Source organism: Ovis canadensis, chromosome 11, assembly GCF_042477335.2.
Source record: "Ovis canadensis isolate MfBH-ARS-UI-01 breed Bighorn chromosome 11, ARS-UI_OviCan_v2, whole genome shotgun sequence".
NCBI classification, from domain to species: Eukaryota; Metazoa; Chordata; class Mammalia; order Artiodactyla; family Bovidae; genus Ovis; species Ovis canadensis.
In genome coordinates, this window is record NC_091255.1 from 51288829 (window position 1) to 51356351 (window position 67523).

At 50.7% G+C, this 67523-nt stretch overlaps 3 protein-coding genes, 2 long non-coding RNA genes and 2 pseudogenes across 13 annotated transcripts in view; 6 read left to right on the plus strand and 1 right to left on the minus strand.

Annotated features, from left to right (window-relative positions):
- The window catches only part of LOC138447601 (primary amine oxidase, lung isozyme-like), a 9162-nt gene extending 3291 nt beyond the window's left edge, over positions 1-5871 (plus strand). For 2 of the 3 annotated variants that reach the window (XM_069603795.1, XM_069603794.1), the window contains exons 2-5: positions 1835-3579; positions 3791-4076; positions 4449-4578; positions 5318-5871. In XM_069603795.1, coding sequence (XP_069459896.1) covers positions 1932-3579; positions 3791-4076; positions 4449-4578; positions 5318-5590 — 2337 coding nt within the window. In that variant the 5' untranslated portion in view covers positions 1835-1931 and the 3' untranslated portion in view covers positions 5591-5871. Of the gene's footprint in view, positions 573-1834; positions 3580-3790; positions 4077-4448; positions 4579-5317 lie in introns of all 3 variants that reach the window. The other variant, XM_069603793.1, reaches the window with a different exon arrangement.
- A 10185-nt stretch (positions 5872-16056) lies between these two features.
- Positions 16057-18438, plus strand: LOC138414335 (amine oxidase [copper-containing] 3-like; annotated as a pseudogene).
- Positions 18439-23371: 4933 nt separating this feature from the next.
- LOC138414349 (uncharacterized) lies at positions 23372-37109 on the minus strand. 4 transcript variants are annotated; one of them, XR_011246793.1, is made up of 10 exons: positions 36972-37056; positions 35300-35539; positions 34423-34647; positions 34012-34154; positions 33477-33592; positions 32511-32612; positions 31164-31277; positions 25874-25944; positions 25253-25384; positions 23372-24450 (listed from the first exon to the last, which is right to left on the minus strand). It is a non-coding gene; the product is annotated as an uncharacterized lncRNA (long non-coding RNA). The 4 variants fall into 4 exon arrangements; XR_011246794.1 differs by lacking the exons at positions 23372-24450; positions 25253-25384; positions 25874-25944 and adding exons at positions 30463-30932; positions 32069-32266; XR_011246792.1 differs by lacking the exons at positions 23372-24450; positions 25253-25384; positions 25874-25944 and adding an exon at positions 30463-30935 and having other exon boundaries at positions 36972-37109.
- Positions 25214-29111, plus strand: LOC138447594 (primary amine oxidase, lung isozyme-like; annotated as a pseudogene).
- Positions 36243-40376, plus strand: LOC138447600 (primary amine oxidase, liver isozyme). Of its 2 annotated transcripts, XM_069603792.1 has the most exons (5): positions 36336-37332; positions 37509-38043; positions 38265-38550; positions 38947-39076; positions 39818-40376. In XM_069603792.1, exons 2-5 carry the CDS (start codon positions 37614-37616, stop codon positions 40091-40093), a joined length of 1122 nt encoding a protein of 373 aa, XP_069459893.1. In that variant the 5' UTR covers positions 36336-37332; positions 37509-37613; the 3' UTR covers positions 40094-40376. The 2 variants fall into 2 exon arrangements, with proteins under 2 accessions (XP_069459892.1, XP_069459893.1); XM_069603791.1 differs by having other exon boundaries at positions 36243-38043.
- Positions 40377-41559: 1183 nt separating this feature from the next.
- Positions 41560-54069, plus strand: LOC138447595 (primary amine oxidase, lung isozyme-like). 3 transcript variants are annotated; one of them, XR_011259910.1, is made up of 5 exons: positions 41560-45266; positions 50091-50376; positions 51193-51333; positions 52914-53043; positions 53309-54069. XR_011259910.1 is itself a non-coding variant. In XM_069603783.1 (4 exons), exons 1-4 carry the CDS (start codon positions 43670-43672, stop codon positions 53657-53659), a joined length of 2364 nt encoding a protein of 787 aa, XP_069459884.1. In that variant the 5' UTR covers positions 42135-43669; the 3' UTR covers positions 53660-54069. The 3 variants fall into 3 exon arrangements, 2 of the variants coding, with proteins under 2 accessions (XP_069459884.1, XP_069459885.1); XM_069603783.1 differs by lacking the exon at positions 51193-51333 and having other exon boundaries at positions 42135-45266; XM_069603784.1 differs by lacking the exons at positions 41560-45266; positions 51193-51333 and adding an exon at positions 49759-49812.
- Positions 54070-62773: 8704 nt separating this feature from the next.
- LOC138414352 (uncharacterized) lies at positions 62774-67119 on the plus strand. The gene is made up of 2 exons (XR_011246798.1): positions 62774-65923; positions 66801-67119. It is a non-coding gene; the product is annotated as an uncharacterized lncRNA (long non-coding RNA).
- Positions 67120-67523: the final 404 nt, after the last annotated feature.

Consider the following 67523-nt stretch of genomic DNA (forward strand, 5'->3'; position numbering starts at 1 on the left):
TTCTGAGCTGGGAGGAAATACCACCACTTATCAAAGGATCCAGAATGAAGTTCCTGGGCTGGAAAGGCTTGCCGTGAGGCCAGGGCTGGGTTTGACCTTAGATTCTGTCCCCCCTTTATTACAAAGTCCACATGAACCATTTCAAGCTGAGACAGGCTAGGGCCTGAGTTCCTATACTGGAGTGCTTGCACTTGGCACCTGGACAAATATCTCCTTGAGCAACAGAGTACCAAGGAACTGTAACAGGCTAGAAATATCGGCAAGCACTGGGCAGTCCCCGCAGTTATGTACAGTGAGACACAAAAGACACAGAAACGTATTGCTGCTTCTGAGGTGAAAGGAGAAGAGCAGGTGTTGGGCATGACCCCTGCACACAGCACCACCAAAGGGGTGGGCAGACCACCTAAGCCAGCCCTCAGTCCGCTCCACGGATCTGCCCCCACTCTTACTCCACTGAAGGAACCTGTGTTTTCTTCTTGCTCCTTCCTGCTGCAGCTTGAGTACCAGCTAACTCTGATTTCCTTCACCAGCCTCTTTATCAATTCGATTGATGCAAGAGTCCGAGGATCCAGGTTGGTCACAAAATGAACAGCATGTGGAATTTGCATATCAAAATAGAGCTGGTTGCAGAAGCAGCTGGTATCTGGAGAACTGACCTTTCTGAGGTTGATTTCCCTGATTTCACAGTGCCCAGATTCCTGTCTTTCTGCAAGGCCTACTTTGCTTAAGACCCACACACTGCACAAGCCTTCCTGACCTGATCTCTTCTGCTGTCCCACCGACTCCTGTCTCCACCTCACACCCAATGCGCTGACCTCGGCCATTTCCTGCCCATGCCAGGTGCTTCAAGGTACCTTTGCACCTTCTGATCCTTTTGGCTGGGATGTACTGTCCATTCTCCTCCAGCAAACATACTCTGTCTGCAAGGTCATCTCAGGTGCCTTCTGGGAAAGTGGTCTTGGACAAGTCCAGGCTGGAAAGGTCTTCCCCCAGTTCACCAGGGAAGCATGTCCCATCTCTGGATCCTCAGTCTCTCCTGGTTCCCTCAGGACCTGGCTGAACAGAAGATGGTGTCTATGTCACATCACCTGCCTGATAATGGAGATGGCTTTGCTCTCTGCTTCTGCAGCATTCTGGAAAAGGGTTTCCTGGGGATGAAGGCTGTGGACAGCGAGGTTAAATTCAGAGCCAGGGTGTTATGCCCCTGACGTCTGATGTGCTCCATCAGTTCTGCTCGGGGGGCGGCGGGGGTGGGGGGGAGGCCTCTGTAAGCTGCAACTTCCCACCTGCTCCAGCTGCTGAATGGATTCGCTCCCCTCAGGCTCTCCTCTAGTGACTGAGGGAGTTCAGGGCCTCCACGATGTTGACCGGGTTCAGCTCTTCAGCCCCCCAGCTCCCCACAGGTGATCGGTGTTCTCAGCGTGACTCTCCAGGCTCCTATACAAGTCAGAAGGGTTCTGGTTGCTGCATGGGAGCCCTCATCAGAGGGCTTCATGGACTAGAGGAAGGAAGGCGGAATCTGGCTGGATGGCTGAACACAGGAGTTTTGCTTGCAGCCATGTAGCAGGGAGCAAGGTTCCATCGAGAGAGTGGAAAAAGAGCCCCAGGACCTGTCACTTCTACCACTTCCTCCCTCCAGCTGTGTCTTCCATACCCATCCCTCCCCCATTTTGCGAAGCTGAGTGTTTGATTTGAAACAGGAGGACAGAGGCTGACATAGGCCACTTAAAATTTAATTTACAACCTCAGCTGCATCTTCTGACCTGGCCTGATCACTGCCCCGCCCCAGCCTCCAATCACTGCCAACCCTCTTTCCTTGGCTGTTTGTCCTCAGGGTATATATAACGCGTTGACTCAAGCACAACTCAAAGACAGGAACCTACAGACACTGAAGGAGGCACTGTGCACCCGGTTCTGTCGGTCTGTCCATCATGCCTGCTGCACTCCAAATCAAGAGCCTGAAGACAGCCAGAGCTTTAGCGATGTTCATCTTCATTTTTCTGTCCTTGTGGACTCTTCTGGTGATGGGCAGGGAGGAAGGTGGTACTGGGTGTGAGGAGGGCGTTGGGAAGCAATGTCATCTTGGCCTGCCTCCCCTCTGCCCCTCTGGATCCCCCAGTGCCCAGCCCTGGACACACCCTGACCACAGCCAGCTGTTTGCAGACCTGAGCCAGGAAGAGCTGATGGCTGTGATGAGCTTCCTGACCCAGCAGCTGGGGCCAGACCTGGTGGATGCAGCCCAGGCCCGACCCTCAGACAACTGCGTCTTCTCAGTAGAGCTGCAGCTACCCCCCAAGGCGGCAGCCCTGGCCCACCTGGACAGGGGGAGCCCGCCACCTGCCCGGGAGGCACTGGCCATCATCTTCTTTGGCAGACAACCCCAGCCCAATGTGACTGAGCTGGTGGTGGGGCCGCTGCCCCAGCCCTCCTACATGCGGGATGTGACCGTGGAGCGTCATGGGGGCCCCCTGCCCTACTACCGACGCCCCCTGATTCTCCGAGAGTACCTGGACATAGACCAGATGATCTTCGACAGAGAGCTGCCCCAGGCTGCTGGTGTCCTCCGCCACTGCTGCTCCTACAAACAAGGAGGAAGGAACCTGGTGATCTTGACCACAGCTCCCCGTGGTGTCCAGTCAGGGGACAGGGCCTCGTGGTTTGGCCTCTACTACAACATTTCAGGATTTGGGGTCTACCTGCACCCTGTGGGATTGGAGCTGCTGGTAGACCACAAGGCTCTGGACCCTGCCCAGTGGACTGTCCAGAAGGTGTTCTTTCAGGGCCGCTACTATGAGAGTCTGGCCCAGCTGGAGGAGCAGTTTGAGGCTGGCCAGGTGAATGTGGTGGTGATCCCAAACAACGGCACAGGTGGGTCCTGGTCCCTGAAGTCCCAGGTGCCCCCGGGTCCAGCTCCCCCTCTGCAGTTCCATCCTCAGGGCGCCCGCTTCAGTGTCCAAGGCAGTCAAGTGACCTCCTCATTGTGGACTTTCTCCTTTGGCCTCGGAGCTTTCAGTGGTCCTAGGATCTTTGACGTTCGATTCCAGGGAGAACGGCTGGCTTATGAGATCAGCCTGCAAGAGGTCCTGGTTGCCTATGGTGGGAATACCCCAGTAGCAATGGTGAGCCACTATATGGATCGAGGCTTTGGTCTGGGCAAGTTCGCCACGCCCCTGACCCGCGGCGTCGACTGCCCCTATCTGGCCACCTATGTGGACTGGCACATCCTTCTGGAGTCCCAAGCCCCCAGGACCCTACACGATGCCTTTTGTGTGTTTGAGCAGAACGAGGGCCTGCCCCTGAGGCGACACCACTCAGATGCTTTTTCTCACTATTTTGGGGGTCTTGTGGAGACAGTGCTGGTCTTCAGATCTGTGTCAACCTTGTACAACTATGACTATGTGTGGGATGTGATCTTTCACTCCAATGGGGCCATTCAAGTCAAATTCTATGCCACGGGCTTCATCAATTCAGTGTTCCACTTTGGTGCTGCCAGAAGATATGGAAACCAGGTTCGGGAGAACACACTGGGCACAGTCCACACCCACACTGCCCACTACAAGGTGGATCTGGATGTGGGAGGTAAGACACCCCAGGCGAGGCACAGATTGCAGTAGAGGGGCCTGAAAGATTGGGGACATCTTTGGGTGAGAGGTGGGAAGCAAGGGACACACCCAGTCTGGCCTTGTTTTTGGCTCCTACTCTGAAGCCAGGAGCAGGCAGACTCCAGAGGGGGCAGGGCAGCTGCCTGACCAACTCTCGCCCCTCCCGTCTCCCCACTCCATTCCTGCAGGACTGGAGAACTGGGTCTGGGCTGAGGACATGGCTTTTGTCCCCACGGCGATACCCTGGAGCCCCGAGCACCAGATACAGAGGCTGCATGTGACCCGGAAGCAGCTGCAGACAGAGGAGCAGGCTGCCTTCCCCCTGGGAGGGGCCTCCCCTCGCCACCTGTACCTGGCCTGCAAGCAGAAGAACAAGTGGGGACACCCTCGGGGCTACCGCATCCAGCTACTCAGCAGCCCTGGGGAGCCGCTGCCCCAGAACAGCCCTTTGGAGAGAGCCGTCAGCTGGGGGAGGTGGGTGGGGTGCGTATTTGGAGGGTTGGTTGAGATGAGAAGAGTGTTGGGAGGGGCATTTGGGAACCCAGTTGAAACTGTACACGAGGCGAGGTAAGAGCCCAAAACCTATTTCCTGGTTATCAAAAGGACCGCACTGGATACACACCGCCCAAGTGGGAACAGTCTTTTCTGTTTGGGTGGGGCCATGTTGTGAAATTGAAAGGGATGTACAGATAAACATGGAATGGTGTTGGGCCACCCACTAGAGTGACACTGAGTGACAGTAGATAAGAGGGGAAACCTGAGGTCCATGGGCTCGGCTCCCTCCCATGATGATCAGGCTGCAGGACAGGGACAATGACAATGGACCCCTGACCAGAGCATCTCTAGGTACCAGCTGGCTGTGACCCAGAGGAAGGAGACAGAGCCCAGCAGCTCCAGCATCTTCAATCAGAATGACCCCTGGACTCCCACCGTGGACTTTGCTGACTTCATCAACAATGAGACCATTGCTGGAAAGGTCAGCTGTGTGTGGGAGATGAGGGAGTTGTGGGGGACACAGAGATCAGCCCCACCTTCTCTTGGATGGGGCCTTGAAACCCTGTGAAAACCTGAAGGGCTGAGCTGACTCCTGCTTCTGTGCTTTTGTGGATCTGCTCCTTACCTGTGGAGGGAAACATCCTAAGCTGGGAGTTCATCTGCAGACCCTGGCTGAGGCTCCAACTTTTCCTCGAGAGGCAGCAGTCTCTCAGTCTCTGCTTGTGGACTGAGTCCTTAAGGGCCCCAGGATTCAGAAGGGCTGGAATGACCAGGGAAGTCCACATCTCTTATACCTTAAACCTCTCCCCTTCTCTCTTCCCCACCAAATGGTTAATTTCTAAATGTCAGCCTTTGTGCCACCCACGCCCTGATTTCACTCCTCCATTCACCTCCTCTCAGTTACACTTTGGGAACTCTCCCAGAGTCAGAGGTGGTGCTGAAGTAGCCTGTGTGTGTCATCATTTCTCTTGGGATGGGTAGGCTGATGGCGATGTGATGGAAAATGTCAGAGATGGCAGCTGCAGGCTGGAACAGTGGAGGCTGGTGTTGCTCCTAATATGAAGTTGATTTCTTATGCATTGACTTCTGGGCTACTATGATAAAGCGTTTAGAGCTTAATACCCTCTTGAGTGACGGTGGGCTCCTAAAGTGAATTCTGTGAGAGACAGAGGTGTCCTTAGCAGCGCCAGGCCTCATGACCCTCTTTCTTCCCCTACTAGGACTTGGTGGCCTGGGTGACAGCTGGTTTCCTGCACATCCCACACGCAGAGGACATTCCCAACACGGTGACAGTGGGCAACAGTGTGGACTTCTTTCTGCGACCCTACAACTTCTTTGACGAGGACCCCTCCATCAATTCTGCGGACTCCATCTACTTCCGAGAAGACCAGGATGCTGGGTCCTGTGAGGTCAACTCTGTGGCTTGCCTGCCCCAGGTTGCTGCCTGTGCCCCTGACCTCCCTGCCTTCTCCCATGCTGGCTTCTCCCCCTAGGTGTTTTCTGGGATGGGGAATGTGGCTGGGGCCCCAGGGCCAGGGAATGTGCGGAGAAGAAGGGCTGGGAGCTGTGGAGTCTGTGCGCTCTTCTCCCTCTTCACTCTCCAGGGTCCTTTCTCTCCCTTGCCTTCCCCTCCCTGCTGGGAGCATCCTGAGCCTGTGCTGCCTGACACAGGGCCGTCTCAGCTCTGTGGACCCCACCCTGCGGGATTCCTGTCGCAGAGAGGAAAGGAATGGCCAGTGGGGAGTCTGGAATGATTATTAAACCTAGCAATCGATTCCTGGTTTTGGTGTGTTTTGCTTTTTTATCCTTTTGTCTTTGGTTTCCTGTGCTCTCAAATCTTTTTAGGCCATGCCAGGTCTCTCCTGAGACTCCCCAGTCCTCACATGGGAGGGGAGGATGGGGGCTCTCTAAGGGGGTGGCTGCCGAATAGGATTCCTGGCAGGACTGTGAATCCAGGAGTCCAGTTGGAAGGGGCTCTTTGGCCCTTGTTTCCTCTCATCCTGGGCCTCCTTCTTCCCTTCCTTCTTGCTCTGCCTTCTCCTGTTCTTACCTGTTCTTCTATCTTGGTATTTACCTCCTGGCCCTCAGCAGAGGTTCCTCAGCTCTCATTGTTCAACTCTGGTCTCCTCTCCTGAATCTAGGCCTGCGGAAGTCTGAAAATGCAAGGGACATCTAGTTTGAGAAGACAGTCCCCATCTGCCTCCCAGTGTCTGGAGGCTGCCCCTTCCCCAGTCCTGGGGCAATGTGTTTGTATGCCCTGTCTTGCATCCTCTTGCAGGAGTGGTCTTGGAGACAGCAGCAGCTCTAGGGGGCACTTGAGGTGGCTTTGTGGGCACAGCGGTAGTGAGGAGTGGTCATTTGTGCCAGGTCTGTGTGTGACCTGTGGCCTCTGCACAGGGCAGGAGCCAGTGGGGGAGGCTGGGTGGGCACCTAGGGAGCGAGGCAAGAAGACCTGTCATGGGGCCAGGGGTTGTCCAATCACATGGGAGCATGCAAAGGAGCCAGGGCGTCTGGGGGTGGAGCCTCCCCCACAGGCTGTCCTTGTGGAGATGTGGATGGAAAAGGTCTGGATCCAGGGTCTCTTTACAAATATCCAGAGACTGGAAATTATAGAACTGTTTTTTCTGGAAGATTTATTAATAAATTCTAATACAGTCTTACAAGCAATATTACGCAGCTGTAAAACCAGTCATATTTCCTTCTAGAAATTAATCTTCTAAAGAGCAAGCTAGGTACAGAAGTGTGTATAGGGCACCACCTTTTGTGTTCTAAAGGAAAGGTCATATGAGTACATATTTCCATATCTTATAGATGCATATTCAGAAGACACGGGTGACACTGGTTGCCTCTGGAGGGCATCCAGGTGGAAGGGACTCAGGAGGGGGGACTTAGTAGTATAAGCCCTTTTAAAATTTGAGCCATATGAGTATATTATCTATTCATTTATTATTATTCAAATAATAAATGGTCCCATACAAGACCTGACCGCATCCTTTAAACTACTAATAAGTTGTCTTTTCAGATAGAGTATAATGGGGGAGGATAAACTGTGTTGAGAGATGAGCCCAGGGACTCAATTTTCTCAAATATTTGAGACCCAGAGAAATAGGTGTGGTCTCAGGTGACCCCATGCTATGGTTTGTCCAGTAGTCATGTGTGGATGTGAGAGTTGGACTATAAAGAAAGCTGAGCACTGAAGACTTGATGCTTTTGGACTGTGGTGTTGGAGAAGATTCTTGAGAGTCCCTTGGACTGCAAGGAGATCCTAAAGAGGATTAGTCCTGGGTGTTCACTGGAAGGACTGATGTTGAAGCTGAAACTCCAATACTTTGGCCACCTGATGCGAAGAGCTGACTCATTTGAAAAGATCTTGATGCTGGGAAAGATTGAGGGCCGGAGGAGAAGGGGATGACAGAGGATGAGATGGTCGTACAGCATCACCGACTCAATGAATATGAGTTTGGGTAGAGTCCGGGAGTTGGTGATGGACAGGGAGGCCTGGCGTGCTGCGGTTCATGAGTTTGTGAAGAGTTGAACATGACTGAGTGACTGAATTGACCTGACTGACTGACTGACTGATGACCTCTTTGCCTCTTCTTGTCTGTACGTCTCCAAGGAAAATGTTAAACCTCAGTCAGTCTCTCTTTGACTGTCTATGGCTCACTGTCCCTGTCTGTCTCTCTTCAAGGAGGGAGAATGAGAAGCAATGGGGAGGGGTGACTTCCACCTGCTGGAAGCCCAGGCAGGGCTGGGAGGTGAAGGACAGGAAACAGGTTTTAGATGCTGCTCAGCTTCTGGCCTGAGGCAGTCACATCCAGGGGGCTCACACAGCACAGAAGCCTCTGCTCCTTTCTGCATTGCTCCAAACCCAGGTTCCCTGCTGGGTCAACAGTGGATGCAGATGAATCAGTGAGCGGAGAGAAGCTAGGTTTCAAAGAACAGGGAGAAAGCCCTCAGCCAGGAGAGAGGGTGGCAGGTGGATGAACTTATAACAGGAGCCAAGGTGGAGGCCAGAGTGCAGAGGACAGTGACTGAGGAGAAGGAGAGGCTGAAGACTGGGACAGAGGACAAAAATGGGTGCTGCGGCCGCATGGTTCTGATACTGACCTGATGCCTTTTCTTTCTCTGACCTGAGTCACTGAACTTCTCCATGAGATTTGTATGCCGTTGTTTCTTACCTCCTCCTGGCTCCTTTTTATGGTCAGTTGCAGGAGAGTCAGTTTTGGAGGCAATGGAATAAAGGAACTTATTTTGTTTTTGGAATAAAGGAATGTGGTGTCAACCCCTCCCCTACCCGGGCAGAATAACTTGCAAGTCATTCCCTTGAAACCATGTCCAGACCAAGGCAGTGAGTGTTTACAGTGGTGAGTGTGCATGTGAGTGTGTCCGGATGGTCGCTCATAGCTTTGATGTGGAACAGGGACTATGGTTGTGTCTCTCTACAGCTGGTCTAGGGATGACTCCCCTGGCCCAGGCCTCAGTAGACATGTAGATAGTGAGCTTATCAGCCCACTGAGGTCAGGAGGCCTGCAAGGCGGACCTCCAGCTGGCCACCCCTCCCACTCTCATTAAAACCTGAAGCTTGCTGGATTGTTGGCCTCAGACTCAGTGTCAAGCCAAAGGAGGGAAGAGTAACCCAGGATGTCAGGTTCTGAAAGAACTCTGCCGGGGGCCAGTGTGAGGAACTCCGCCCATGGTAAAGGTCATGAGGAAGGAAGCTTGGCATACGCAAAGGCGTGATCAAGCCTCAGGAAACCCCCTGTTCCCGAGCATCTACCCCAAAACCAAAGTCTGTTTCATGCTCTCTCCTACACCTCTGACTTTACAGGGGGCTCTCCCCCATAACCATTTCTCTTGGAGAAGGAGTTAACTTGCAGCTGCAGTTAATAAAAATTCCTGGGCGTGCAAGAGTGTTTCAACTTAGAAATTCTTCTGGAGGTCCTCTAGCCTTCCTGATCAGGTTTGTAAGGCCACATGTGACTGTTTACAGCCTCCCAACCTTGAGAGGCATGAGATGCTTTAAAACTTTCTAAATACAGACTCTTTTGAGAAGCTAGAAAATTATTAGTATAGTATAGTGGTTGATTAGAAATTATATTGGTGAAGGGTTTTTTCATTTGTCGTGCCAATAATTACTGCTAATTCCCTGCCCTGGGTGTGACAAGGGTGTCTCAGGTCAAACCTCTCTGCTGACAGACTAGCTTGTGTGACAACCTCTCAACCATAAACAGCACAGAGAGTTTGGAGTATTAGCATAGGGCTTTTTTCATTGATGAGTCAATGATTGCTGCCAGGCCTCCATATCCTTAGGCACCTGGGAATATATTAATCAACATATTTGGAATATAGAAAAGGAAAATATAGTAGTTTTTTGATGTTAGCAATACTAGACTTTTTGAGTTAATGAATTTTCTCTTTTGTTATAGATCACTGTACTTTGTTATAAATCACTATAAATCACTATGCTATCTAATAATGTAACTTTATCACTATCTTAAGACAAAATAGATCTTAAGGGGAACATTGGTGAAGGGTTTACATTTGTTGAGCCAATATTTGCTGCTAAATCCCCATATTCCTTGCCCTTATAAAGAATATAACTAGCATATAGGAAAAATAAGTATTAACCTTTAAGATTAATCATGTTAAACCTTAGGTTAAGTAAATTCCTTTCTTGATTGTAACTCACTACACCCTCACCCTATAGGAATACAACTTTATTTAGAGGGTGGTGCCTGATTTAAGAAAAAATCACCCCTGGAAAAGTAAGTTTTCTGGTTAACTGACCGATATCAGAAAGGGCCATGAAATGTCAGCAGACCTCATGGCTAGAAGATGATGTAAAAACCCATAAGACCTTTGTATAATTTTATATGAAGCACCTGATTGTGACAAGGGTCAGGTCTGCTGACCCCCGCATGACTCTGTATTCATCCCTATGTATAACAAAAAGTATATAAGCAAACCTGAAAAATAAAGAAATCGGATCAGTATCTAGAAAGACTGATTCCCCCATGTCGTTTCTTTCTTGCTCCCCGTTTTCCTGGCTGAATTCCCATCTGGTACGAGGGTACGCACCAAGCCCACTAACTTTGCCGGGGCTTCTAAGATCGGACCGGGGAGGCCTCAGTGCCTCCTCTCCTTCGGGAGAACGGAAAGACGCCTGTGGCCTACGTAGGTGGTGATTAGTATTCCACATGAACCAGTTATTCAGCCTCTTTTTCTCCACTAATTTTCCTACTACGCTATCTGTTTCTAATCTCTCTCTATATCTGCAATTAAATAAGTTTTTTCCAGGACGCCGATTCCGTCCCCACCTTCGAATTACCCTAGATCCACAGGGGCTGGACCCCTGAGGAACTCCTGTCCACAAGGACACAAATTTTGGACTTGGGCCCATTGCCCTTGAGGAACTGAATTAGGGGACACCCAAGATGTCCTTACAGGAGGGGCCTAACTGGGATTCCAGGAATGGAGACACAGGCAAACTGTGAGCAGCAGAAGCTGTGCCCTCCTGCCTCGGCTCTCGTCCTGCAGCCCCTAGGCAGGGCTCCCTCTGCGACTGCTGGATAGGATTCCCACACGCATTCGACAAGACTTCCCCCGTGCCTCCTGTGTACCAGGCGCCGTGGGAGGCACCAGGGTACATTATGAAGTAAGACACGATGTCATCCCCAGGGGTGATAGCCTCAAGTCAGGAGTCAATTACATCAGGGACTTTTTCAGGGAGGTGGGAGGAGAACAAAGCAGCGGCTCCTGACCTGGACTTAGGGACTGGAGAAGGCTTCCTGAGGGACGAGATGTCTAAGCTGATGGATAGAGCTGACCATAGGAGAAGAAAGTGAGTGGTGACAAGTTTCCAGGAAGGGAGAACAACATGTTCAAAGGCCAGGAAGTGACAAGGTAACACCATGCAAGTCCCCAGGTTCACTGACGGGTGTGTGGGCTGAGAGCAGAGCCTGGAGGGACAAGCAGGGGCAGAGAAGGCAGGTGCTTGCAATCCATGGTTACCCTAAGGGAAATGGGGAGCCATGGAAGGATTCTAAGCAAGGGAGTGCCAGGGTGAGAGTGTCCTTTGCCCCTCCTGCAGTGGGGGCCCAGCGTGTGAACCACTGGGCCACCAGGGAAGTCCCAGAGCATCACTGTATTTAATGAACACTTAACACTTGGGAAAGTCAGTTGCTGATTAAAGTAAAATCCTACCCAAAATAGTTCCTTGGTCCTTTGTGTGCTGATAAGATAATTGCTTAGATGATCCTTGTAAACTTTATACAGAGCATGGTGGAATGGGAGATAATTAAACCCCTAAGGAAAAAAATAAAAGGTTTCTTGGCTCTCCCAGACAGCTTATTTGAGTGGATTTGGCAGTGAAACTGGGTTCATTATTTCTACAGACCCTTTACCTGTTTTAAGGGAAACCTACCCCTACTGGCCCCCTCCAGAAGGGGGTCCTCTCGCTAAGTCAAATCCAGCACACTGCCTCTCCTGGGGGTGTCTTCCCTGGGTCTGTTCCTTCCAGGCGCCATCCTCCAAGGAGAGCTCTCCCTTTCCAGGGTCAGCTTCCCTTCCCCCTGAGTCCCTCCTCATCCCATTCCCCTCCCTCTGCTGAGGCAGAAGCCACAGGCCCTTCCAGCCCCTACTTTCTGGACCTCTGGGTGGCATTGGTCCTCTATGACAAGTCCCTATGGAAAACTATTGCCTGTTGTGACCTCCTCACCTTCTGACCCCTCCGAGGGCATGCCGGTTGCTTCTCAGGCTCCTGGACCAGCTCCTTTGCTTCTTCTCCACCAACCAGCCCGCCCAGCCCCACACCTGGGCGTTTTCTGGCCTTTGGCCCCGCCCCTCCTCTCTCCCTTCTGCACAGTCCTCCATGCATGATTGCAGGCTCTCCTATCTTTAATGATTTCTACTTGTTGTTCAACCTACATCTCAATTTCCAGCCTAGAAGCTGTTCTCCCATCCCTGGAAGCCCATAGAGACAATGGTCCTTTTTCTGGGCATCTATGTTGGGGCTTCCCAGGAGCACCTCAACCTCAAACTTATTGGTTTTCCTCTTAACCTGGTTGTTCTTCTTGTAGGTTCTTCTGATGAGGAAAACCCCTCACCCACTCATGTCACCCATTAGAGGAAATTCCTTGGCAGTCCAGAGGTTAGTGCTCCTCTCTTCTGCTGCAGTGGTCACGGGGTCCATGCATGGCTGGGGAACTAGGGTCCTACAACTTGCAGTGTGGGACCAGAAAAAGAAAAATCCATATATAACCAAATCACCGAGTGGAATTGTATCTTTGTGTCATGTAAGACACTGTGCTCTTTCTCACCCATCCACCCAGCCAGTCAGATACCGACTCCTGTCAACTTGACCCACCACACTGCTCAGACCCTCGCTTCCTCTTGTCCTCCAGGTCAGTGGCTTCAGTCTGGCCCTTTGCCTCCCGTCCAGTGTCATGATCTCTATCTGTCCCACGTCCGAGCCTGCTCAGAACCACAGGCAGAGCAGTGTCCCCAGATTGCAGATTGGAGTGCAGTGAACTGCGTGTCCTTCTGCTGCTGGACCGGGCCTCCAAGCACAAGCTCAGCTCAGTCACCACCTCCTGGGGCCCAGTCGTGGGGCTGGAGATGGCTCTGGGTCCCAGGAATCAACTCACCTTGAGCATAGTCACAGAGGCTGAGGAAAAGTTTGTCCAAAGAAAAATTAGACCTACTGGGGGGAACAGGACATGTGGTCCTGTCTCCTGAGTAATTCTCCAAATGAGACTCCTTTTTTGGTTTAGGATGGCTGACTTGATGATTGTGAAGCCTACAATGAAAGGACATCAGAGGAAGGGATGTGTCAGCAGGACGCTTAGATGGGCAGGGGGCACCTTCTTCTATATCAGTTCCTCCACCAGGTCAGGCAGAATCTCTCCCTCCCGCTCCCTGATCATTACCCACCTTCCCTAGGAGACCTAGGATACCCCAGCAGAGTGGCTCTTCTTGACCTGTGCTTGGTCGCACTGGTTGGGATTACTTTTCCCAAGCACAGGGAAAGCATTATCCATCCTCTTGATGATGTGTTCTTACCAAGGAGAAGAGGCCATCGCTTACAAAAGGATCCAGAATGAAGTTCTTGGCCTAGAGAGGCTGGCCTTGTGGCCAGGGCTGAGTGTGACCTCAGATTCTGCTCTTCTTAGTACAATGCCTGCATGAACAGTTTCAATTTCAGAGACTGGGGCTGAAGACCCTTGACTGGGGTGCTTGCACTGGCACATGGACAAACGTCTCCTCAAGCAACAGAATACAGGGAAAGTATGTGGTATTCAAAATACCGGCATGGACCAGCAGTTGGGGCGATCATGAACCATAGATACAAAAAGAGCACAAGTGTACTGCCACTTCTGAGCTGCCAAAAGCAAAAGCAGTGTATTGGGCACTATCTTTGCACACAGGACCACAAGCAGTTGGGTAGGCCACCTAAGCCAGCCCTGGGGCCCGCTGTCCGGATCTGCCCCCACTCTTACTCCATTGAAGGAACCAGGCCACACAGGGCAAGCAGGGAACCTGTGTTTTGTTCTTGCTCCTTCCTGCAGCAGCTTGAGTGCCAGTAAGGCCCTGCCTCAATTCCTCCTCTGGCCTCTTATCAACTCTACTGATGGAAGTGTCCAAGGACGCAGCTTGGTAACAAAATGACCTGTATGTGGAATTTGCATATCAAAATAGAGCTGGTTGCAGAAGCAGCTGGTATCTGGAGAAGATGACCTTTCTGGGGTTGATTTCCCGGTTTCACAGTGCCCAGATTCCTGTCTTTCTGCAATGCCTGCTTTCCTTAAGACCCACACACTGCATAAGGCTTCCTGACCTGATCTCTTCTGCTGTCCCACTGCCTCCTGTCACCACCTCACACTCAATACGCTGACCTTGGCCATTTCCGACCCATGCCCAAGCTGGTTCAAGTTCTGTACCTTTGCACCTCCTGATCCTTTCGGCTGGGATGTACTGTCCATTCTCCTCCAGGCAAACATACTCTGTCTGCAAGGTCATCTAAGGTGCCTTTCGGAGGAAGTGGTCTTGGAGGTGTGCAGGTTGGAAAGGATTCTCCCCCAGTTACCAGGGAAGCATGTCCCATCTCTGGAACCCTCAGTTTCTCTGGTCCTGTCAGGACCTGGCTGCACAGAAGATGATGTCTCCAGCATATCACCTGCCTGACAACAGAGGTGGCTTTGCTCTCTTCCTCTGCAGTATCCTGGAAATGGGTTTCCTGGGGATGAGGGTTGTGGACAGCTAGGTTAAATTCACAGGGTTCCAGGCACCCTGACCTGTGATGGTCCGTCAGTCCTGCTCCTGGTATAATGAGGGGGTCTTTCTTACACTGACTCCTCCCCCCACCGCCTGCTCCCCTCCAGTGACTCAGGGAGCTCAGGGCCTCCACGATGTTGAACTGGCTCAGCCCTTCAGTCCCCCAGCTCCCTATAGGTGCTTTGTGTTCTCAGCATGACTCTGCAGGCTCCTGTGGGTGCCTGTAGGATGCTGGTTTTGGGGGAGCAGAAGACAGTGAGGAGGGCTTCCCAGTCTAGAGGAAGGAAGGGGCGAATCCTGCTGGAGGGTTGTGTTCAGGTGAGATTTGCTTACAGCCAGGTAGCCAGGAGAAAGTCTGGGCCTGGAGCAGAAGGAAGTGCCCAAGGACAGTCCCTTTCTGTCCCCGTCACATCTTCCTCTTCTGTCTCCAGCTGTGTACTCAAGCCCAGCCCTCCCCCACTTTGTGCTCCAACCTTGAACCTGAGTGTTTGATTTGGAACAAAAAGACAGAGGCTGACATGGGCCCACTTAAAATGCAGATTCCTACCTCAACCCCATACCCGAACTTAGTTAACCACTACCCCCACCCACCCTCCACTCCCTGCCAACCCTCTGCCCTTGGCTGCTTGTCTTGAACGTACCCTTCATGCCTTCGCCCAGAAGACCCACCCAGAACCAGAAACTTCCAGACACTAAGGAGGCATCGTGCACCCCATTCTGTCTGTCCGTGTGTCTATATTGCATGCTGCATTCTGATTTAAGAGCCTGAAGAGTCAGGAATTTTAGTGATGTTCATCTTCATTTTTCTGTCCTTGTGGACTCTTCTGGTGATGGCAAGGAGGACAGTGGTGCTGGGAGTGAGGAAGGAGTTGGGAAGCAATGTCATCCCAGCCTGCCTGCCCCCTGCCCTTCTGGATCCCCCAGTGTCCAGACCTGGACACAGCCTGACCAGAGCCAGCTGTTTGCAGACCTGAGCCAAGAAGAGGTGACAACCGTGATGTCCTTTTTTGCCTAGAAACTGGGCCCAGACCTGGTGGATACAGCCCATGCCCGACCCTCAGACAACTGTGTCTTCTCAGTAGAGCTGCAGCTGCCCCCTAAGGCTGCAGCCCCTGCACACCTGAACAGAAGGAGCACCCCCCCCCCCTCCTGGGAAGCACTGGCCATCGTCTTCTTTGGCAGAGGACCCCAGCTCAATGTGACTGAGTCCTGGAGACAGTGCTGGCCTCAGGTCTGTGTCCACGATGCTCAACTCCGACTATGTGTGGGATATGGTCTTCTACCCCAGTGGGGCAATAGAAGACAAATTCCATGCCACCGGCTACATCAGCTCAGCGTTCCTCTTTGTTGCTGCCCAAAGACGCAGAAACCAGGTTGGAGAACACACGTTGGGCACCATCCACACCCACAGTGCCCACTACAAGGTGGATCTGGATGTGGGAGATAAGACACTCTACGGGAGGCAATGATTCCAGTAGAGGGGGCTGAAAGATTGGGGGCATCTTTGAGTGAGAGGGGAGGGAAACAGGGGACACACTCAGTCTGGTCTTCTCTTTGGCCCCCACTCTGAAGCCAGGAGCAGGCAGAGTCTAGAGGGGCAGAGCCGCTGCCTGACCAGGCCTCCCTCCTCCTCTCCCCCTTTGCCCCTTCACCTCCAGGACTGGAAAACTGGGTCTGGGCTGAGAACATGGCTTTTGTCCCCACAGCGATACCCTGAAGCCCTGAGCACCAGGTACATAGGCTGCATGTGACCCGGAAGCAGCTGGAAACCGAGTAGCAGGCCGCTTTCCCCTGAAGTGGCCTCCCCTCACTACCCGTACCTGGCCAGCAAGCAGAGCAACAAGTGGGGGCACCCTCACGGCTATTGCACCCAGACGGTCAGCTTTGCTGGGGGGCCACTGCCCCAGAACAGTTTCATGGAGAGAGCCTTCAGCTGGGGGAGGTGGGGGTGTGTATTGTTGGAGATGGGTAGATGAGATGAAAAGAGCATGTTCAATTCAGTTCAGTTCAGTCGCTCACTCGTGTCTGACTCTTTGTGACCCCATGAATCGCAGCACTCCAGGCCTCCCTGTCCATCACCAACTCCTGGAGTTCACTCAAACTCAGGTCCATTGAGTCGGTAATGCCATCCAGTCATCTCATCCTCTGTCGTCCCCTTCTCCTCCTGCCCCCAATCCCTCCCAGCATGAGAGTCTTTGCCAATGAGTCAACTCTTCGCATGAGGTGGCTAAAGTATAAGAGTTTCAGCTTTAGCATCAGTCCTTCCAAAGAACACCCAGGACTGATCTCCTTTAGAATGGACTGGTTGGATCTCCTTGCAGTCCAGGGACTCTCAAGAGTCTTCTCCAACACCACAGTTCAAAAACATCAATTCTTCGGCGCTTGGAAGGGGCAATTGGGAACCCAGCTCAAATTCTGTACGAGTTGATGTAAGAGCACAAAACATTTCCTGGTTATCAAAAAGCTGACAGTAGATAAATGGTCCCCTTGGAAAGCTAAAGCCCAGGCAGATAAGTCTTTCCTGTTTTTCTAATGCTGTGAAATCCAAAGGGATCAACAGAAGAAGGCCATGAAAAGATGTTGGGTTCAGGTCAAGAGAAAACAAAGATAAAGGAAAAGTTCACCCCAGTACTGTATCTGTAAAAAAAACCAAAATGTGTTGGACCAGCCACTAGGTGGGATGTGGGATGTGCAGGAAAATGGCTGCACACTAGGGTGACATCACGGTGAGGGTGTGCATGAACTGGGAAGCTGAGGTCCATGGACTCAGCTCCCTTCCATGATGATCAGGCTTCAGGACAGGGACAGTGACCACGGACCCCTGACCAGAGATCTCTAGGTACCAGCTGGCCGTGACCCAGAGGAAGGAGACAGAGCCCAGCAGCTCCAGCGTCTTCAATCGGAATGACCCCTGGACTCCCACCGTGGACTTTGCTGACTTCATCAACAATGAGACCATTGCTGGAAAGGTCAGCTGACTGTGGGAGAAGAGGGAGGGGTGGGGGACACGGAGATCAGCCCCACCTTCCCTTGGTGGGGGGGCCTGAAAACCCGTGATCACCTGGGGGGCTGAGCTGACTCCTGCTTCTGTGCTTTTGTGGATCTGCTCACTACTTGTGGGGGCAACTTCCTAAGCTGGGGTTCATCTGCAGACCCTGGCTGATGCTCCAGTCTTTCCTCGAGAGGCAGCTCTCTCAGTCTCTTCTTGTGGACTGAGTCCTTTAAGGGCCCCAGGATTCAGAAGGGCTGGAATGACCAGGGAAGACCACCTCTCTTATACCTAAAACTTCATTCCTGTCTTCACCACTAAAGGATTAATTTTCAAACGTTGAACTTTTCTGCCACCCAAACCTGATCTACCCTCCTCCATTCTCCTTCCTTCAATTACAGTTTGGGAACTCTCCCAGAGTCGGAGGAGGTGCTAAAGTAGCCTGTGGGTGTCATCATTTCTCTTGGATGAGTAGGCTGATGGCAATGTGATGGGAAATGTCAGAGATGGCACCTGCAGGCTGGGTCATTGAGGGTGGTGTTGCTCTTAATATGAAGTTGATTCTTTATGCTTTGACGTCTGGGCTACTATGAAAACACGTTTAAAGATTTAAAACCCTCTTAAGTGATGGTGGGCTCCCCAAGTGAATCCCGTGAGAGGCAGAGGTGTCCTTAGCAGCACCAGGCTTTGTGACCCCCTTTCTTCCTGCACTAGGACTTGGTGGCCTGGGTGACAGCCGCTTTCCTGCACATCCCACATGCAGAGGACATTCCAAACACGGTGACAGTGGGGAATGGTGTGGGCTTCTTCCTGTGACCCTACAACTTCTTTGATCTGGACCCCTCCATCAATTCTGCTGACTCCATCTACTTCCAGAAAGACCAGGATGCTGGGTCCTACTAGGTCAACTCCCTGGCTTGCTTGCCCAAGGCTCCTGCCTGTGCCCCTGATCTCCCTGACTTCTCCCACGCGGGCTTCTTCCAGAACTAGGTGTTCCCTGGGATGGGGAATGAGAATGGAGCTCCAGGGTCTGGGAGTGTGGGGAGAAGGGCCAGGACCTGGGGAGCCTGTGCCCTCTTCTCCCTCCCCACCCCCCAGGGTCCTCTCTCTCCTCCATCGTCCTCCCTTGCTTACCACCTCGCTGGGATCATCCTGAAGCTATGCTGCCTGAATCAGGGCTTCTCAGCTCTGTGCACCCCAACAAGCTGGGTTCCTGTCACAGAGGAGAGGAATGGTCAGATGAGAGTCTGGAGTCATGGTTACACCTTTCTAGGAGACTCCTCGGTTTGGTGGTTTTCATTTTCTTTTCTTTGGTCTTTGCTTTCTGCTTTCCCCAGATTGTTTTAGGCCATGCCAGGTCTCTCCAGAGAATCCCCAGTCCTCACCTGGGAGGAGAGGATGCGGGGTCTCTCTGGGGCTGGTTGCCTAGAGGCCCTGGGCAGGGTTCCTGGCAGGCTTGTGAATCCAGGAGTCCAGCTGGAAGGGGCTCTTTGGCACATGTTCCCTCTCATCCTGGTCCTCCTTCTCCCTCTTCCTTCTTGCCTCACCTCCTCCCGTTCTTACCTATTCTTGAGATTTACTGCCCGGCCCTGAGGGGATGTTCCTCAGCTCTCACTTTTCAACTCTGGTCTCCTCCTCTGACTCTAGGCCCGTGGAAGTCTGAAAATGCAAGGGCCATCTAGCTTGAGAGGACAGCCCCCGTCTGTCTCCCTGTGTCTGGGAGCTGCCCCTTCCCCCAGTCCTGGGGCAGGGTGTTTCCCCACAGTTCTTCCTGCCCATGTGTATAGGCCTGTCTTGTGTCCTCTTGCAGAGGATGCTCATGGAGACAGCAGCAGCTCTAGTTAGCACTGGAGGTGGTTTGTGGGTGCAGTGGTAATGAGGAGTGGTCATTTTGTGCCAGGTGTGTGGTGTGACCAGTGTCCTCTGAACTTGGCAATAGCCAACATGGGAGACTGGGTGAGAGCCAAGGGTGAGAAGCAGAAAGACCAGTCACACCATGCCATGGGGGTGGGGGTGGGGGGGCGAGGGGCTGACCAATCACGTGTGAGCATGCAAATGAGCCAGGGCCTCTGGGGGTGGAGTCTCCCCCACAGGCTGTCCCTTCAGGATCCGGGGTCTCTCCACTAATGTCCAGAGATTGGCCGTAATAGAACTCTGCTTCCCTTGAACATTTGTTAAGTAAGTTCTAATTTGGCTTGACAAAACAATACTCTGCAGCTATAAAACTGTATCTTTTTATACAAATTACTCTCCTAAAGAGTAAGGCAATGCACAGAATTGTGGACCGGGCACCTCCATTTGTGTTTTATGGGGGAGGATCATATAAATCCATATTTTCATATCTTATAGATGCATATTCAGAAGACACAGGTAACCCTGGTTGCTTCTGTGAAGAGGAACCAGGAGGTAGGAACTTGGGAAGGAGGAAACTTGATACTTCATATCCTTTTGCACATTTTGAATTTTGAACCGTGTGACTGTATTACCTATTCATTTATTATTATTCAAAAAATAAATGGGGCTAAGTAGTTTCTGACTTCATTCTTTAAAATAACTTGTCTTCTTCTTGCCTGGAAATCCCATGGACAGAGGAGCCCGATAGGCTACGGTCCACGGGGTGGCAAAGAGTCCCACATGACTGAGCGACTTCACTTTCAGGGTAGGGGAGGGTACTGTGCCCAGGGACTCAATTTTTTCAAGTGTTTGAGACCCAAGGAAATGGGTGTGGCCTCTGTGCTTAGTCAGTCAATCATGGCCAACTCTTTGTGACCCCATGGACTATAGCCTACCAGGCTCCTCCATGGATGGAATTCTCCAGGTAAGAATACTGGAGTGTATTGCCTTTTCCTTCTCCAGGGAATCTTCCTGACCCATGGAGAGAACCTGGGTCTCTTGCATTGCACAGAGGTGTGGCCTCTGGTGACCCCTTGGCCTCAACTTGCCTGCATATCTCCAGGAAAAAATGTTAAATGTCAAGAAATTTCTTCTGCTGTCTCTTGCTCACTCTCCCTGTCTGTCTCACTTCAAAGAGGAGGAATGAGAGCCTGCTGGAAGCCAAGGTAGGGCTGGGCGTTGAGGGACAGGAAACAGATTTCAGATGCCGCTCAGCTTCTGACCGGAGGGAGATCATATCCAGGGAACACAGAAGCTTCTGCTCCCTTCTGTCCTGCTCCAGGCCCAGGTTCACTTCTGGGACAAAGGTGGATGAAGGTGAGCTGGACAGAAGCTAGGTTCCAAAGAACAGGGAGAAAGCCCTCAGTCAGGAGAGAGGGCCAGTGCTGGGTGGGTGAATTTATAACATGACCTGAAATGAAAGTCAGAGTGACAGAGGACAGGGCTGGAGGGAAAGAGAGGCTAAGGACTGAGACGGAGGAGAAAAATGGGTGCTGTGGCCTCTGCGGCTCAGATACTGACTTGATGCCTCTTCTTTCTCTGATCTGAGTCATTGAACTTCTCCACGACGGGCTTTTGCTGTTGTCTCCACCTCCTCTTGGCTCCTGTTTCTGATCCGTTGCACAATAGTCAGTGCTGGAGGCAAGAGGAAGAAATGCGGTGTCCACCGCTCTCCCACCCTGGGTGAATATGTTGCAAGTCTTTGCCTTGAGTCCCATGTCCAGACCTAGGCTGTGAGTGTTTGCAAGTGGTGAGTGTGCCTGTGAGTGTGTGTGGGTGCTCGCTTACAGCTTTTTTTAAAGCGTTGTTGTTGTTATTGTTGTTTTCTAATATTTTTCTTTCTTTCTTTCTTTGGCTGTGGCATGAAGGATCTTCAGTCTTAGTTGTAGCATGTGGGATCTAGTTCCCCAACCAGGGATTCAACCAAGGGTCCCTGCACTGGGAGCAGGGGAATGTTACCCACTGGACCATCCGAGAAGTCCCAGGCATTGCTATATTTAGGAGCACTTACCACCTGGCAGGTTCAGTTACTGATTAAGGTAAAATCCCAGCCAAAAATCAGTAGTAGTTTTTGCGGTGATGAGATATTAACGATTATGTAGAAGATTCTTGTATACTTTATACAATGCTTGGGTGAGTTTGGAAACAGGGGATACCCCTAACCAAATAAAAAAGGTATATGAGGTCCTGCTGACAGCTTCTCTGATGAGACTTATCAGTGAATTGGCTACCCTCTCCAGTATTCTTGCCTGGAGAATCCCATGGACAGAGGAGCTTGGCGGACTACAGTCCACAGGATTGAGAAGAGTCGGACTCGACTGATTCTTAGCACAGCATATATCAGTGAGAATGGTTGCGTTTATTCTACAGCCTGTTTACTTGTTTTAAGGGGAAACCCACCCCTCCAGCTGCTCCCAAATGGTTCTCTCAGTTATCCAACCCTCTCCCTGAACTTTAAATCTCTCTCTTGACTGGCTCTTGACTCTCATCTCGCTAAGTCTCTGCTAGGACCATGACTCTCCAGGACAGTGTCTTCCTCAGCTTGTGCCTCCCAGATGCCTTCCTCCAAGGAGAGCTCCACTTTCTCTGGATCAGCTTCCTGTCCCCATCCTGCCCCAGATCACCAGTTTCTGCTTATCCCACTCCCCTCTTACTGCTGATGCAGAATGACAGGCCCTTTCACCTGATACTTTCCGGACTCTGGGTGGCATTGGTCCTTCTGACTAGTCCCTACTGAAAAGTCTCACCTTTCGACACCTCCTCATATTCTGACCCCTCCGAAGGCATGCCACGTGCATCTCAGCCTCTTATGCCGGCTCCTTTGCCCTTGCTGTGCCCACAACCTGCTCAGCCCCACACATGGACATCTTCTGGACTGTGGCCCTGCTCCTCCTCTCTCCCCTCTGCAGAGTCCTCTCTGGGTGATCTCAGGCTTCCTATCTTCGTGCGTTAGTGGCTCAGTCATGTCAATTCTTTGCCACCCCATAGACTGTAGCCTGCCAGGCTCCTCTGTCCATGGAATTCTCCAGGCAAGAATACTGGAGTGGGTGGTCATTTCTTTCTCTGGGGAATCTTCCCAACCCAGGGATCAAACCTAGGTCTCCCATATCGCAGGCAGCTTCTTTATCATCTGAGCAATGACTACCATTTGTTGTTTGACACAAATCTCTGTTTCTAGCCTAAAAGTTGCTCTCCGGCCGTTGAAACCTTTAGACCCAATGCCCCTTTTTCTGGGCATGTATGCTGGGGCTCCCACAGGAACCTCACCTCAAACTTGTTGGAATCCTCCTTCAACTTGCGGCTCTTCTTGTAGGTCCTTCTTCCGGAGAAAGCCCCTCACCCTCCCAAGTCACCCAATGGAAACCTGGTGTCCTTGTGCCACCAAAGAGTCTGGATCCTTTCTCACGCACCCACCCAGTCAGACACCACGTCCTGCCGACACCCCGGCCACATTGCTCAGATTCCTCACTTCTCTGTCCTGGAGGTCACTGGCCTCATCTGACCCTTTGCCTCCTGTCGCTGTCCTCGCTCCTGTCTTTCACACACTTGGTGCTCTCTCAGCACTGAAGCCAGAGCTGTACCCCTGGGGTGCAGATCAGAGTACAGTGACCTGGGCATCCGGGGCGGATCCACGGGCCTCCTGGGGACTCCGGGACAGCAGGCAGGCTCAGGCAGCACGTTCTGGGGCCCAGCCCGGGGACTGGGGATGGCACCTGGCTCCCTGGAATCCAGTCACCTTCAGCACATTTACACAGGCTGTGGGCAAGTTTGTCCAAAGGGCAATAAGACTTGCTGGAGGAAGCAGGATGTGTAGCTGCTTTCCCCTGAGTAACTGTCCAACAGGAGCGCCTTTCAACAGTTGTTTACGGTGTGTGATATGGTGGTGGTGAGCCTAGGACGACACGAGTTCAGAGGGAGCCATGTGACAGCAAGACGCTTCTAGAGAAGGTGGGCAGAGGGGCACCTTCTGCTACATCCGTTCCTCCTCAAGGTCCGGCCAAAGCTCTCCCTCCCTCTCCCTGATCATTACTCCCTCTCCTCCGGGAGACCTGGGGATTCCCCACCAGAGGGGCTATTCTCGATCTGTGATTGGTAACACTGGTCGGGACGAAAAAAAGTTGTAGGTGTTCTCTTGACAATGTGTTCTGAGCTGGGAGGAAATACCACCACTTATCAAAGGATCCAGAATGAAGTTCCTGGGCTGGAAAGGCTTGCCGTGAGGCCAGGGCTGGGTTTGACCTTAGATTCTGTCCCCCCTTTATTACAAAGTCCACATGAACCATTTCAAGCTGAGACAGGCTAGGGCCTGAGTTCCTATACTGGAGTGCTTGCACTTGGCACCTGGACAAATATCTCCTTGAGCAACAGAGTACCAAGGAACTGTAACAGGCTAGAAATATCGGCAAGCACTGGGCAGTCCCCGCAGTTATGTACAGTGAGACACAAAAGACACAGAAACGTATTGCTGCTTCTGAGGTGAAAGGAGAAGAGCAGGTGTTGGGCATGACCCCTGCACACAGCACCACCAAAGGGGTGGGCAGACCACCTAAGCCAGCCCTCAGTCCGCTCCACGGATCTGCCCCCACTCTTACTCCACTGAAGGAACCTGTGTTTTCTTCTTGCTCCTTCCTGCTGCAGCTTGAGTACCAGCTAACTCTGATTTCCTTCACCAGCCTCTTTATCAATTCGATTGATGCAAGAGTCCGAGGATCCAGGTTGGTCACAAAATGAACAGCATGTGGAATTTGCATATCAAAATAGAGCTGGTTGCAGAAGCAGCTGGTATCTGGAGAACTGACCTTTCTGAGGTTGATTTCCCTGATTTCACAGTGCCCAGATTCCTGTCTTTCTGCAAGGCCTACTTTGCTTAAGACCCACACACTGCACAAGCCTTCCTGACCTGATCTCTTCTGCTGTCCCACCGACTCCTGTCTCCACCTCACACCCAATGCGCTGACCTCGGCCATTTCCTGCCCATGCCAGGTGCTTCAAGGTACCTTTGCACCTTCTGATCCTTTTGGCTGGGATGTACTGTCCATTCTCCTCCAGCAAACATACTCTGTCTGCAAGGTCATCTCAGGTGCCTTCTGGGAAAGTGGTCTTGGACAAGTCCAGGCTGGAAAGGTCTTCCCCCAGTTCACCAGGGAAGCATGTCCCATCTCTGGATCCTCAGTCTCTCCTGGTTCCCTCAGGACCTGGCTGAACAGAAGATGGTGTCTATGTCACATCACCTGCCTGACAATGGAGATGGCTTTGCTCTCTGCTTCTGCAGCATTCTGGAAAAGGGTTTCCTGGGGATGAAGGCTGTGGACAGCGAGGTTAAATTCAGAGCCAGGGTGTTATGCCCCTGACGTCTGATGTGGTCCATCAGTTCTGCTCGGGGGGCGGCGGGGGGGGGGGGCCTCTGTAAGCTGCAAGTTCCCACCCACTCTAGCTGCTGAATGGATTCACTCCCCTCAGGCTCTGCTCTAGTGACTCAGGGAGTTCAGGGCCTCCACGATGTTAACCCGGCTCAGCTCTTCAGCCCCCCAGCTCCCCACAGGTGATCGGTGTTCTCAGCATAACTCTCCAGGCTCCTCTGTGTGCCATTAGGGTTCTGGTTGCTGCATGGGAGCCCTCATCAGAGGGCTTCATGGACTAGAGGAAGGAAGACGGAATCTGGCTGGATGGCTGAACACAGGAGTTTTGCTAGCAGCCATGTAGAGAGAGTGGAAAAAGAGCCCTGGGACCCGTCACTTCTACCACTTCCTCCCTCCAGCTGTGTCTTCCATACCCATCCCTCCCCCATTTTGTGAAGCTGAGTGTTTGATTTGAAACAGGAGGACAGAAGCTGCCATGGGCCACTTAAAATTCAGTTTATAACCTCAGCTGCATCTTCTGACCTGGCCTGATCACTGCCCCGCCCCAGTCTCCAACCACTGCCAACCCTCCTTCCTCAGCTTCTTGTCCTTAGTGTACAATAATGCGATGCCCCGAGCACAACTCAAAGACAGGAACCTACAGACACTGAAGGAGGCACTGTGCACCCGGTTCTGTCGGTCTGTCCATCATGCATGCTGCACTCCAAATCAGGAGCCTGAAGACAGCCAGAGCTTTAGCGATGTTCATCATTTTCCTGTCCTTGTGGACTCCTCTGGTGATAGGCAGGGAGGAAGGTGGTTTTGGGAGTGAGAAAGGAGTTGGAAAGCAATGTCATCCCAGCCTCCCTCCCTGCTGCCCATCCCGATCCCCCATTGCCCAGCCCTGGAAACACCCTGACCACAGACAGGTGCGTGTAGACGTGAGCTGAGAAGAGCTGAGGGCTGTGATGAGCTTCCTGACCCAGAAGCTGAGTCCAGACCTGGTGGATGCACGCCAGGGCCGACCCTCAAACAACTGCATCTTCTCAGTAGAGCTGCAGCTGCCCCCCAGGGCGGCAGCCCTGGCCCACCTGGACAGGGGGAGCCCCCCACCTGCCCGGGAGGCACTGGCCATCATCTTCTTTGGCAGACAACCCCAGCCCAATGTGACTGAGCTGGTGGTGGGGCCGCTGCCCCAGCCCTCCTACATGTGGGATGTGACCGTGGAGCGTCATGGGGGCCCCCTGCCCTATTACCGACGCCCCGTGCTTCTCCGAGCGTACCTGGACATAGACCAGATGATCTTCAACAGAGAGCTGCCCCAGGCTTCTGGTGTCCTCCACCGCTGCTGCTCCTACAGACAAGGAGGAGGGAACCTGGTGATCTTGTCCACAGCTCCCCATGGTGTCCAGTCAGGGAACAGGGCCACGTGGTTTGGCCTCTATTACAACATTTCAGGATTTGGGGTCTACCTGCACCCTGTGGGGTTGGAGCTGCTGGTAGATCACAAGGCTCTGGACCCTGCCCAGTGGACCATCCAGAAGGTGTTCTTTCAGGGCCGCTACTATGAGAGTCTGGCCCAGCTGGAGGAGCAGTTTGAGGCTGGCCAGGTGAATGTGGTGGTGATCCCAAACAACGGCACAGGTGGGTCCTGGTCCCTGAAGTCCCAGGTGCCCCCGGGTCCAGCTCCCCCTCTGCAGTTCCATCCTCAGGGCGCCTGCTTCAATGTCCAGGGCAGTTGAGAGACCTCCTCATTGTGGACTTTCTCCTTTGGCCTTGGAGCTCTCAGCGGTTCTTGGATCTTTGACATTCGATTCCAGGGAGTATGGCTGGCTTATGAGATCAGCCTGCAAGAGGTCCTGGTATCTATGGTGGGAATACCCTAGTCACAATGGTGAACCACTACATGGATCAAAGCTTTGATATGGGCAAGTTTGCCACGCCCCTGACCCATGCCCCTCGACTGCCCCTATCTGGCCACCTATGTGGACTGGTACTTCCTTCTGGAGTTTCAAGGCCCCAGGACCCTCTACAATGCCCTTTGTGTGTTTGAGCAGAATGAGGGCCTGCCCCTGAGGCGACACCACTCAGATGCGTTTTCTCACTATTTGGGGGGTCTTGTGGAGACAATGCTGGCCTTCATATCTGTGTCGACCTTGTTCAACTATGACTATGTGTGGGATGTGATCTTTCACTCCAATGGGGCCATTCAAGTCAAATTCTATGCCACGGGCTTCATCAATTCAGTGTTCCACTTTGGTGCTGCCAGAAGATATGGAAACCAGGTTCGGGAGAACACACTGGGCACCGTCCACACCCACACTGCCCACTACAAGGTGGATCTGGATGTGGGAGGTAAGACACCCCAGGGGAGGCATGGATTACTGTAGAGGGGCCTGAAAGATTGGGGACATCTTTGGCTGAGAGGTGGGAAAGAATGGACACACTCAGTCTGGCCTTGTCTTTGGCTCCTAGTCTGAAGCCAGGAGCAGGCAGACTCCAGACGGGAAGGGCAGCTGCCTGACTAACTCTCGCCCCTCCCGTCTCCCCACTCCATTCCTGCAGGACTGGAGAACTGGGTCTGGGCTGAGGACATGGCTTTTGTCCCCACGGCGATACCCTGGAGCCCCGAGCACCAGATACAGAGGCTGCATGTGACCCGGAAGCAGCTGCAGACAGAGGAGCAGGCTGCCTTCCCCCTGGGAGGGGCCTCCCCTCGCCACCTGTACCTGGCCTGCAAGCAGAAGAACAAGTGGGGACACCCTCGGGGCTACCGCATCCAGCTACTCAGCAGCCCTGGGGAGCCGCTGCCCCAGAACAGCCCTTTGGAGAGAGCCGTCAGCTGGGGGAGGTGGGTGGGGTGCGTATTTGGAGGGTTGGTTGAGATGAGAAGAGTGTTGGGAGGGGCATTTGGGAACCCAGTTGAAACTGTACACGAGGTGAGGTAAGAGCCCAAAACATTTCCTGATTATCAAAAGGCCCACACTGGATACACACCGCCACAGTGGGGAAAGTCTTTTAAATTTTGGTGGTCCATGTTGTGAAATTCAAAGGGATATACAGGTAAATATGGAAAGGTGTTGGGCCACCCACTAGGGTGGCATCGAGTGACTGAAGATGAGAGACGAAACTTGAGGTCCATGGGCTCGGCTCCCTTCAATGATGATCAAGCACCAGGACAGGGACAGTGTGGATGAGCTGGGAAGCTGAGGTCCATGGGCTTGGCTCCCTTCCATGATGATCAGGCTGCAGGACAGGGACAGTGACCATGAACCCCTGACCAGAGCATCTCTAGGTACCAGCTGGCCGTGACCTAGAGGAAGGAGACAGAGCCCAGCAGCTCCATCGTCTTCAATCAGAAGGACCCCTGGACTCCCACCGTGGACGTTGCTGACTTCATCAACAATGAGACCATTGCTGGAAAGGTCAGCTGACTGTGGGAGATGAGGGAGGAGGGGGGACACAGAGATCACTCCCACCTTCTCTTGGGGTGGAGGCTGAAAACCCGTGATCACCTGGAGGGCTGAGCTGACTCCTGCTTCTGTGCTTTTGTGGATCTTCTCCTTACCTATGGAGGAAAACTTCCTAAACTGGGAGTTCATCTGCAGACCCTGGCTGAGGCTCCAGCCTTTCCTCAAGTGGCAGCAGCTCTCTCAGTCTCAGCTTGTGGACTGAGTCTTTAAGGGCCCCAGGATTCAGAAGGGCTGGAATGACCAGGGAAGACCACCTCTCTTATACCTGAAACTTCTCCGCTTCTGTCTTCACCACTAAAGGATTAATTTCCAAATGTCAGCCTTTCTGTCACCCATACCCTGCTCTTATCTCCTTCATTGACCTCCTCTCAGTTACACTTTGGGAACGCTCACAGAGTCAGAGGTGGTGCTGAAGTAGCCTGTGTGTGTCATCATTTCTCTTGGGATGGGTAGACTGATGGCGACGTGATGGGAATTGTCAGAGATGGCAGCTGCGGGCTGGAACAGTGGAGGCTGGTGTTGCTCCTAATACGAAGTTGATTTTTTATGCTTTGACTTCTGGGCTACTATGATAAAGCATTTAGAGCTTAATACCCTCTTGAGTGATGGTGGGCTCCCAAAGCGAATTCTGTAGGAGGCAGAGGTGTCCTTAGCAGCGCCAGGCCTCATGACCCTCTTTCTTCCCCAGCTAGGACTTGGTGGCTTGGGGGACAGCTGGTTTCCTGTACATCCCACATGCAGAGGACATTCCCAACACGGTGACAGTGGGCAACAGTGTGAGCTTCTTTCTGAGATCCTATAACTTCTTCGATGAGGACTCCTCCATCAATTCTACTGACTCCATCTACTTCTGGAAGACCAGGATGCTGGGTCCTGTGAGGTCAACTCTGTGGCTTCCCTGCCCCAGGTTGCTGCCTGTGCCCCTGACCTCCCTGCCTTCTCCCATGCTGGCTTCTCCCACTAGGTGTTCCCTGGGATGGGGAATGTGGCTGGGGCCCCAGGGCCAGGGAATGTGCGGAGAAGAGCTGGGAGCTGTGGAGTCTGTGCGCTCTTCTCCCTCTTCACTCTCCAGGGTCCTTTCTCTCCCTTGCCTTCCCCTCCCTGCTGGAAGCATCCTGAGCCTGTGCTGCCTGACACAGGGCCATCTCAGCTCTGTGGACCCCACCCTGCTGGATTCCTGTCGCAGAGAGGAAAGGAATGGCCAGTGGGGAGTCTGGAATGATTATTAAACCTAGCAATCGATTCCTGGTTTTGGTGTGTTTTGCTTTTACATCCTTTTGTCTTTGGTTTCCTGTGCTCTCAAATCTTTTTCGGCCATGCCAGGTCTCTCCTGAGACTCCCCAGTCCTCACATGGGAGGGGAGGATGGGGGCTCTCTAAGGGGGTGGCTGCCGACAGAATTCCTGGCAGGACTGTGAATCCAGGAGTCCAGTTGGAAGGGGCTCTTTGGCCCTGGTTTCCTCTCATCCTGGGCCTCCTTCTTCCCTTCCTTCTTGCCCTGCCTTCTCCTGTTCTTACCTGTTCTTCTATCTTGGTATTTACCTCCTGGCCCTCAGCAGAGGTTCCTCAGCTCTCATTGTTCAACTCTGGTCTCCTCTCCTGACTCTAGGCCTGTGGAAGTCTGAAAATGCAAGGGACATCTAGCTTGAGAAGACAGTCCCCATCTGCCTCCCAGTGTCTGGAGGCTGCCCCTTCCCCAGTCCTGGGGCAATGTGTTTGTATGCCCTGTCTTGCATCCTCTTGCAGGAGTGGTCTTGGAGACAGCAGCAGCTCTAGGGGGCACTTGAGGTGGCTTTGTGGGCACAGCAGTAGTGAGGAGTGGTCATTTGTGCCAGGTCTGTGTGTGACCTGTGGCCTCTGCACAGGGCAGGAGCCAGTGGGGGAGGCTGGGTGGGCACCTAGGGAGCGAGGCAAGAAGACCTGTCATGGGGCCAGGGGTTGTCCAATCATGTGTGAGCATGCAAAGGAGCCAGAGCGTCTGGGGGTGGAGCCTCCCCCACAGGCTGTCCCTGTGGAGATGTGGATGGAAAAGGTCTGGATCCAGGGTCTCTCTACAAATATCCAGAGATTGGAAATTATAGAACTGTTTTTCCTAAAAGATTCATTAAATAAATTCTAATATAGTCTTACAAAGCAATATTACACAGCTGTAAAACCAGTCATATTTCCTTCTAGAAATTAATCTTCTAAAGAGCAAGGCAAGGTACAGAAGTGTGTATAGGGCACCACCTTTTGTGTTCTAAAGGAAAGGTCATATGAGTACATATTTCCATATCTTATAGATGCATATTCAGAAGACATGGGTGACACTGGTTGCCTCTGGAGGGCACCCAGGTGGAAGGGACTCAGGAGGGGGGACTTAGTAGTAGAAACCCTTTAAAAGATTTTGAACCACATGACTGTATTACCTATTCATTTATTATTATTCAAATAATAAATGTTCCCATACAAGACCTGACCTCATCCTTTAAACTATTAATAAGTTGTCTTTTTGGATATGGTAGAATGGGGGAGGATAAACTCTGTTGAGAGATGAGCTCAGGGACTCAATATTCTCAAACACATGAGACACAGAGAAATAGGTGTGGTCTCTGTTATGCATCTCCAAGGAAAACGTTAAACCTCAGTCAGTCTCTCTTTGACTGTCTATGGCTCACTGTCCCTGTCTGTCTCTCTTCAAGGAGGGGGAATCAGAAGCAATGGGGAGGGGTGACTTCCACCTGCTGGAAGCCCAGGCAGGGCTGGGAGGTGTAGGACAGGAAACAGATTTTAGATGCTGCTCAGCTTCTGGCCTGAGGCAGTCACATCCAGGGGGCTCACACGGCACAGAAGCCTCTGCTCCTTTCTGCATTGCTCCAAACCCAGGTTCCCTGCTGGGTCAACAGTGGATGCAGATGAATCAGTGAGCTGGAGAGAAGCTAGGTTTCAAAGAACAGGGAGAAAGCCCTCAGCCAGGAGAGAGGGTGGCAGGTGGATGAACTTATAACAGGAGCCAAGGTGGAGGCCAGAGTGCAGAGGACAGTGACTGAGGAGAAGGAGAGGCTGAAGACTGGGACAGAGGACAAAAATGGGTGCTGCGGCCGCATGGTTCTGATACTGACCTGATGCCTTTTCTTTCTCTGACCTGAGTCACTGAACTTCTCCATGAGATTTGTATGCTGTTGTTTCTCCCTCCTCCTGGCTCCTTTTTATGGTCAGTTGCAGGAGAGTCAGTGCTGGAGGCAAAGGAATAAAGGAATTTTTTCTTTCAGAATAAAGGAATGTGGTGTCAACCCCTCCCCTACCCGGGCAGAATAACTTGCAAGTCATTCCCTTGAAACCATGTCCAGACCAAGTAGTGAGTGTGAGTGTGGGTGTGTGTGTATGCTCACTCACAGCTTTGATGTGGAACAGGGACTATGGTTGCGTCTCTCTACAGCTGGTCTAGGGATGACTCCCCTGGCCCAGGCCTCAGTAGACATGTAGATAGTGAGCTTATCAGCCCACTGAGATCAGGAGGCTGGACCTCCAGCCGTGCACCCCACCCACTCTCTCCTTCATAACTTGAGGCTGGCTGGATTGCCAAAGGAGGGAAGAGTAACCCAGGACGTCAGGATCTGAAAGAACTCCTATCCACAAGGACACAAATTTTGGACTTGGGCCCATTGCCCTTGAGGAACTGAATTAGGGGACACCCAAGATGTCCTTACAGGAGGGGCCTAACTGGGCTTCCAGGAATGGAGACACAGGCGAACTGTGAGCAGCAGAAGCTGTGCCCTCCTGCCTCGGCTCTCGTCCTGCAGCCCCTAGGCAGGGCTCCCTCTGTGAGTGCAGGATAGGATTCCCACAAGCGTTTGACGAGACTTCCCCCATGCCTCCTGTGTGCCAGGCGCCCTGGGAGGCACCAGAGTACATTATGGAGTAAGACACGATGTCATCCCCAGGGGTGATAGCCTCAAGTCAGGAGTCAATTACATCAGGGACTTTTTCATGGAGGTGGGAGGAGGACAAAGCAGCGGCTCCTGACCTGGACTTAGGGACTGGAGAAGGCTTCCTGAGAGACGAGATGTCTAAGCTGATGGATAGAGCTGGCCATAGGAGAAGAAAGTGAGTGGTGACAAGTTTCCAGGAAGAGAGAACAACATGTTCAAAGGCCAGGAAGTGACAAGGTAACACCATGCAAGTCCCCAGGTTCACTGACGGGTGTGTGGGCTGAGAGCAGAGCCTGGAGGGACAAGCAGGGGCAGAGAAGGCAGGTGCTTGCAATCCATGGTTACCCTAAGGGAAATGGGGAGCCATGGAAGGATTCTAAGCAAGGGAGTGCCAGGGTGAGAGTGTCGTTTGCCCCTCCTGCAGTGGGGGCCCAGCGTGTGAACCACTGGGCCACCAGGGAAGTCCCAGAGCATCACTGTATTTAATGAACACTTAACACTTGGGAAAGTCAGTTGCTGATTAAAGTAAAATCCTACCCAAAATAGTTCCTTGGTCCTTTGTGCACTGATAGGATAATTGCTTAGATGATCCTTGTAAACTTTATACAGAGCATGGTGGGATGGGAGAAAATTAAACCCCTAAGGAAAAAAATAAAAGGTTTCTTGGCTCTCCCAGACAGCTTCTTGGACTGAATTTGGCAGTGAAAATGGATTTATTATTCCTACAGACTCTTTACCTGTTTTAAGGGAAACCCACCACTCCTGGTCCCCTCCAGAAGGTTCTCTCTCAGTTATCCACTCCTCTCTCTGAACTGTAAATATTTCCCTTTTAATTGGCTCTTGACTCATCTCACCACATTGAATCCTGGACCCTGCCTCTCCTGGGGTTGTCTTCCCTGGGTCTGTTCCTTCCAGGCACCATCCTCCAAGGAGAGCTCTCCCTTTCTAGGGTCAGCTTCCCTTCCCCCTGAGTCCCTCCTCATCCCATTCCCCTCCCTCTGTTGAGGCAGAAGCCACAGGCCCTTCCAGCCCCTACTTTCTGGACCTCTGGGTGGCATTGGTCCCCTCTGACTAGTCCCTATGGAAAACTCTCACGTGTCGATACCTCCTCACATTCTGACCCCTCCGAGGGCATGCCACTGCTTCTCTGGCTCCTGTACCAGCTCCTTTGCTTCTGCTCTGCCAACCAGCCCGCTCAGCGCCACACATGGTTGTTTTCTGGCCTTTGGCTCCGCCCCTCCTCTCTCCCCTCTGCACAGTCCTCCCTGGGTGATTGCAAGCTCTCCTATCTTTAATGATTACTACTTGTTGTTCGACCTAAATCTCAATTTCCAGCCTAGAAGCTGTTCTCCCATCCCTGGAAACCCATAGAGACAATGGGCCTTTTTCTGGACATCTGTGCTGGGGCTTCCCAGGAGCACCTCAACCTCAAACTTATTGGTTTTCCCCTTAACATTGCTGCTCTTCTTGTAGGTCCTTCTGATGAGGAAAGCCCTCACCCACTCAGGTCACTCATTCGAGGAAATTCCTTGGTGGTCCAGGGGTTAGGGCTCCTCCATTCCACGGCAGCGGTCACGGGGTCCACGCATAGTTGGGGAATTAGGATCCTACAACATGCACTGTGGGACCAAAAAAAAAAAAGTCCATAAATTACCAAGTCACCGAATGGAAACTGTGTCTTTTGTTGCCTATGTCACTGTGCCCTTTTCACCCACGCACCCAACCAATCAGACACCGAGTCCTGTCAACTCCACCCACCACACTGCTCAGACCCTCCCTTCCTCTTGTCCTCCAGGTCACTGGCCTCAGTCTGGCCCTTTGCCTCCCATCCAGTGTCATGGTCTCTGTCTCTCCCACAACAAAGCCCTGCTCGGAACCACAGTCAGAGCTGTGTCCCCAGATTGCAGATTGGAGTGCAGTGACCTAAAGTCCTTCCGCTGCTGGACAGGGCCTCTGAGCAGAAGCTCAGCTCAGGCACCGCTACCTGGAGCCCAGATCTGGGGGCTGGAGATGGGCTCTGGCTCCGAGGACAACTCACCTTGAGCATAGTGACAGAGGCTGGGGTCAAGTTTCTCCAAAGGGAAATAAGACCCAGTGGGGGCAACAGGACGTGTCTTCTAGTAATTCTCCAAATGAGACTCCTTTTTTGGTTTAGGATGGCTGACTTGATGATTGTGAAGCCTACAATGAAAGGACATCAGAGGAAGGGATGTGTTAGTAGGACACTTAGAGAAGATGAGCAGGAGGCACCTTCTTCTATATCAGTTCCTCCACCAGGTCAGGCAGAATCTCTCCCTCCCGCTCCCTGATCATTACCCACTCTCCCTAGGAGACCTAGGATACCCCAGCAGAGTGGCTCTTCTTGACCTGTGCTTGGTCACACTGGTTGGGATTACTTTTCCTAAGCACAGGGAAAGCATTATCCATCCTCCTGATGATGTGTTCTTACCAAGGAGAAGAGGCCATCGCTTACAAAAGGATCCAGAATGAAGTTCTTGGCCTGGAGAGGCTGGTCTTGTGGCCAGGGCTGAGTGTGACCTCATATTCTGCTCCTCTTATTACAAAGTCCGCATAAACCGTTTCAATTTCAGAGACTGGGGCTGAAGACCCTTGACTGGGGTGCTTGCACTGGCATGTGGACAAATGTCTCCTCAAGCAACAGAATACAGGGAAACTGTAAGGCATTAAAAATACCGGCATGGACCAGCAGTTGGGGCGATCATGAACCATAGATACAAAAACAGCATAAGTGTACTGCCACTTCTGAGCTGCCTAAAGCAAAAGCAGTGTATTGGGCACGATCCCTGCCACAGCATCACAAGCAGCTGGGCAGACCACCTAAGCCAGCCCTGGGGCCCGCTCTCTGGATCTGCCCCCACTCTTACTCCTTTGAAGGAACCAGGCCGCACAGGGCAAGCAGGGAACCTGTGTTTTGTTCTTGCTCCTTCCTGCAGCAGCTTGAGGACCGGTTAACTCTCACTTGATTTACTTCACCAGCCTCTTATCAGTTCTACTGATGAAGAGTCCAGGACCCAGGTTGATTACAAAATGCCCCATATGTGGAATTTCCATATCAAAATAGAGCTGGTTGCAGAAGCAGCTGGTATCTGGAGAAGATGACCTTTCTGGGGTTGATTTCCCTGGTTTCACAGGTTCCCAGATTCCTGTCTTTCTGCAATGCCTACTTTCCTTAAGACCCACACACTGCATAAGGCTTCCTGACCTGATCTCTTCTGCTGTCCCACTGACTCCTGTCTCCACCTCACACCCAATACGCTGACCTTGGCCATTTCCTACCCATGCCCAGGCTGGTTCAAGTTCTGTACCTTTGCACCTCCTGATTCTTTCGGCTGGGATGTACAGTCCATTCTCCTCCAGGCAAACATACTCTGTCTGCAAGATCATCTAACATGGCTTTCGGAGGAAGTGGTCTTGGAGGTGTGCAGGTTGGAAAGGATTCTCCCCCGATCACCAGGGAAGCGGGTCCCATCTCTGGAACCCTCAGTTTCTCTGGTCCTGTCAGGACCTGGCTGCACAGAAGATGATGTCTCCGGCACATCACCTGCCTAAGAACAGAGGTGGCTTTGCTCTCTGCCTCTGCAGTATTCTGGAAAGGGGTTTCCTGGGGATGAGGGTTGTGGACAGCTAGGGTAAATTCACAGCCAGGGTTCCAGGCGCTTTGACCTGTGACATCAGTCCTGCTCCTGGGGTAAGGAGGGGGTCTCTCTTACACTATGACTCCTCCACCCCTGCATGCTCCCCTCCAGTGACTCAGGGAGCTCAGGGCCTCCACGATGTTGAACTGGCTCAGCCCTTCAGTCCCTTCAGTCCTCCAGCTCCCTACAAGTGCTTTGTGTTCTCAGCATGACTCTGCAGGCTCCTGTGGGTGCCTGTAGGATTCTGGTGATGAGGGAGCAGAGGACAGTGAGGAGGGCTTCCCAGTCTAGAGGAAGGAAGGAAGGAGCGAATCCTGCTGGAGGGTTGTGCTCAGGTGTGATTTGCTTACAGCCAGGTAGCCAGGAGAAAGTCTGGGCCTGGAGCAGAAGGAAGAGCCCAAGGGCAGTCCCTTTGTGCCCTCATCACATCTTTCTCTCCTCCCTCCAGCTGTGTCTCACAAACCCAGCCCTCCTCTACTTTGTGCCCCAACCTTGAACCTGAGTGTTTGATTTGGAACAAGAAGACAGAGGGCCAGTTAAAATGACGTGGGCCAGTTAAAATGTAGATTTCTACCTCAGCCCTATTTCCCGAACTGAGTTAACCACTGCCCCCACTCCACCCTCCACTCCCTGCCAACCCTCTGCCCTTGGCTGCTTGTCTTGAATGTACCCATCATGCCATTGTCCAGAAGCACCACCCAGAGCCAGGAACTTCCAGAAACTAAGGAGGCATCGTGCACCCCGTTCTGTCTATCCGTGTGTCTATTTTGCATATTGCATTCTGAGTCAACAGCCTGAAGAGTCAGGAGTTTTAGCGATGTTCATCTTCATTTTTCTGTCCTTGTGGACTCTTCTGGTGATGGGCAGGGAGGAAGGTGGTGCTGGGAGTCAGGAGGGAGTTGGGAAGCAATGTCATCCCAGCCTGCCTCTCCGCTGCCCCTCCAGACCCCCTAGTAACCAGTCCTGGACACACCCTGACCACAGCCAGCTGTTTGCAGACCTGAGCCGAGAAGAGCTGACGACTGTGATGAGCTTCCTGACCCAGCAGCTGGGGCCAGACCTGGTGGATGCAGCCCAGGCCCGACCCTCAGACAACTGCATCTTCTCAGTAGAGCTGCAGCTGCCCCCCAAGGCGGCAGCCCTGGCCCACCTGGACAGGGGGAGCCCCCCACCTGCCCGGGAGGCACTGGCCATCATCTTCTTTGGCGGACAACCCCAGCCCAATGTGACTGAGCTGGTGGTGGGGCCGCTGCCCCAGCCCTCCTACATGCGGGATGTGACCGTGGAGCGTCATGGGGGCCCCCTGCCCTACTACCGACGCCCCGTGCTTCTCCGAGAGTACCTGGACATAGACCAGATGATCTTCGACAGAGAGCTGCCCAAGGCTTCTGGTGTCCTCCACCGCTGCTGCTCCTACAAACAAGGGGGACAGAAACTGTTGACCCTGAACTCAGCTCCCCGTGGCGTGCAGTCAGGGGACAGGGCCACGTGGTTTGGCATCTACCTTAATGTCACAAAGGGTGGGCCTTACCTGCATCCTGTGGGGTTGGAGCTTCTGGTAGACCATAAGGCTCTGGACCCTGCCCAGTGGACTGTCCAGAAGGTGTTCTTTCAGGGCCGCTACTATGAGAGTCTGGCCCAGCTGGAGGAGCAGTTTGAGGCTGGCCAGGTGAATGTGGTGGTGATCCCAGACAACGGCACAGGTGGGTTCTGGTCCCTGAAGTCCCAGGTGCCTCCAGGTCCAGCTCCCCCTCTGCAGTTCCATCCTCAGGGCCCCCGCTTCAGTGTCCAGGGCAGTCGAGTTTCCTCCTCATTGTGGACTTTCTCCTTTGGCCTCGGAGCTTTCAGCGGTCCTAGGACCTTTGACGTTCGATTTCAGGGAGAACGGCTGGCTTATGAGATCAGCCTGCAAGAGGCCGGCGCTGTCTACGGTGGGAATACCCCAGCGGCAATCCTCACTCGCTATACGGATAGTGGCTTTGGCATGGGTTACTTCGGCACACCCCTGATTCGTGGGGTAGACTGCCCTTATCTGGCCACCTACATGGACTGGCACTTCGTTGTGGAGTCCCAAGCCCCCAAGACACTACATGATGCCTTTTGTGTGTTTGAGCAGAACAAGGGCCTGCCCCTGAGGCGACACCACTCTGATTTTCTTTCCCACTATTTTGGGGGCGTTGTGGAGACAGTGCTGGTCTTCAGGTCTGTGTCCACGATGCTCAACTATGACTATGTGTGGGATATGATCTTCCACCCCAATGGGGCCATAGAAGTCAAATTCCATGCCACGGGCTACATCAGCTCAGCGTTTCTCTTTGGTGATGCCCGAAGATACGGAAACCAGGTTGGGGAACACACGCTGGGTACCGTCCACACCCACAGTGCCCACTACAAGGTGGATCTGGACGTGGGAGGTAAGACACCCTAGGGGAGGCAACGATTCCAGTAGAGGGGGCCAAAAGATTGGGGGCATCTTTGGGTGAGAGGAGAGGGAAGCACGGGACACACTCAGTCTGGTCTTCTCTTTGGCCCCTACTCTGAAGCCAGGTGCAGGCAGAGTCCCGAGGGGGCACGGCAGCTGCCTGACCAGGCCTCCCTCCTCCTCTCCCCCTTTGCTCCCCACCCTCACCCCCAGGACTGGAGAACTGGGTCTGGGCTGAGGACATGGCTTTTGTCCCCACGGCGATACCCTGGAGTCCCGAGCACCAGATACAGAGGCTGCAGGTGACCCGGAAGCAGCTGGAGACTGAGGATCAGGCCGCCTTCCCCCTGGGAGGGGCCTCCCCTCGCTACCTGTACCTGGCCAGCAAGCAGAGCAACAAATGGGGGCACCCTCGGGGCTACCGCATCCAGACGGTCAGCTTTGCTGGGGAGCCGCTGCCCCAGAACAGCTCCATGAAGAGAGCCTTCAGCTGGGGGAGGTGGGTGGGGTGTGTTGTTGGAGGAGGGTGGATGAGATGAGAAGAGTGTGTTGGGAGGGGCAATTGGAAATCCAGTTCAAATTCTGCACCAGGTGAGCTAAGAGCACAAAACTTATTTCTTGGGTATGAAAAGGCCAACAGTGGATACACAGCCCCCTGGGAATGCTAGAGCCCAGGTGGGAAAACTCTTCTGTTTTGGTTGGGTCATGCTGTTAAACTGCAAGGGATCAACAGGTAGACATGGAAAGATGTTGAGCTACTGACAACTTCTAGGGTGACACTGAGTGACTGTAGATGAGAGGGGAACCTGAGGTCCGTGGGCTCAGCTCCCTTCCATGATGATCAGGCTGCAGGACAGGGACAGTGACCATGGACCCCTGACCAGAGCACCTCTAGGTACCAGCTGGCCGTGACCCAGAGGAAGGAGACAGAGCCCAGCAGCTCCAGCGTCTTCAATCAGAATGACCCCTGGACTCCCACCGTGGACTTTGCTGACTTCATCAACAATGAGACCATTGCTGGAAAGGTCAGCTGACTGTGGGAGAAGAGGGAGGGGTGGGGGACACGGAGATCAGCCCCACCTTCCCTTGGTGGGGGGGCCTGAAAACCCGTGATCACCTGGAGGGCTGAGCTGACTCCTGCTTCTGTGCTCTTGTGGATCTGCTCCTTACCTGTGGAGGGAAGCTTCCTAAGCTGGGAGTTCATCTGCAGACCCTCAAGACTCCTCAAGACTGCTCAAGAGGGAGCAGCCCTCTCAGCCTCAGCCTCAGTCTCAGATCTGTGGACTGAGTCCTTTAAGGGCTGCAGGATTCAGGAGGGCTTGAGTGACCTCAGAAGATAACATTGCTTATATCAACATCTCTGTTTTTGGCTTCACACTAAAGATTAATTTCTAAATGTCAGCCTTTTTTGCCTCTCAATGCCTCATCTTCCCTCTTCCATTCTCCTTCTCTCAGTTACAGTTTGGGAATACCCCCAGAGTCGGGGGAGGTGCTAAAGTAACCTGTAGGTTGCATTAGTCCCCTCCAATACATAGACTGATGGCGATGTGACAGGGAAAGTCAGAGATGGAGACTAGGCTGGCAAGAGGTTCTGCTATTGCTCCCAATGTGAAATCAATTCTTTATGCTTTGATTTCTGGGCTAGTAGGAAAAATGTTTAAGACTTAAAACTCTCTTGTTTAAAATTGGGCTCCCAAAGTGAATCCTGGGGGAGGCAAGTGTCCTTAGCAGTTCCAGGAGTCATGAGTCTCTTTCTACCTCACTAGGATTTGGTGGCCTGGGTGACAGCTGGTTTCCTGCACATCCCACATGCAGAGGACATTCCCAACACGGTGACAGTGGGGAATGGTGTGGGCTTCTTCTTGCGACCCTACAACTTCTTTGACCAGGAGCCCTCCATGGATTCTGCTGACTCCATCTACTTCCGGGAAGGCCAGAATGCTGGGTCCTGTGAGATCAACTCCCTGGCTTGCCTGCCCCAGGCTGCTACCTGTGCCCCTGACATCCCTGCCTTCTCCCATGGGGGCTTCCCTGAGTATTAGGTGGTCCTTGGGGTGAGGAATGTGTCTAGGACCCAAAGACAAGGGAGTGTGGAGGGGGAGGGGCTGGGCACTGAGTTTCTCCCAGCTCCCACTCCAGGTTCCTCCCTCTCCCATCTTCTGCCCTTGCCTCCTCAACCCTGCTGGGAGTATCCGTAGCCTGTGCTGCCTGACCCGTGGGCTTCTCAACTCTGTTGACTCCAGACCTGCTGCATTCCTATCTCAGAGAGAAAAGGAATGGCCAACTGGGAGTCTAGAGTGATGATTAAACATTTCCAGAAGACAATTTCGGCAATTTTTGGGGTTGTTTTCTACTTATTTTGCCTTCTGGGTTTCTCAAATCATTTTAGGCCATGCCAGATCTCTCCTGAGACTCCCCAGTCCTCACTGGGGAGGGGAGGATGGGGGCTCTCTATGGGGATGGCTGCCTAGGTGCCCTGGGCAGGGTTTCTGCCAGGTGAATCCAGGAGTCCAGCTGGAAGGAGCTCTTTGGCCCATGTTTCCTCTCATTCTAGTCCTCTTTCTCTCTCTTCCTTCTTGTTTAACCCCCTCCTGTTCTTCAGTTCAGTTCAGTTCAGTCCCTCAGTCATGTCCGACTCCTTGAGACACCATGGACAACAGCACGCCAGGCTGGCTTCCCTGTCCATCACCAACTCCCGGAGCTTGCTCAAACTCATGTCCATCGATTCAGTGATGTCGTCCAACCATCTCATCCTCTGTCGTCCCCTTCTCTTCCTGCCTTCAATCTTTCCCAGCATTAGGATCTTTTCCAATGAGTCAGTTCTTCGCATCAGTTGACTAAATAGTGGAGTTCAAGCTTCAGCATCAATCCTTCCAATGAGATGGTAGGAGGGGTGAAATCACATTTAGAATCAAACCCCATACCTGCCAGAGACATTCGGAGGGCTCAAACAAAACCTTGTGCGTACCAGGATCCAGGGACCCCACGAGAGACTGAGCCAGACCTCCTGTTCTTTCTTACCTGTTCTTATTTTCTGGGATTTCCCTTTCTGCTCTGAGCAGATTTTCCCCAGTTCTCATTTCTCAACTCTGGTCTCCTCTCCTGACTCCAGGCCTGTAGAAGTCTGAAAATGCAAGGGACATCTAGCTTGAGAGGACAGTCCCCATCTGGCTCCCTGTGTCTGGGAGCTTCCCCTTTCCCCAGTCCTGGGGCAGAGAGTCTCTTCACAGTTCTTTCTGCCCATTTGTATAGATCTGCCTTGGACCTTGCATCCTCTGGCAGAAGCTGGTCATGGAGACAGCAGCAGCTCTAGGCAGCACTTTAGATAGCTTTGTGGGTCCAGAGCTAATGAAGAGTGGTCATTTTGTGTCAGGTGTGTGTGTGACCAGTGCCCTCGGTACTCAGCAGTAGCCATCAGGGGAGGTGGGGCAGACAAAACAGGAAGACCAGGCACTAGCACCATGGGGCCAGGTGCTGTTCAATCATATGTAAGCATGCAAATAAGCCAGGGTTTCTAGGGGTGGAGCCTCCACACAGGCTGTTCCTATGGACAGCTGGGTGGTGGCAGCCTGGATTTGGGCTGCCTCTGCAAATAACCAGAGATGGGAAGCAGTAGAACTCTTGTCCCTAGAAGACTGATTAAATAAATCCTGATACACTCTTAAAGAGCAATAACTATGCAGCTGTAAAAGTAATTATATCTCTTTATAGGGAATCATAATCCAGTGAACAAGAAAAAGCACAGAAGTGTGTATAGGACACCTCCACTTGTGTTTTACAGGGAAGGATCACATAAATACATATTTTCATATCTTAGAAATGTGTATTCAGAAGACATGGGTAACACTGGTTGTTGCTGTGGAGAGGAACCAGGAGATGGGGACTCAGATGGGAGGCGATGGGAGGTTTAGTAGTATAAACAGTTTCGAAAATTTTGAATTTTGAACCATATGACTGTATTAATATTCATTTATTATTATTCAAATAATAAACAGGCCCAACAAGATTTGACTCTGTTCTTTAAACTAACTTGTGTTTTAGGAAGGGGTAGGGTAGGGAATGGCACCCCACTCCAGTACTCTTGCCTGGAAAATCCCATGGACGGAGGAGCCTGGTGGGCTGCAGTCCATGGGGTCTCGAAGAGTCGGACACGACTGAGCAACTTCACTTTCCCTTTTCACTTTCCTGCATTGGAGAAGGAAATGGCAACCCACTCCAGTGTTCTTGCCTGGAGAATCCCAGGGACGGCGGAGCTTGGTGGGCTGCTATCTATGGGATCGCACAGAGTCAGACACGACTGAAGCGACTTAGCAGCAGGGTAGGGAAAGCTAAAATGAGTTGAGACATGGGCTTGGGGGCTCAATTTTCTCAAGTGTTTGAACCCAGAAAAATGGGTGTGGCCTCTGGTGATCCCTTTGCCTCCTCTTGTCTGTATATGTGTAAGAAAAATGCTAAACCTCAGTCAGTTTCTCTTTTGCTGTCACTCACTCTCTCTGTCTCTCTTCAAAGAAGGGGAATGAGAAGCAATGGGGAGGGGTGACTTCTGCCTGCTGGAAGCCCAGGCAGGGCTGGGAGGTGAAGGACAGGAAACAGATTTCAGATGCTGCTCAGCTTCTGACCTGAGGGAGTCGCATCCAAGGAGCTCACACAGCACAGAAGCTTCTGCTCCTTTCTGTCCTGTTCCAAGCCCAGGTTCCCTGCTGGGTCAACAGTGGATGGAGATGAGTCCATGAGCTGGAGAGAAGCTAGGTTCTGAAGAACAGGGAGAAAGACCTGTTGGGAGAGAGGGCCCCATGTCGGCTGGATGCATTTATAACTTGGCCCAGGATGCAAGTTCACAGCCAGGGTTCCAGGCACCCTGACCTGTGATGATCCACTGGGATAGAGAGACGGTCTTTCATACACTGCAGCTCCCAACTCCCTCTAGATTGTTACTGGTTCCATCCCCCAAATGTTTCCCTCCAGTGACTCAGGGAGCTCAGGGCCTCCAATATGTTGAAATGGCTCAGCCCTTCAGTTCCCCAGCTCCTCCCTGGTGCTTTGTGTTCTCAGCATGATTCTGCAGGTTCCTGTGGGTGCCTGTAGGATTCTGGTGATGGGGAAGCAGAAGACAGTGATGAGGGCTTCCCAGACTAGAGGAAGGAAGGAGCGAATCCTGCTGGAGGGTTGTGCTCAGGTGTATTTGGCTTGCAGCCAGGAGAGAAGCCCAAGGACAGTCCCTTTCTGCTCCCCCATCACATCTTCCTCTCCTCCCTCCAGCTGTGTCTCACTAACCCAGCCCTCCTCCACTTTGTGCCCCAACCTTGAACCTGAGTGTTTGATTTGGAACAGGAAGACAGAGGCTGACGTGCCCCACTTAAAGTCCAGGTTTCTACCTCAGTCCCACCTCCCAAGCCTGGTTTGACCATTGCCTGCACCCAACCTCCACTCCCTGCCAATCCCTTCTCCTTGGCTGCTTGTCTTGAATTTACCCATCATGCCACTGCCCAGAAGGACCACCCAGAGCCAGGAACCTCCAGAGACTGAAAGAGGCATTGAGTACCCAGGTCCTGTCTGTCTGTCTATCTTGCATTCTGCATTCCGATTGAAGAGGCTGAGGACAACCAGGAGTTTTAGAGATGTTCATCTTCATTTTTCTGTCCTTGTGGACTCTTCTGGTGATGGGCAGGGAGGAAGGTAGTGCTGGGAATGGGGAGGGATTTGGGAAGCAATGTCATCCCAGCCTGCCTCCCCGCTGCCCCTCCGGATCCCTCAGTGTCCAGCCCTGGACACACCCTGACCAGAGCCAGCTGTTTGCAGACCTGAGCCGAGAAGAGCTGACGACTGTGATGAGCTTCCTGACCCAGCAGCTGGAGCCAGACCTGGTGGATGCAGCCCAGGCCCGACCCTCAGACAACTGCATCTTCTCAGTAGAGCTGCAGCTGCCCCCCAAGGCGGCAGCCCTGGCCCACCTGGACAGGGGGAGCCCCCCACCTGCCCGGGAGGCACTGGCCATCGTCTTCTTTGGCGGACAACCCCAGCCCAATGTGACTGAGCTGGTGGTGGGGCCGCTGCCCCAGCCCTCCTACATGCGGGATGTGACCGTGGAGCGTCATGGGGGCCCCCTGCCCTACTACCGACGCCCCGTGCTTCTCCGAGAGTACCTGGACATAGACCAGATGATCTTCGACAGAGAGCTGCCCAAGGCTTCTGGTGTCCTCCACCGCTGCTGCTCCTACAGACAAGGAGGAGGGAACCTGGTGACCATGAACTCAGCTCCCCGTGGCGTGCAGTCAGGGGACAGGGCCACGTGGTTTGGCCTCTACTACAACATTTCTGGGGCTGGGTTCTTCCTGCACCCTGTGGGGTTGGAGCTTCTGGTAGACCATAAGGCTCTGGACCCTGCCCAATGGACCATCCAGAAGGTGTTCTTTCAAGGTCGCTACTATGAGAGTCTGGTCCAGCTGGAGGAGCAGTTTGAGGCTGGCCAGGTGAATGTGGTGGTGATCCCAAACAACGGCACAGGTGGGTCCTGGTCCCTGAAGTCCCAGGTGCCCCCGGGGCCAACTCCCCCTCTGCAGTTCCATCCTCAGGGGCCCCGCTTCAAGATCGAGGGCAATCGAGTTTCCTCCTCATTGTGGACTTTCTCCTTTGGCCTTGGAGGTTTCAATGGTCCTAGGATCTTCGACATCCGCTTCCAAGGGGAGAGAATTGTGTATGAACTCAGTGTCCAGGAGGCCTTGGCCATCTATGGTGGAAATTCTCCTTATGCCTTGAGAGGCCGATATGCAGATGCCAACTTTGGTTTGGGGTACTTTTCCACACCCCTGAGCCGAGGGGTGGACTGTCCCTATCTGGCTACCTATGTGGACTGGCATTTCCTTCTGGAGTCCCAAGCCCCCAAGACACTACGAGACGCCTTTTGTGTGTTTGAGCAGAACAAGGGCCTGCCCCTAAGGCGACACCACTCAGATTTTCTTTCCCACTATTTTGGGGGCGTTGTGGAGACAGTGCTGGTCTTCAGGTCTGTGTCCACGATGCTCAACTATGACTATGTGTGGGATATGATCTTCCACCCCAATGGGGCCATAGAAGTCAAATTCCATGCCACGGGCTACATCGGCTCAGTGTTTCTCTTTGGTGATGCCCGAAGATACGGAAACCAGGTTCGGGAGAACACACTGGGCACCATCCACACCCACAGTGCCCACTACAAGGTGGATCTGGACGTGGGAGGTAAGACGTGCTGGCAGAGACAGCGATTCCAATACAAGAGTATGAAGTCTTAAGCCTAGATTTAAAAGTTTTCATTGTGCCAATTCCTTGGTTGTCCAGTGGGTTAGACTCTACATTTCCACTGCAGGAGGCAGGGTTCCATCCCTGGTCAGGGTACTAATATCCTGCTTGCTGGGAGGCCAAAGAGAAGAAAAATCTCTTTGAAACATTAAAGATGTACAAGTATATGAATAAATATGAAAGTCATCGAACTCCTCAGAGATTTTCAACTTTAGATAGTTATTCCTTCATGCTTAAAAAAAATAATTCTTTCCTTTTTCAAACTGGGCACCTGCAGTTCTAGAATATATCACGGTGTGTTCTATGTAGGATACTATAGAGTGGTTGTTTAGTTGCTCAGTCGTGACCAACTCTGCGACCCCATGGACAGTAGCCCACCAGGCTCCTCTGTCCATGGGATTTCCCAGGCAAGAGTACTGGGGTGGGTTGCATTTCCTTCTCCAGGGGGTCTTCCCAACCCAGGGATGGAACCCACGTCTACTGCATTGGCAGGTGGCCTCTTTACTACTGAGCCACCTGGGAAGACCCATGGTAAGATATACTGGTATAGATTTTTACTGAAAATTTTTGATCATAAGGTACATATATTTTCTAAGTTATAATTTCTCACATAACAACATATCATACTCATGCAAACAATAAATATTTACTGAATGCATATTTGTGCCAAGCGCTGCACTAAAACAGTTTAACAAAAGAAACCATATCTCTGCTCTCAGGAGGCTTAGGTTATAATGGAGGTACAGTAGGGACCACATGAAGAGCTCCTGGCAAATGTGAGAGCAACCTTTTTTTAAAAAATTGAAGTTTAGTTGATTTATGATGTTGTGTTAATTTCTGTTATGCAGCAAAGTGATTCAGTTATACATACATATTTTTTTTCATATTATTTTCCATTATGGTTTATCTCAGGATATTGAATACAGCTCTCTGTGCTGTCTTTGTTGTTTATCCATTCTATATACAGTAGTTAATGTCTGCTAACCTCAAACTCCCAATCATCCCTCCCCCACAGCAACCACAAATCTGTTTCTGTAGCTGTAAATCTGTTTCTGTTTCATAGATACGTCAATTTGTGCTGCATTTTATTATTTTTGAAATTTTTAAATTGGAAGATAATTTCTTAACAATGTTGTGTTAGTTTCTGCTGTTCAACAATGTGAATCAGCCATAAGCATGTGTGTGTGTATACATATATATAACCCCTCCCTCATGAGTCTCCCTCCCACTCTTTCCCATCCCACCCCTCTAGGTCATCACAGAGCACCTGGCTGAGCTCCCCACATTATATAGGAACTTCCCACTAGTTATTTTACACAAAGTATTTCAATGCTGCCCTCTGAATCGTCCCACCCTCTCCTTCCCTCGCTGTGTCCACAAGTCAGTTCTCTCTGTTTATGTCTCCATTCCTGCCCTGCAAATAGGTTCACCACTACCATTTTTCTAGATTTGATATATATGTGTTAATGTACAATATTTGATTTTCTTGTTCTGACTTACTTCACTCTGTGTAACAGGCTATAGGTTCATCCACTTCAGTTCAGCTGACTCTCATTTGTTCCTTTTTATGGCTCAGTAATATTCCATTGTGTATATGTATCACATCATCATTATCCATTCACCTGTCAATGGACAGTTAGGTTGTTTCCATGTGTTGACTATTATAAATACTGCTGCTATGAACATAGGGGTACATGTATCTTTTCAAGTTATAGTTTTGTCTGAATATATGCCCAGGAGTGGGATTGCTGAATCATATAGTAACTCTATTTTTAGGTTTTAGTGTAGGAGGGCTCCCTTTTCTCCACACCCTCTCCAGCATTTGTTGGGAAATGCTTTTTTCTATTCTTTTATTCTGTTCAATATGGTAGTCACTAGCCACTTCTACTGTGTATATGTATATCTCACATCTTCTTAATCTAAGCATCAGTTGTTGCACTAAGGTTGCTTCTAGGTCTGGGCTATCATAAATACGGTGGCTATGAACTTTGGGGTGCATGTATTTTTTTGAATTACAGTTTTCTCCCAGGCCCAGAAGTGGAATTTCTGGATCACATGGCAACTCTATCTTTACTTTTCTGAGGAACCTCTGTACTGTTCTCCTTGGGGGCTGCACCAATTTACATTCCTACCAACAATGTAAGAAGGTTCCCTTTTCCCCACACCCTGAGAGAAAGATGTTTATGCTTATCCTCTTTGTATCTCAGCTTACTGAAGTGTAAAAATGGTTTAACAGTGCATTTCTCATAAGGTTGTTGTGAGGATTAGTGACTGTTTGAAAACATCTTTTCTTTTGAAATAACTTTTGGTTTTGGCTGAGCTGGGCCTTCATTGCAGAGCATGGTCTCTTCGTCATCATGGTTGGGCTTTCTCTAGTTGCGGCTCACGGGCTTCTCTTGTTGTGGAGAACAGGCTCTAGAACGTGAGGGCTCAGCTAGTTGTGGCTCTTGGGCTTAGATGCCCCAGGGCATGTCAAATTTTAGCTCCTTGACCAGGGCTCAAACCTGCATCCTCTGCAGTGGAAGATGAATTCTTAACCACTGGACCACCAGGGAAGTCCCTGAAATAACTTTCAGTTCAGTTCAGTCGCTCAGTTGTGTCCAACTCTTTGTGACCCCATGAACTGCAGCACGCCAGGCCTCCCTGTCCGTCACCAACTCCCAGTAACTTTTGCAAAGGAGGTAGCTGGAAAATACCACCTTAACCAACTGCTTGAGTCCCCCATCACTGGTGATAAGACATAAGGACATGATGTACCCCATGATACAATGCTCTGAGAAGGGTGTAATGTCATTCCTGTGGTTTTCTTACCCAAGAAACTCCATGAAAACAAAAACACAAGCTCAATCTAATCATGAGACCGTATCAGAGAAACCCCAGTGAAAGGCATTCTACTGCTGTGTCTTTGTTGCTGTGTGTGGGGTTTCTCTAGCTGCAGGGCAGAGGCTTCTCCTTGTGGTGGTTTCTCTTATTGCAGAGCACAGACTCTAGAGGGTAGACTCAGTAGTTGATGTGCAAGGGCTTAGTTTCCCTGAGGCATATGGAATTTTCTCAGACTAGGAATTGAACCCATGTCCCCTGAATTGGACAGGGAAATCCATTAAAAAAACAAACAAACAACTTTTTTATTGGAGAATAGTGTTTAGAACACTGATTAATAGTGTTGTGATAGTTTCAGGTAGATAGCAAAGGGGCTCAGCCATACATATACTTTTATCCATTCTCCCTCAAGCTTCCTGCCATCCAGGCTGAAAAATATTTGTGTATTTATTTATCTATTTGGCAGCACCAGGTTGCAGGCGAGTTCTTAGTTGATTCATGTGTATCTAGTTCCCTGACCAGGGATCAAACCTGGGCCCCCTGAATTGGGAGCTCAGAGTCTTAGTCACTGGACCACTTGAGAAGTCTCTACGGTAAACCTTAAAGCACATGTAATGGTGCCTGATACGCATGGAAAAGTATTAGCTATTATTGTTGTTAGTATTATCCATATGAGTTTGCTCGTGTGGCTGTACCAGAAAAGAGAACTCTTAGGCTGTAGTTATCATCTATAAGTAGAAAGGCTTCACCGGTGGCTCAGATGGTAAAGAATCTGCCTGCAAGGCAGGAGACTCTGGTTCGCTCCCTGGGTTGGGAAGATCCCCTAGAGAAGGGAATGCTTACCCACTCCAGTATTCTTGCCTGGGAAATTTCATAGACAGAGGATCCTGGAGACCTACAGTCCATGGACTCACAAACAGTCAGAAATGACTGAGCAACTAACACACACGTAAGCAAAAAATGTGAAGTGTGGACTAGGAGCAGTAATTCACAAGAGGCAGCTGAGGCTTTGCTGAATCGGTCTCTGCTCTCTCTAATCTTTTGAAAGTATGGAGGAGGCTTCCGGCGTGTTTTCGTTTACTGTTCCTTGGCCTCGAATCACTTGAGTTGACTTCTCATGTGGAACCTAGCTGGACTCCAATAAATTCGTTCAAAACAAATATGTAGGCAACATACTGTGCCTAATTCTGTGCCAAACCCCAAACAATAGGAAACACCACTCAGCTCCAGCAGTGTTGGGCCAGGGGTCTGACTTTCCTTCCTGCTGGCCTGCGTGTCTGCTGTCCATGTGTGCTGGAGCCACTTGATGTTGGTTTCCTCTGGGTACTCATGTATAGTCAGTGTAGAACCAGACTGAGACCTAGGTCTCCGGCACTACCATGAAACTAGCCACGTGCCCTTGGTGACAAACCGGGGCACACCAAAGCCTCAGTTGTCCCATCCATAAAATGGGTTGTTGTGTAAGTAAAGCATCAATTCATGTAAAGTCCTTAGCACACTGCCTGTGTAGAACTTCTCCAAGTTCAGTAAATTGAGCTACTGCTGGGTTTATGTTCATGAGAAGGCAGTTCTAATGATGGAGCTTCAGATATGATATGCAGACCTTTTCCTCAGGTCAGAAAGAACCTGACTCTGCACATCGCCTGCTAGACTGCTCCAACCTCAGGTAAACTACCCTCCCTTCAGCTCCTCAGAAGGAGAAGGCCAATGGAAACTCAGTTGTAGGGCATCTGGGGTTATTACCGGAGATGATGTCCAGAAGAAAAATCTCCAAATGTCTGGATCAGGGACATTCTAGGGAGAGGGGAGGGAAGCAAGGGACACACTCAGTCTGGCCTTGTCTTTGGTTCCTACTCTGAAGCCAGGAGCAGGCAGACTCCAGACGGGAAGGGCAGCTGCCTGACCAACTCTCGCCCCTCCCGTCTCCCCACTCCACTCCTGCAGGACTGGAAAACTGGGTCTGGGCTGAGGACATGGCTTTTGTCCCCACGGCGATACCCTGGAGCCCCGAGCACCAGATACAGAGGCTGCAGGTGACCCGGAAGCAGCTGCAGACAGAGGAGCAGGCCGCCTTCCCCCTGGGAGGGGCCTCCCCTCGCTACCTGTACCTGGCCAGCAAGCAGAGCAACAAGTGGGGGCACTCTCGGGGCTACCGCATCCAGACAGTCAGCTTTGCTGGGGAGCCACTGCCCCAGAACAGCTCCATGGAGAGAGCCTTCAGCTGGGCAAGGTGAGTGATGGGATGTAAGGCAGGCACTGGGGGAGGTGGATGGTACAAAAGGCTACGTGTTGCTGGGAACCCAGGTTCCCCACCTCCCATGGGTGTGTGTATACACTCATAACCACACATTTTCACACACATGCATTCCTACAACCACAATCTTAGGCTGCTCAAATTGAAGCCTACTGGGTGAGTGGATGAATGGAAAGATACTGAATCAAATGTGAAAAAATGTTTAAGGCATCAGTAGAATCTATGAGGTGGGTATGTGGGTGTTCACTATACTACTCTTTCAAGTTTTCTGTATGTTTAAAATGTTCATAATCAAGGTTGGAGAGGAGAGACTTCCCTGGCAGTCTAGTGGTTAAGACTTCACCTTCCAGTGTAGGGGGTGTGGGTTTGATCCATGGTCAGGGAGATAAGATCCCGTATTTCTTACAGCCAAAAAGCCAAAACATGAAACAGAAGCAAGTTTATAACAAATTCAATAGACTTTTAAAAAATGGTCCACATTTAAAAAAAAAACAACCTTATAAAAAAAGATTGAGTCAAAATAGTTATTAAAAAGTCCGTAAACAAATGCTGGAGAGGGTGTGATGAGAAGAGAACACCCCCTATACTACTTGTGGAAATGTAAATTGGTACAGCCACTATGGAGAACATAGTATGGACATTCCTTAAACACTAAAAAATAGAACTACCATACAATCCTGCAATCCCACTCTGGGCATATACCCAGAGAAAAACATGATCTAGAAGTATACATGTGTTCATGTATACACGTGTCCTAAAAGTATCCAGTGTTCACTGAAGCACTCTCTACAGCACTGTTTACAGCCAAGACGCGAAAACAGCCTAAATGTCCATCGACAGAGGAATGGACAAAGCGCATATGGAACATATACACAATGAAATATCACGCAGCCGTTAAAAGACGTGATGGCTTCAGCTCCTCAAAAGGAGAAGGTCAGTTGAAACCCAGCCACATAAAATAAGAGTTTAAGGAGTATGCTCCACCTAGTTGAATCAAATTTCTTTAAGTTCCTTGGAGGAACACCCTAATGTAAAATGTATGAAATTTAACCACCAGTGGTCACTTCTCTCTCAATAAAATGGGGGTAGGGACATTGGTAGGGTGGAGGACATTTGCAGCAACATGAATGAACCTAGAGATTGTCATACTGAGTGAAGCAAGTCAGATAGAGAAGGAGAAATATCGTATGACATGCCTTATATTCGAAATCTAAAAAAAAAAATTATACAAATGAACTTTATGAAACAGAAACAGACTGACAGATTTAGAGAACAAACTTATGGTGGCCAGGAAGGAAGGGTGAGGGGAAGGGGTAGTTGGGGAGTTTGGGATTGACATATACACGCAGCTATACTTAAAACTGGGCTTCCCTGGTGGTCCAGTGGCTAAGAATCCACCTGCCAATGCAGGGGACATGGGCTCGATCCCTGGTCAGGAAGCTAAGATTCCCACATGCTGCAGGGCTACTGAGCCCGTTCACCACAACTACTGAGCCAGCACTCCAGACCTCTGAGCCGCCACTACTGAAGCCCTCATGCCTAGAGCCCACACTCCACAATGAAGACTAGTCCCCACTCCCTGCAACTAGAAAAAGCCTGAGCTCATAGCAGCAAAGACCCTGTGCAGCCAAAAATTAAAAAAAATAAAATGGATAACCAATGATATCCTACTATGTAGCACAAAGAAGTCTGCTCAATGTTATGTGGCAACCTGAATGGCAGGGGAGTTTGGGGGGAGAATGGACACATGAATCTGTATGGCCGAGTCCCTTTGCTGTTCACCTGAGACTATCACATTGTTAATTGACTGTACCCCAATACCAAAAAAAAAGGTTGAAGGAGGGAAGGAAAGAGGAAGAAAGGAGCACAGTTCTGAGGGAGTCCTCCCTAAAATCCAGGTCCGTGAGATACTGAAACTTACCTAAGATGGGAATCAGGCCATGCCTGTGCCTGTGCATGCAGGTCCAGAGTCCCATGTGCATGGAGGCATGAGCCACAGTCCCACCTGAAGTCTGAACGAAGGGCTAGTAGATGTCTGCTGCTGCTGCTGCTGCTAAGTCGCTTCAGTCGTGTCCGACTCTGTGCGACCCCATAGACGGCAGCCCACCAGGCTCCCCTGTCCCTGGGCTTCTCCAGGCAAGAACACTGGACTGGGTTGCCATTGCCTTCTCCAGTGCATGAAAGGGAAAAGTGAAAGTTAATTTGCTCAGTTGTGTCCGACTCTTAGCGACCCCATGGACTGCAGGCTACCAGGTTCCTCCGTCCATGGGAACCGTCAGGCAAAAGTACTGGAGTGGGGTGCCATTGCCTTCTCCAGTAGATGTTTGAGATACGTGATATTGAACACATGCAGGAACCTTGTGAGAGAGGGTGGGAAGTGGACAGAGGACGAGAACGAGGCTGGACACCCTAAGACCTTTATGCTCCTTTCCCATTAATGTCCTCTCCTCAGTGCAGCTTCAGGCAGCAGGATGGGTCGATGATCTTGTGGGTCTAATCCAAACCCCCTGCAGGTACCAGCTGGCCGTGACCCAGCGGAAGGAGGGGGAGCCCAGCAGCACCAGCATCTATAATTTGAACGACCCCTGGAGCCCCACCCTGGACTTCAGTGACTTCATCAACAATGAGACCATTGCTGGGCAAGTGAGTCGAGAGGGGGCCTGTGGGGGTGAGGGAGGAGGAGGAGGGAGCAAGCACGAGCCTCCTCACTTTCTTCCAAGTCAGAATCCTCCAGGGGTCTTTAGGACTCACTAAGTGAACTGAACTGAACTGAACTGAAGGGAGAAAGTGTTCTGATTTCACATTTTTCCTGGCTGATGAGCTCAGTCCTTCCATATGAGGCCACTGTGGGAGGCAGAGGTGTTCTTGGCAGTGCCTGACCTCATGATCCTCTTTCTTCCCCCACTAGGACTTGGTGGCCTGGGTGACAGTCGGTTTCCTGCACATCCCACATGCAGAGGACATTCCCAACACGGTGACAGTGGGGAATGGTGTGGGCTTCTTCTTGCGACCCTACAACTTCTTTGACCAGGAGCCCTCCATGGATTCTGCTGACTCCATCTACTTTCGGGAGGACCAGGATGCTGGGTCCTGTGAGGTCAACTCCCTGGCTTGCCTGTCCCAGGCTCCTGCCTGTGTCCCTGACCTCCCTACCTTCTCCCATGGGGGCTTCTCCCACAACCAGGTGGTTGTTGGAATGGGGAATGTGGCTGGGGCCCCAGAGCCAGGGAGTGTGGAGACAGGAGGGGACGGGCACTGAGCTGGGGAGCCTGTGCCCTCTTCTCCCTCCTCACACCCCGAGGTCCTCTCTTTCCCATCATCCTTCCTCGCCTCCCCTCCCTGCTGGGAGCATCCTGAATCTGTGATGCCTGAGACAGGAGCTTCTCAGTTCTGTGGATCCCAACCTGCTGGGTTCCTGTCACAGAAAGGAAAGGAATTACCAGCAAGGATTCTGGAGTCATGGCTATACTTTCCCCAGAAGACTATTTTTTTTACGTTTTTAAAAATCTTATTCTTTAAATAAGATATGATTCATATACCATGAAGTTCATGCTTTTAACATGTACAATTTAATGGGTTTTAATATACTCATAAAGTTGCATAACCATGACTACTATCTAATTCTAGAACATTTTCATCACCCCACAAATAAACTCCAAATTGTGTTAACTGTACTTTCTATTTGCCTCCAACCCCTTCCCAATTCTACATAACCACTAAACCTTTCGGTCACGACAAACGTGCCTAGATCCTGGAAATTTCATATAATAGATTCAGGCAATGAGTGGTCTTTTGTGGTTGGCTTCTTTTCCTCAGTGTAGCATTTCTGAGGGACATCCATGCTGTAGTGTGAGTCAGTACATTACTTTATGGCCAAATAATATTCCATTGTATGAATAGACCATACTATGTTTCCACTTTTTTGGTTATGATGGATAATGCTGCTCTGAACATGGATAATGCTGCTATTGTGTACAAGTTTTCATGTGAGTGAATGCCTTCATTTCTCCTGGGTGTATACCAGGGAATGGAATTGCTAGGTCATATGGTAAAGGACATCAACCCTGAATATTCATTGGAAGGACTGAAGCTGAAGCTCCAATACTTTGGCCACCTGATGCAAACAGTCAACTCATTGGAAAAGGCCCTGATGCTGGGAAAGATTGTGGGCAAGAGGACAAGGCAGTGACAGAGGATGAGATGGTTGGATGGCTCAATGGACATGAGTCTGCGCAGACGCCAGGAGCTAGCAAAGGACAGGGAAGCCTGGTGTGCTGCAATCCATGGGGTCGCAAAGAGTCAGACATGACTGGGCGACTGAACAACAAATGGTAATTCTGTGTTTACCCTTTTGAGGAATTACCAGGCACTTTTCCAAAGAAACTGTACCCTTTCCTTTCGTTTTTTTGGTATGACATAGCATAAAACTTTTACTTCAGCTTTTATGCAACATACTTACACACATCATAAAATGTACCATTTGGCCACTAAAATTTTTTTATCATTCATTCATTTATTTTTGGCTATGCTGGATCTTTGTTGCCGCACTGGTTTTTCTCTAGCTGTCACGAGCGGGGGCTCCTCTCTAGTTGCAGAGCATGGGCCGTAGGGCGCACAGGCTTCAGTAGCTGCAGCACATGGGCTGGGTAGTTGTGGCTCCCAGGCTCTAGAGCACAGGCTTAATCATTGCGGCCTATAGCCTTAGTCGCCCGCAGCATGTGGGACCTTCCACGCACCAGGGATCGAACCCATGTCTCCTACATCGGCAGGCAGATTCTTTACCAGTGAGCCACCAGGGAAGCCCTCACTGGGCCATTTTTAAATGTACAGTTCAGTTACATTAAGTACCTACAGAAGCTTTCTTGGGTCTTTGCTGACTGGGTAAATCTCCTCTTCTGTACTGACTGGGTCTTTAATATGAAGGTGAGGCGTCTACAGACCACTTGTTCTCTGGAGCCCCAGGACAGGGTCCCCACAGGCCTGTGTCCCAGGTCTTATAAGGTGCTTCCTTCAACTCCCTGTCACCCTGCCTGGCTCCCTCCTTCTCTCCCCTTTCTTCTCTCTCTCCTCCCCCTCCCCTTGTTACTTGTTTCCACTCTGTGGTATTTCCCTCTGCGGTTCTAGGGGAAGTCCCTGTTGCCACAGGTTCCAAAATCCTCACCTCCCCATTTCCTCAGCTTTAGAGTCCTCCTCTGTCCCTGCGCTGAGGATGCCTCAGGCATACGGAGGTGTCCCAGTGGGGACAGTCCCACCTAGTCAAGCAACAGCCGCCAGGGCCTCACATCCTGGCTGCCCCTCCCTGGCCATGGACTTCGGATGGACATAAATAAGAACTGGGACATTTTCCAGAAAGGAGTGTAGGGGCAGGAGTAAGGCCAGGGGCAGGTAGGCCTCAAAGCCCGAGTTTCTCAGGTGCCTCCAGGCTAAAGGAACCCTTGTGGTGTCTGCATCTATAGTTTGCTTTATCCTGTCTAGTGTTTCCTTCTCGAGGGGGCTGTGAGGTCAGGAGGAGACGGGGTTCTTACCCCAGCTGGAAACCATGACTGCAGACCCAGCCCTCGGGGAGGACACTGGCAAGGGCAGGTCCTGGCAAGAGGAGAGTTCAGGGCACAGAGATTTGGGTACAGCTCAGCTTGTGACCAGAAGGAAACCGGAAGTTCAGACTACATGGAAATCCCGTCATTTCTCACAGGAGCTGCCTGGACCCAGACTCAACCAGGAATTAAGTTTTGGCAAAAGGACTTTCATAGAAAGACTTAAAAGTCACAGGAGCCACATTCTTGATTCCAGAATATCAGCAGCATATGGTGAAAAGTGGAGCTTCCCAGGTGGTGCTAGTGGTAAAGAACCCACCTGCCAATGTAGGTAGATGAAAGAGACACGGGTTCGATCCCTGGGTCGGGAAGATCCCCTGGAGGAGGACAGGACAACCCACTCCAGTATTCTTGCCTGGAGAATCCCATAGACAGAGGAACCTGGCGGGCTGCAGTCCATAGGATTGCGCAGAGTTGACTTAGCATGCGTGAACGCATGGTGAAAAGTGCTGACGGGAAGGGGTTAAAGGCGCAGCTGGTTTGCTATTGACGATTATTTTTATTTTGCTTCTCACCTCAGTGATTCAGCATTTCTTTACTCTCTCACCCCCGGAGAATGTCATATTTTGACTTTCTTGTGTTTTCTTGTTTAAAGAAATTTGAACCATGACAAGTAAAAATGCTCTCATCTTGCCCCCTAAAGATGGGCGGGGCGGGGTGGAGGAGGGTTAGGGTTGCTTCTCCTGGCTGGTCCACCTCTGCTTCTCCATATACAGGGATGGGGAGAGGGGACCTGTGGCTCTAGGCTGACATCTGTGTAGGGGAGCTCCGCTGCTAATGCTCACTTGCTGACCAAGGAGTGTACAATAGGGCTCCCCACTGGGGTCAGAGGGCACAAGGGAGGCTGCACACAGGGAACACTCAAGAACAGTCATGGAGGAGGTGACCCTGTTGGAAGGCTTTCCCGGGAACATACCTTTCCTCCCAAAGAGAGAGGCAAGCAGCCTAGAGAGATCCAAAGGGTCAGAGCAGCAAAGTTAGCAGGGAGCCTGGCGAGTGGGAGGAATGCTTGGGAAAGTGGCCCCTCCGGGACTGTTGGACTTACACCTCGAGCACTACACACACTCACACACACACACCCACACACACACAGTCAGTGTGAGCTCCCTGGCCTGGCATCTCAGGAGTGTCTGCCTCATGTCCTCGCCCTTCCACTTGGCCTGTGCCAAGGGGTGACCAGGTTTTCTCCACTCAGGCCCTGCAGGTGGGTGTCTGCAGCTTCTGCTCCGTCCCTCCTCCTTACCTCTGTGAAGGGAAAGAGCCTGCAGTGTTCTCAGCGGAGCTTGACTCTCAGTTACCTTCCCACTGAAAATTGTTTTTCTTTAGCCAACTGCCCGTGCACCTCATTAAGAAGGGTTTATATTCTTAATTTGGGTGCACATATTGTTTAACATGGGGCTTTCCTGGTGGCTCAGAAGGTAAAGAATCTGCTTGCAATGCAGGAGACCTGGATTCGATCTCTGGGTCAGGAAGATCTCCTGGAGAAGGAAGTGGCAACCCACTCCAGTATTCTTGCCTGGAGAATTCCATGAACAGAGGAGCTTGGTGGGCTACAGTCCATGAGGTTACAAAGAGTCGGACATGACTGAGCAACTAAGAAGCAGCAGCAGCAGCCCTGTTTAAAGTATGAACTACTTTGTAAATAAAGTTGTTGATTAATAGAAGAAAATGAACACTGCAGGGACCTCCCTGGGGGTCCAGTGGCTAAGGCTCCACACTCCCAATGCGGGGGGCCTGGGTTTGATCCCTGGTCAGGGAACTAGATCCCACATGCCACAACTAAAGATCCAAAATGCTCTAAGGAAGATAGCCAATTCCATGTGCCACAACTAAGATCTCTCGCATTAAATATTAAAAACAAACAAACACAAAACAAACAAAAAAACTACCCAAAGTCATTCTTGATGCTTGTAATAAAACACCAACAACAAACATACACCTTGGCCGTAGTCCGTGGGCCAGGATATGATGGGGGAGCACCCCACTTTCTCAAGGACCCTCAAAGAATATGATATCTCAGCCTCTCCCACTTCTCCCATTGAATGGAGCCAGGGTGGTGGCAATGACCTGGGCTAGTGGATTTCCATCTGCTGCCTCATTTATTCCTCACAACTGCCTTAAGAAGCAGATATTGCTATTCCCATTTTACAGATGAGGGCTCAAAGATTCAGAGGGATTAGGTAAATTGCCCCAAGTCACCTGACTGGTAGGCAGTGGGGCTGGGATCAAACCCAGGTCTTCATGGAATAATACCTGACTCCTTCCTCCACGCCACTGCTCTTCTCCACTGCCTGGCAGCCTGGTTAAATAATTAAACAATGTAATGCTTGAGAAGCACTTGGCACCTGATCCATGGGAAGTGGCCCTCTAGGAGAAAAATCAGCACTCAGTGGACCAGAGCAGAAATCTGCAGTTGCATTAAAGCAAAGCCTCTCAACCTTGACAGGACATTGAAATCACTGGGGAGCTTGTAAAACTCCACGCACCCAGGCTGCATCTCAGCCCAATAAAATTAGAATTTCTGGAGGTGAAGCTCAGATATTAGCAGCTTTTTCCTTTCCCCCCACTGATTCTAACATGAAACCAAGGTTGAGAAAATCCAAGGACACCAGTTCAGTTGCAAACCTGCCAGAGGAGGCTGACCAGAGAATCTAAAAAAGAATGTGGCTGTCTGAAGGCACTGAAAAGGAGCATTGCGGAGCCGCCCTGGCAGAGCTGGTCCACCAGTGTCTGGAGCAGATGGTCTGGCCCGCAGCCGGGTCGCGTCCAGCCCTGGAGGTGCGACAGCCACGTGGATAGAGACTCCAGCCCTCTCAAATCTCTCTCATGACCAACTGCTGCTTCTGATTCGCAGCTCAGTGGACCAGCTTCCCACCACATCTCAGTCATGGAGAGAAAATGGGCAAGTCAGTTGTAGCTCTTTTGTAGATGGTATGCATGCATCTCGTGTAAATTGGTATTCTGTAAATGTAAATTGATGTAAATTGATCATTGCTATTGCTTTGACAGTTATTGGAAATGGAGATTAGCCTTCAAGTGTTACTCTGGTAAATTTGGATTTTCCCTAAAAGACCATCCCTCTAGGGGAGCTGATGAGTGTGGTTTCTGATTTAGGCCCCTCCCTTGGACTCTGGTGAATTCACTAGGAAACCATCGTAGAGTACCCCACAGGACAACAGCCAGACTCCCTCAACACAGCACACACCTGCCTTGCCACAGACTTTGCATCTAACGTCCTGTGCACAGACTCACTGTGAACGAATTCCCACCTTCTTCCAACTGCCTCCACAGTTTTCCTTGCCCAAACTGCACTTTATAAATCTCCAGAGCATCCCACCATCTTTAGGGCATTACAGATCGGGTACAGCAGCCCCCACCATCCTGATGCCCTGCATGCTAGGTGCTCCCAACCGTGGGACCTTCCCCAATTAGGCTGTTTCCATCCACTCATGCCTCTGCCCATGAGCTCCCCTCCTCTTTTCCTCTGGTTCTTTCCTCTTTCCCCTTCCTCTCTTCTTTATTGGGTGACGCTTTATTCATCCTCTAAAACCCAACTCAAAGTATTATTCTGTCCCTCTTTCCCTGCTGGTGGCTTTGTTCTCCCTGAACCCTTAGTTCTTCAGAAAGAACTGTGCAATGGAGGTTCACACACTGAACTCTAGTTAATTATCGACACATTTCCTCCCCTTGCTTCCCTAGGGTTAGAACCATGTCCTGTTGGCCTTGGTGGCCTGGTGCCCAGCATGGTGGCATGCCCAGTGCTTGCGTGCGTGCATGCTTAGTCGCTTCAGTCATGTCTGACTCTGTCTGATTATGGGTGCTTAAAATGTATCTTTGTTGAAATCTGAACGGTGACAATTGTTACATTCAGTGATTCAAGTAAATAACCAATTCATTTCCCATTTCTCCTTTGACTACCTCAAAAAAGAAAATCTAAAGAAGCCTGATGTCTGTGTAGTCGAAGCTATGGTTTTTCCAGTAGTCACATATGGATGTAAGAATTGGACCAAAAAAAAAGACGGAGCACCAGGAATTGATGCTTTTGAATTGTGGTGCTAGAGAAGACTCTTGAGTCTCTTGGACAGCAGGGAGATCAAACCAGTCAATCCTAAAGGAAATAAACCCTGAAGATTCATTGGAAGGACTGATGCTGAAGCAGAAGCTCCAGTACTTTGGCAACTTGATGTGAAGAGCCAACTCATTGGAAAAACTCGTGATGCTGGGAAAGATTGAAGGCAAAAGGAGAAGGGGGCAGCAGAGGATGAGATGGTTAGAGAGCATCACTGACTCAATGGACATGAATGTGAGCAAACTCAGGGAGATAGTGAAGGACAGGGAAGCCTGGTATGCTGCAGTCCATGGGGTCCCAAGGAATTGGACATGACTTAGCAACTGAACAACAACAAAAGAAGGCTAATGAGACTTCCCTGGCCATCCAGTTGTTAAGACTGAGCTCCCAGTGCAGGGGCATGGGTTCTACCACTGGTCGGGATAAGATCCTGCATGCCTCATGGTGTGGCAAAAAAAAAAAAAAAAGAAGAAGAAGAAGAAGACGCCCAAAGATCTTGAGTGAATGATCACCCTGGCTGCACAGGCTAAGCTGGGACACAGGGCCAAAGGGCAATGCTGACACATTAGCCTGAGTATTTCCTTTCCAGATGAGAACTGCACTGCTGGAATCAACAATCTAGCCAAGGTTGCAGGAGGGAGGAGATGGGGCAGAAACGTTTCGGAGCAGGTGGATGTTGGCGGGTCTATAAACCTGTTTCCCATGCTGGGTTTTCCCTGAAACAGGCAGGAGGGGCCCAGAGCCTGGGGATGGCATGGAGTGGGAAGGTTTGAAGCATAGATTGGACGTTGGACTCCAAGCAGTAGTAGTAGCGTCACTCAGTCATGTCCAACTCTTTGCAACCCCATGGACTGTAGCCTGCCAGGCTCCTCTGTCCATTGGGTTGTCCAGGCAAGAATATTGGAGTGGAGCCCCATTCCCTTCTCCAGAGGATATTCCCGATCCAGGGATCAAACCCGGGTCTTCTGCATTGCAGGCAGATTCTTTAACACGCTATGGAATTTGACATGTACGTAGGAAAGATGTCTGTGAGGCAGCAGAGCAATGAGTTAAAAGTTTTCCTCATTCTGTAACATGGTATAGCGTTTTATAGTGTAGTTTCTGGAAACAGATTGCTAGGATTTGGAACTGGCAAGTATGGCCCTGAGCAAATTAACTTCTCTGTGCCTCATTTTCCTCACCTGTAAAATGGGAACAGTAATAAAAATCCCACTCAGGATTTTTATGAGGACTAAATGAATTAGCTCATGTAATTTTCCAATACTAGTTCTTGTGCATGCATGCATGGATGTTCAGTCACTTCAGTCATGTCCAACTCTTTGTGATCTTATTGACTGTAGCCCACCAGGCTCCCCTGTCCATGGATTCCCCAGGCAAGAATAATGGAATGGGTTGGCTGGCATTTCCTTTTCCAGGGGATCTTCCTGACTCAGGTATCAAACCCAGGTCTCCTGCATTGCAGGTGGATTCTTTACCCACTGAGCCACTTGGGAAGCCCATACTAGTTCTTGGCATATAACAAATGCTCAATGAATGCTAGTTAGTGTTTGATATCAGTTCAGTTCAGTTCATTCACTCAGTCGTGTCCGACTCTATGCGACCCCATGAATCGCAGCACGCCAGGCCTCCCTGTCCATCACCATCTCCCGGAGTTCACTCAGATTCACGTCCATCGAGTCTGTGATGCCATCCAGCCATCTCATCCTCAATCGTCCCCTTCTCCTCCTGCCCTCAATCCCTCCCAGCATCAGAGTCTTTTCCAAAGAGTCAGCTCTTCTCATGAGGTGGCCAGAGTACTGGAGCTTCAGCCTTAGCATCATTCCTTCCAAAGAAATCCCAGGGTTGATCTCCTTCAGAATGGACTGGTTGGATCTCCTTGCAGTCCAAGGGACTCTCAAGAGTCTTCTCCAACACCACAGTTCAAAAGCATCAATTCTTTGGCGCTCAGCCTTCTTCACAGTCCAACTCTCACATCCATACATGACCACAGGAAAAACCATAGCCTTGACTAGACGGACCTTAGTTGGCAAAGTAATGTCTCTGCTTTTGAATATGCTATCTAGGTTGGTCATAACTTTTCTTCCAAGGAGTAAGCGTCTTTTAATTTCATGGCTGCAGTCACCATCTGCAGTGATTTTGGTGCCCCAAAAAATAAAGTCTGACACTGTTTCCACTATTTCCCCATCTATTTCCCATGAAGTGATGGGACCGGATGCCATGATCTTCGTTTTCTGAATGTTGAGCTTTAAGCCAACTTTTTCGCTCTCCTCTTTCACTTTCATCAAGAGGCTTTTTAGTTCCTCTTCACTTTCTGCCATAAGGGTGGTGTCATCTGCATATCTGAGGTTATTGATATTTCTCCCAGCAATCTTGATTCCAGCTTGTGTTTCTTCCAGTCCAGCATTTCTCATGATGTACTCTGCATATACGTTAAATAAGCAGGGTGACAATATACAGCCTTGAGGTACTGCTTTTCCTATTTGGAACCAGTCCATTGTTCCATGTCCAGTTATATCTGTTGCTTCCTGACCTGCATACAGATTTCTCAAGAGGCAGGTCAGGTGGTCTGGTATTCCCATCTCTTTCAGAATTTTCCACAGTTTATTGTGATCCACACAGTCAAAGGCTTTGGCATACTCAATAAAGCAGAAATAGATGTTTTTCTGGAACTCTCTTGCTTTTTCCATGATCCAGCGGATGTTGGCAATTTGATCTCTGGTTCCTCTGCCTTTTCTAAAACCAGCTTGAACATCAGGGAGTTCACGGTTCACATATTGCTGAAGCCTGGCTTGGAGAATTTTAAGCATTACTTTACTTTACTAGCATGTGAGATGAGTGCAATTGTGCAGTAGTTTGAGCATTCTTTGGCATTGCGTTTCTTTGGAATTGGAATAAAAACGGAGCTTTTCCAGTCCTATGGCCACTGCTGAGTTTTCCAAATTTGCTGGCATATTGAGTGCAGCACTTTCACAGCATCATCTTTCAGTGTTTGATATATATTTTTTAAATTTAATTTTTTTTGACTGCACTGTCTGACTTGTGGGATCTTAGTTCCATGACCAGGGATCGAACCTATGCCCTTGCATAAGATCAACCCTAAATTCAAAGGATGGAGACATCAACTTCACATCTTGACAGGAAAAGAGGCAAAGTCACAATGCAAAGGATGTACGTCAGCAGTGGAGGAAGGACTGCAACTGTCTTATGAAGTAACCATGCTGACCCTAGATATGCAAGCAGAATCAGTTCTGGTGACTAGAAGGGATGCTTTCTTGGCCTCAGGGCTCAGGATAACAGGAAAAGGGTTAAGGTATATGCAAAACAGGTGCAATGCAAGGTTTGAATATGCTAAGTGACCTAAGGCAGGAATCATTCAGGACTAGGGGAGTTCAGGTCTGACTGATCGTTTATAGCTGATGAGGGGTGGGTATCGGTGGGTTGGGAAGGCTTTATTGCTTGGCCTTGAAGTATGTTCAGAATCTGGATATGTGGAGATGGGAGGATTTCTATTCAAGATGAAGGAAAGTTAGGTGAATCAAGGCATATTTGGGAAATTAGTATAGTGGGAATGAGGGGGTCCCAGAAAGAGAGCTGCAAGACATAAGGCTGGGAAGATAACTTGAGTTCAGACTCTGGGTGAGCTTGAGTTTGAACTTCATTCTGAAGGTAATGGGGAGCGACGGGATATTTTCCAGGTGATAAGTGGAAAGAACTGCACTGTAAGAAGGATCCTTTGCCTTTGGTCTATAGGATGGCTCAGGTTGGGGAGTGAGAAGGGACATAGGCCATAGGCATTAGGGCGTAGGCATTAGGTAATGAAGGAACCAGCAGGTCTAGGCAGGGGGATTGATGAGTGGCCGCCTGAAAAGAAAATCAGACAAGACCTAATGAGGTGTCAAGGATGATTCAAAGGTGGTCAGGCTCAGTGCCTGTAGGATGACAGAGGAGGAAGAGATGCAGCTACAAAGCAGAGAAGTCTGGAGGAAGAACAGGTCTGGAAGGAACTCAGATCTGGGGGGTGTGTGAGGCTTCCTCAGTGGCTCAGTGGTAAAGAATCCACCTGCAATGCAGAGGCACAGGAGACTCAGGTTCGATCCCTGGGTTGGGAAGATCCCCTGGAGGAGGAAATGGCAACTCACTCCAGTATTCTTGCCTGAGAATCCCACGGACAGGAAGCCTGGTGGGCTACAGTCCACGGGGTCACAAAGAGTCGGACACAAGTGACTTAGCATGCATAGCATGAGGCGGCCAGTTGGGGTCCAAGAGGGTGGCCTAACATTAGACTGATGATGGGAGGAGAAAGAGGAGAAAGGAAAACAGAGCTTGCTGGGGCAACACTGAAAACAGTGAGTGTGTGTGTTTCAAGGCAGTTATCTGTCAAAAGCATCAGTTGTGGCCAAAAGACTAACAAAGAGGAAGGATGAGAAAAGGTCAACCAGCAGATCTGACAGTGGGAAGGTCATGGTGACTTCCCAGCAGAGCAGAGGAGGCTGAAGTTGCACAAAGCTGAGGAGGGAGCAACTCACATCCTGATCTCTGGAATTCAAGGTTGGAGAGATCCCCTGAACTTACACGACACTAGCACCTCCCTCCTTCCAGTTCAAACGTACTATGGTGCAGAAAAACTAAAATATTCAAAATAAAACACATCTTTCCTTCCATCCTAAAGGAGGGAGGCACAATAGGCTCTTCTTGCCCTTCTCCCTCTCTCTCCCACTCTCTGGCTGGAGATCAGGCGCTGTCAGGACTCGTGTTTAGGGAGACAGGCGTTGGCGGGACAGACAGCTGTTTATTTCCTAGCAGAACCCTGCTGTGTTTTCATAGCTCAGAATAGTTCCTTGGCCCTCTCCAGGCCTGAGGGGAGGGGGAGAAACCTCATTGTTTGTTTTCATGACAATTCTGAGCCTCACCTCTTCCTTTTTCTCTGCATCATGGTTCTCATTTGGGAACTCTCAGAGGGGGTAAGGTGTGGGTTAACAGGGTCCAAGACTACTAATTTCCTAATTATGTCCTCTAGCTGGGCTCCGGAAGAGGGAAGGACTAATAACTGACTGTACAACGTGGGTGTTTTGGTTGGGATGAAAATTCTGAAAATTAAAGAAAGAGTTGATTAAAGGACTATAGGGCAGAGCTGGAAGAGGAAAACAGTAGGGGGAAGAGAATAGGGTGGAAGGAACGACCCCCTCCCCCAGTCTGGATCACAGCTGGATGCCAGGGTGTCTGTTGGGAGCTAACCTCCACTTGAGAATTGTGGACTGCTTCTCTGACTCCCCGTGTACCTCAGGTCTTGGTTGAGTCCTGGCAGCACCCAAGTTTGGAAGAAGCCCAGAGATGGAAGGAAGAACTGACTTCATTGAACAATCTTTCAAACTCTGAAGTTTTTGTTAACTATGTGGATACATTACTTTTGAAAATATTTTAATTAAAAAGATATGCAAATACTATTGTACATAAAATAAACAACATGGACCTACTGGGAACCATATTCAATACCTTTTAATAACCTATGGAGGTGGAGGTTTAGTCGCTAAGTCGTTTCCAACTCTTGCAACCCCATGGACTGTAGCCTGTCGGGCTCCTCTGTCTATGAGAGTCTCCAGGCAAGAATACTGGGAGATACTCTGAAAAAAATGACACACATAAATATATTTATAACAGAATCACTTTGCTGTATACCTGAAATGCTGTAAATCAACCATACCTCAGTGTAAAAAAATTCCCCCCAAAAGATATGAACATATTTATCTTTTTCCTACTGTAATAACGAATTATTTGCTTCTATCAAATAAAAGTCAGGCACCATATCATCGGAGCTACTTTCAAATGAGCACCCCCAAACTCAACGAATGTTAAAACAAAGGTGGGTGAGTATCAAGTCTCACTTTACAACTGATAAGAGTGAAACTCAGAGAACTCTAGTGACTTGGCTGAGGTCACACAGCTGTTTAATCATTCTCTCTTTTTTTTCCTTTTAATATTAGTGATGGCAATGGGGGAAGGACAGTCTCCTGGATTGCCTGCTATAAGCTTGAGAATATTTCTGAGTCTTCTTAGGAAAACCAAGATGCTCTTTCTGCCCCATACCCATCTTCTACCCCTCATCCCCTACCTCACTTCACTCCCCATCAGGCTGAGCTAAGGCTGCACAACTGATGTCTCTTCAATTTCCTCCCTTCCTTTAGTTCTTCCAAAGATTTCATGAGTTGAAGCAAGGAGGAATGCAGGTCAGGGTTGGATCCTTAGCTGGAGTCACCCTTCCCGTCTCCCCTCAGCCAGCCCCTCTTTGTCTCTGGAGTACAGACCAAGACAAAGAAGAAAATGAACTTTTTCCAAATAGCCCCAACCAGTTTTTTAGAGCTTTCCTTCCTTTGCTCCTGCCTCTGCCATGCAACATCAACAAAGTTTAACTCCTGGCAAGAAGAATGGAATTTGACAGATAGAATGTGTCCCGGCTGCTAGGGTGGTTTGGCACCACCAAGGGGCTGATGGAGAATGGGAAGTGTCTACCCTCTGGTGGTAAGGGAACTAGTTGACCGTTTGTGAAAACAGGATAATCTCTGGAGGGAACAATAGCTTCTTTGGGAGGGGAAGGGGGTTTAAGGAAGAGGGAGGAGAGGAAAAAACTGGTCAGTCTGTACTTCCCATAATGGCTTGGATTGTTAGGGAAAACACTGATTGAAACCGCCCACCCTGGCCAGGCACGATAGTAACCATTTGCATGCATAATTTTATAACAGGAAGTCTTGGTAAGGAACACAGAACTAACAAGCCAAAACCAACCAGAAGAATTCGGGAAAGGTCAAAGGGGGACACCATGTGTCTACAAACCTCCCAGAATCCTCCTTGCTGGAATCCATCTTGGATGTGCAACACGTGAACCACCAGGAAGGACCCTGAGTCAGAATGATTGGCCAGAGACAACCCAGAAACTAACCCCATTACCACAAACCCCTCAAGACTGTGAGCCACTTGAAAAAGCTGTTCTCTTGGGTCCCCTTGCCCTGCTGCTCTCCACCTGGGTGCCTCTTCCCAGTAAAGTCTCTCGCTTTGTCAGCACATTCGTCTCCTTGGACAACTCATTTTTGAGTGTTAGACAAGAGCCTGCTCCTGTTCCCTGGAAAGGGTCTCCCTTCCTGCAACAGGATGATTCATTTGATTTTAGTAGAAGGCAGACCCTGGGGTGACAAGAGGTAGGTAATGAGCCAAAGATTCTTAACTGTTTACTGTGAAGCCAGCGTCCTGCAGCAATTTTCTGTGGACAAAATGTCCAGCTCATCCTGAGACATGAACCACGCTTCCCTGACCTAGTCAATAGATGAACAGTTCAAGGTCCTGCAGCTGAACTTTCCCACCGTGCTGGAGATAAGTCAGCCATTTTCACTTGCTAACAATGATTAACCCACCTCTCCCTCCACCTGTTTTTACCAATATGTTTTTGTAAAAAAAAAAAAAAAAAAACA

Coding starts and splice junctions, on each gene's coding strand:
- LOC138447600 (XM_069603791.1), top strand. CDS start 36,294: ATGTACCCATCATGCCATTGTCCAGAAGCACCACCCAGAGCCAGGAAC. Junction 38,551..38,946: donor AGAGCCTTCAGCTGGGGGAG/GTGGGTGGGGTG, acceptor GAGCACCTCTAG/GTACCAGCTGGCCGTGACCC. Junction 39,077..39,817: donor ATGAGACCATTGCTGGAAAG/GTCAGCTGACTG, acceptor CTACCTCACTAG/GATTTGGTGGCCTGGGTGAC.
- LOC138447595 (XM_069603783.1), top strand. CDS start 43,670: ATGTTCATCTTCATTTTTCTGTCCTTGTGGACTCTTCTGGTGATGGGC. Junction 45,267..50,090: donor GGTGGATCTGGACGTGGGAG/GTAAGACGTGCT, acceptor CCACTCCTGCAG/GACTGGAAAACTGGGTCTGG. Junction 53,044..53,308: donor ATGAGACCATTGCTGGGCAA/GTGAGTCGAGAG, acceptor TTCCCCCACTAG/GACTTGGTGGCCTGGGTGAC.